The 60948-nt window shown below is 35.9% G+C and overlaps 1 protein-coding gene across 6 annotated transcripts; it reads right to left on the bottom strand.

The window, feature by feature from the left end:
- Positions 1 to 2029: 2029 nt before the first annotated feature.
- On the bottom strand, positions 2030 to 47633 carry ZFYVE16 (zinc finger FYVE-type containing 16). 6 transcript variants are annotated; one of them, XM_035014744.1, is made up of 18 exons: positions 47532 to 47633; positions 36488 to 36596; positions 33580 to 35834; positions 32582 to 32678; positions 29221 to 29382; positions 26745 to 26887; positions 24381 to 24756; positions 23011 to 23133; positions 22160 to 22315; positions 21379 to 21603; positions 17443 to 17525; positions 16575 to 16679; positions 16059 to 16206; positions 14067 to 14147; positions 9558 to 9720; positions 8423 to 8528; positions 6561 to 6728; positions 2030 to 3752 (listed from the first exon to the last, which is right to left on the bottom strand). In XM_035014744.1, exons 2-18 carry the CDS (start codon positions 36555 to 36557, stop codon positions 3591 to 3593), a joined length of 4623 nt encoding a protein of 1540 aa, XP_034870635.1. In that variant the 5' UTR covers positions 36558 to 36596; positions 47532 to 47633; the 3' UTR covers positions 2030 to 3590. The 6 variants fall into 6 exon arrangements, with proteins under 6 accessions (XP_034870635.1, XP_034870634.1, XP_034870636.1 ...); XM_035014743.1 differs by lacking the exon at positions 47532 to 47633 and adding an exon at positions 47244 to 47385; XM_035014745.1 differs by lacking the exon at positions 47532 to 47633 and adding an exon at positions 44277 to 44594.
- Positions 47634 to 60948: the final 13315 nt, after the last annotated feature.

The following is a 60948-nucleotide window of genomic DNA, read 5'->3' as shown; positions in this document are numbered from 1 at the left end:
CCAAGCCAAATCCAAAACAAAGAATATAAAGATTTAAAACTACTAAAAATATGATGTGAAAAAAAAATCTCAGTTAAATGGTAAGAGATAAATTTAGATGGCAAGGCTTAGTGTCTGGTAGGAAAAAAAATAAAGGTTTTAAATATAGCTAAATAAAAAATAAACTTGCAAGTGTTTTAGTAATAAAAAATTTGTTACGAGAAAAATAGTCCTCGTACTGAAACATATGGTCATAATTCTAGTAACATGCTTTTATCAATCAAAAGTGGTCTGAGAAGGCATGAAGCCTTTAAGATTCTAAATATGAACCTCATAACTCAAAGTAATTGAGGAAGTCAATGTGTTCTTCAGTGTAAACACCATCCTACATTTTGTATAAAAAATGAGAAGAGGAAAAAAATACATATATCTATTTGTATTTGCTGCTACTACACCTAAACCATGGGAAGATACATAAGAAACTAATAAAACGATTACTTGAGATTGGAGGGTAGGAAGAACAAGCTAGACACATACAAGGTGGAAAGTAAAACTTATATTGATAAGTTTTTTATATTTTTCTGATAATCACAAAGAAAAAAATTAAAACCTAAGATGGGTTTATAGGTTTCTGGTTTATTTCAGGATATTTTCTATTAAAATGTGTGTCAAGTTATCAAAGTTATGGTTGTGACTAAAAAAAGAAAAGTCTGTTCTTTATTTATAAAACAGTATCTGAATCTAGGCTGTTATAAAATTAGGCAGTTGAGACACCATAGTCAAGCTACTGCTTTTATGATTAAATCATAGGGTAAGATATTCATACAACACAGTAGACTCTTTAAGGGAAAGTTCAGTCTTTTTACAGATTACCTACTTTTCAGATTTTTATCTCTTACCTAGCCAGGTTTAATGCCCACTATCTAACAAGTTCTTAGCCATCTCCTTATGGGTGTGGCTATCCTTCTGGGTTGTTTTCCTTTTTTTTTTTTTGGTGGGCAGCAAAGTGAAGTTTATTTATTTTTTTATTTTTTTATTTTTTTAAAGATTTTATTTATTTGACAGAGAGACACAGCGAGAGAGGGAACACAAGCAGAGGGAGTGGGAGAGGGAGAAGCAGGCTTCCCGCCGAGCAGGGAGCCTGATGCGGGGCTCGATCCCAGGACCCTGGGATCATGACCTGAGCCGAAGGCAGACGCCCAACGACTGAGCCACCCAGGCGCCCCAAAGTGAAGTTTATTGAGTGATATAGTATAAAGCTCCCAAAGAGGGAGGGGACCTGAGAGGGTTGCCTCCTGGGTTGTTTTCCAACCATGTAGTCAAGATTCATATCTCTATTATAGCAGTTACTTTTACTTTGTTAATTATCTGCTTCATACATTCAGCTCCAATAGGGACAAATATTTATTCATCTTTCAACCAGTGAAGCCTAACAAAATGCTCTGCACATAGCAAGTATATAGACACACAAAGTTTGTTGGGTGGCTACACAGAACAAGTGGGCTAGATTTACTTCATATTTCAGAATTCAGAGAAGGAGACTGTATAAAAAGGCCAAGACCAAAAACAGATCATTGTAGACTGAATACAAAGAACCATTCTATTTCTTCACCTTTAAAAAAATTAAAATTTCAAAATAAATACCAATGTGAAGAACATGACCAAATAAGTAACAACTGCATTCAGAAACCTACATCTACAAAGAATACTTTAAAATGTACCTCCAAAGGCACATTATTCCATTATCATTAAATGTAAAGGCTTTATGAAAACAAATCTAAAGCTATCCTATCATGGGAAGAGCTCTCCACCATTTGGTTATTTTAAAGTAATTTCAGGGGCACCTGGCTGGCTCAGTCAGAAGAGCACGTGACTCTTGATCTCGGGGTCATGAGTTTGAGCCCCATGTTGGGTGCAGAGATTACTAAAAAAAATTAAAAATAAATAAATAATTTCATTATTCATAGACTGTGCAACTAACTTAAACTGCAAAATAAACACACTATATAAAGAAACATAAACTGATAAAAATAATCTTACACCATTTCAATAAATTTCACAGGTTACTTTGTGTTGCCATTTTATTTAACAGCTGCAACATTTTACATTGCTTATGAAGTAGCTACTTCCAGAAGACTGATAATCTCCTTCACAGGGTATCTTTGACTCATACTACAGTTGTGATTCAGTATGACCCATGTGACCAGTGGAGTAAAATTCTCAGTCTCTCCTAGCCTGAGACCTCAGATCCTGAGTTATAACCCTGACTTGGTCTTCAAGTTGAGATGCTTCATAAGTATTTTTCTTACATCAGGGTTATTTAGTGTAGTTTCTTTTTCTTGAAATATACAATGAGTGTTTTTGATACAAAAACATATACCATATAAGAATAAAAAAAGCATCAAAATAATGATTGTATTTTATATAATGTAAATGAAGGACTAACTAAAATATCCCTGTTACTTTTTTTTAACACAACATACTTCTTAAAATTTTGCTGTTTGAAGAGCAAAGTTCTGTTAACAGTTTCAAATACATAGACTTTAACTTATGTTAATATCCTGTTATAAAAAATAACTACCATATAAAGAATTTAAAATATGCAGAAGTAATTAGTTCATTAAAATGTATATTTAATACATTGGTGTCAATGAAAATATGCAGACTTGCCAAGAAAGTTCTAAGGTTTAAAGGAAAAGTTAAAAAAACCTGTTTCAGGCTTCATTTATTGCTACATAATGACTACTTCAGGGGTCATATGGCCTGTTGTCAATCACTCTTAGAAGTGGTAAATAAAGGGTATATTTTGAAGGAAGGAGGAAAAATAATGCACTGCAATATAAAAATATTACCTATTTATAAATTATTAGACTTATAAAACACATACTGAATCACATGTTCTTGCTATAAAAACGATGTACTTAAATATAGAAGCACAAAATTCTGAAGCACCCACAATTATTTTAAGAATACCCATTTAATCAAGAAAAAAGCCATATATATATATATATATATATAATAATTTGAGAAGAAAAAAGGCAAAATTCTGATTTTAATCCAAATAACCAGTTTATCTAATCATGGAGGTAGGTCTCCACTCCAATTATACAAATAAGTTATCTGCCTTACTCAAAGAATTATCAAATAAGACTAAGATCTGAAAACTGTCTATGTCACTGAAATTCATTTTTAACAGACTTTAGAAACCAGCAATGTAACTGGCTAATGTAACAGCCATTTCCCTCATAAGGTTACACCTGAAAAGAGCCTTCATTAAAATCATTCTTGGCATAACGAGGTATACATAAGTGCAGATACTTTGGCTTTGCATTTAAATAACACAGTAAATGCTACAAATTTATTAAAGACAGAAGAAATCCTTTTCTTTTTAGTACTTGTATTACGTCAAAGCTTCAAAAACTGTGGGTCTCTTAAATTTTTAGAGATTTAAATATTGTGCTAATGATTTAAAAAGATCATTTCCTGCCTAAAAAGCAAAACTTACGTGTTTCAAACAGCAAACATTTACTTTTAGTGTTTGTGGCATTTCAGCTTTAGTGAATTTAGTTTTAACAAATTAGTTTGCAATATATAATATGACTTATCTTTCACTAAAAAAGATTTTCTATAATGAAAAATACTAATTCTATTTCTAATGGTAAACTAGTAGAGTTGGAGGTCCCACCATGGATCACAGGGATTAGAGCACTATCAAGATCATTTAAATAATGCTGAGGAAGAAGCTGGCCTTCAGATCCTGCCTGAAATTCAACCTGGGGGGGAAAAAAAAAATCTTGATAAGTCAACCTTAGAAAGTAAGCAATCTTGTTTAGCTTAGCAGATGAATATGAACTATTTTAAAATATCATTCATTTTAAGCATGTTAAGAAAATACTTGATATTTTACTCATAAAATGTTTCACATTCTCCTATATTTCTTTTATCTTCTACATAAATTATTGTCTCTCCCACAGATATCATAAAAATTGTTTAAATGCCACTATTTCATACTTTAGGTTTCTTCTCAATGCACACAAAAACACACGAGAGAACCAAGGTTTTAAATAATTACCAACATGACTTAAATAAAAACCTATAGTATTAAAAAATCGACTTAAAAATATTTTGAATTTGTTGTTACAAAAGTATTTAATATTTGAATTTAATGTCGCTGGTGAAAATTACACTTTAATATATTTGACTAAAAAAATTAACAGGGCTGCTGAAATAACAAATTATTACTTTCTTGAAAAAGGAACCTTTAACAGTGAGATCAAAATATAAGTTCTTCCTTCCAAAAGAACTAGGAGTTTAACACATCCTGACTGAAGAAAAGCAAACCCTCAATATATGATCTCATTCATGTTTAGATTAACCATTCTAATGAAAAACTTGCTTTGAAATTGATTATACTGGATGTTGGAAACAGAAATGCACATTAAAATAATACTAGAATACCATTTTTCACCTATAAAATTCATAAAGTTCAAAAGTTTGATTACATATTGCTTTGATAAAGATGCAGGGAAAAGAACTTTCTCATACAAATTGTGGTAGAAACCTCTATTTGAGACAATATGGTAATAATATCTATTGAGTATATACTTAGACCTGGCAATTCTACTTCTTAGAATGTTTGTTATACTCACACTTATGCCGAAGCAAAATATTGTGGATAACCTAAATGTCAATCAGTGCATACTAAATTTACATAAAAACTAGTTAAATAAATTATGGTACATTTATATAATCAACAGGTAGTAATATGAAATATCTCTAAAATACAAGATCTTAAAGAAGCAAAGTCAAAAAAAGTAAGAGTAAAGGGGGAAATGAAAAGGACTTATATACTTATTCGGTTGTACATGTCAAAAATCACAGAGACTACAAGAAATGGGTAACATTTGATTGCCTGACCAGGAAGGGAGGATGAGGAGGAGTATGGAGATAGAGTACAGGGTTGGGAGTCAAGAGTGGAAAGGAGATCTTTCCAGGGCTATTACCTTATACAACTCTACTGGGAACCATTTACATTGTAGCCTGGAGTTAATACCTCTAGGGGCTACCCATTATATAGATGACAACATGAATGTTGCTCTCTGGAAATGTTGGATAAGATGGTCCTATTATACACACACTTGTGAGATAACAGAAAATATATATTGTTCTCTACCTCTGGTTCCTCATACACAGCTCCTGAAACCCTTGTAATTTCTTAAGTTATAAGAACACTCTAAATATCTCTTGTTCTAATATTTGTATTTCACACCATCCATGACACAGGGCTCCTAAAACCCTTGTACATTCCTAAGTGATAAGAACACTAGGAATATCTTTTGTTTTAATGAGGTGACTCTGGGTGGGCTCCTGGATGGGGACTGGTCACCAGAAAGACCAAACCATAATTAGAAGCTTTAGATTTTTCAGCCCTACCCCTCATCTTCCAAAGAGGGGAGAGGGGTTACAAAATGGAGTTAAATCATGCCTACATGAGGAAGTCTCCATAAAATCCCTATAGAGGAAGATTTGGAGAGCTTCAGGCCAGCTAATACATCCATACCAGGAGGGTGACACATTCCAACTCCACTGGAACAGAAGTACCTATGCTTAAGAACCTCCCAAACCTCACCCTATGTATATGTCTTCATCTGTATAACCTTTAATAAACTGGTTAACATGTTTCCCTGAGTTCTGTGAGATGCTCTAGCAAATTAATTAAACCCAAGGAGGGGGTTATTAGAACTTCTGATCTATAGCTGGTTGGTCAGAAGCACAGCCAATAACCTGGGCTTATGATCAGCATCTGAAAGCATGTAGGGGCACAGTCTTATAGGACTGAACCCTTATCCTGTGGGATCTGGTGATATCTGGGTAGATGGTGTCAAAATCGAGTTGAATTCCTGGATATCCTGCTGGTGCCCAAGAACTGCTTGTTGGAAGGAGGAAACCCTCTACATATTTGGTGACCAGGAATGTCAGAAATGAAGTATTTTGTGTGAGTAGTAAAGGAGACTCACAGGAAGGAAAGAAACAGTAGGGAAGAACTGGTTTTTCCTTACATGGGAAGGAAAAGACTAAGTTTTCCTTTTTTTAATACTTTTGGACTTTTGTAATTTTAAATCATGTGAATATAAAATAAAGTCAGAATGAAAAAATTAAAAACCAACTTATCAAGCCAGACTGCTGTAGTGCAGAGATCAGCAAACTATGGCCTGTTGGCCAATCTGGCCCACCAACTATTTTTGTAAACAAAGTTTCATTGGAACATAGTGAGCTCATTAGTTTACATACTGTCTGTGGCCACTTGTGCACTATAATGGCAGGACTGAATAGTTGTAAAAGACATCATACAGCCCACAGTGCCTAAAATATTTACTGCCTAGCCTTTTACAAAAAAGTTTGCTGACCCCTGTTGTGGAGAGTAAAGGTAATAATATAGAGGAAGTATGCAGCACACACTGATGTTCAACGAATTTTAGTTCTCTTCATTCATCCCAAATAAAAGGTTAAAGAAGAAACTTTTGATTATTTTAATATATGAAACATTCATTTCAAAAACACATCACAAAAACATGTCTCACCATATCAGTGTCAATGGAAACTCTGAGGCCAATTTTATTCATCCCATTACTCTTTAGAGTTTTCAGGTGAGGGCACAGCGCAGCACTACAAGCCATGGCTATTTCTTTTGCAAACTGATAACGAGTTGCTGAAACAGATAAATCCTGGTCCTTTAGAAAGTAGAACACCTGAAATGTATTTAATTAGGAAACAAGTCATGATTAAGATTAAAAGCAGCTTTAAAAAGACAATTGCTACCTTCAATTCAACTTTATTAATAACATCCAATGTTAATGCCATGAAATTCATTAGTTGAAAAGCATTGTGTGTGGGACACCCAGGTGGCTCAGTCAGTTAAGTGTCTGCCTTCGGCTGGGGTCATGATCCTAGGGTCTTGGGATCAAGCCCCATGTCGGGAATCCCTGCTCAGCAGGGGGCCTACTTCTCCCTCTGCCTCCCCCCTACTGATGTTCACTCTCCCTCTCTCTCAAATAAATAAAATCTTTAAAATAAAAAACATTTTGTGTGTAAATATACATATCTTGATCTGTAAGTAGTAAAAGCCTAAAACCAAAGATTATGGACTATGGCATGACTTAGCTATTTTTACCTAATATTAACCTGTAGCAACAAAAGCCCTATTAATTCAGTTTGGAAAAGTGTACTAATGAGTCCACCCTATAACATCACCTTCCTGTAAGGACATCTTAATGAAGTTAAGATCAAACAAAGAAATAATGTTCTATAATTTTTTGTTGTTGTTGTTAAAGATTTTATTTATTTATTTATTTGACAGAGAGAGAGAGCACAAACGGGGAGCAGCAGACAGGGGGAGAGGGAGAAGCAGGCTCCCCTCTGAGCAGGGAGCCCGATGTGCGGGCTCGACCCAGGGCCCCAGGATCATGACCTGAGCCAAGGCAGACACTCAGCCAACTGAGCCACCCAGGCGCCCTGATGTTCCATAATTTCTTTTTTCTTTTTTTTTTCATTTGAGAGAGAGAGAATGAGAGACAGAGAGCATGAGAGGGAGGAGGGTCAGAGGGAGAAGCAGACTCCCTGCCAAGCAGGGAGCCCGATGCGGGACTCAATCCCGGGACTCCAGGATCATGACCTGAGCCGAAGGCGGTCGCTCAACCAACTGAGCCACCCAGGCGCCCCATAATTTCTATATCCTGTATAGTTTCTATCTATCTTGTACATGTATAACATCACAGAGAATAGAGAAGAAATTAGTAACAGATTGCCTGACCCAGGAGGCAGAGTGAAAAAGAGTATGGAAGTAGACTAAGGGGTTGGGAGTCTATAATTTCATATCCTCTTAGTTTAAAAAAAGTTGGAACACGCAAAAATAATTTTCATATGTCAATGCTGATTATAAACTGGTATCTATAACATATTTTATTGTGGGGGGTTCCTGGGTGGCTCAGTCAGCTAAGCATCTGATTCTTAATCTCAGCTCAGGTTTTGATCTTGGGGTTGTGAGTTCAAGCTCTGCATTAAGTAGGCCCAGCATGGAGCCTACTTAAAATAAATAAATACATACATACATAAGTTAGTTTTAATTTACATATATATATTTTTTTAAATAAGAGAAAAATGAAAAAATAATATGCTCAAATAACATATACTGTACAAAGATGGCAATGCTGCCAAAACTTAACTGAGTTGGCAGGGAGTAACACCATACAATAGCCTGAAATAGTCTTATGGAAATCCAAATCTGGTATAAAAAAGGCAGTCTGGGGTGACAATAAATGTGTGTTTCAAGATGTAATGTAAAAAGTATTAGTAAGCTGCAATGAGAAATCTCCCAAGTTCAAAAAAAATAAAAGCCATATCCAAACACAACATGTAAAGGGAAGGAATCTTCTTTCTCAGTTACCTCAGTACACTTTACAGTCTTCTCATCGGTTTCAAAATCTGCTTCCAGTTTTATTTTTTCACTTGGAAATCCTTGTAATGATATTCCATCCACTGAACTAATAACACTATAGAATAAAACATAACACAGTATTATTATTAGTACCAAAATGCTTTCTATGAAATGAGTTATTAGATTTGAACAAATAAGGAGAAAATATATGAAAACTATTTATAGCACTAAGATAACTCATTTACATACAAAATAATTAAAACTACAGTCCATTCATTTACCAAGATTTTTTTTTTTTTTAAAGATTTTATTTATTTATTTGACAGAGAGAGCGAGAGAGGGAACACAAGCAGGGGGAGTGGGAGAGGGAGAAGCAGGCTTCCCGCGGAGCAGGGAGCCCGATGCGGGGCTCGATCCCAGGACCCCGGGACCACGACCTGAGCCGAAGGCAAACGCCCAACGACTGAGCCACCCAGGCGCCCCCATTTACCAAGATTTCTTGATTGTGTAGCAAAACATATCTACTCTTTCATATGCCCAACTTAGACCTGAAGTTTAAAATGCCTTAGTTTCCTAACAGAAAAGCTGTCTCATGAATTTTAAAAACTTATCTTGGAATCCCTCAGCATTAGCCCTCTTTTTCCTTCTTTACTTTAGACCCTTTAACCAATCTCCAAAAAAAGAAAGAAAATAGTAACTGAAAAGGAGTGGCAGTAATATTCTATAAGGCCTCTAATGTATATATTATTAAATTCAGTTGTATTTACGGTGAATCAATAAAATACAAACTAAACATCCAAAGGGTATCCTTTACTTACTTCACAAAAATAGGTACAAAACAACAGAAAAAGTATACTGCCTTTCACAACCTTGGCATCAAGGTCACACTGCTACACAATGCACATTTTATCACTGTCCCCTCCCAAACTGACCATCCTTTAATAGCTTATAGCATACTGGCCAAGAAAATACACATGAGGCAGGTTAGCTACACGTTTGAAAAAACAGACTACATTCATTAGTGTATAAGCATTTAAATTAATGGTATAATCTATATTTATTCATAAAATGTTTAATTTGTTAGGATTTTTTATCCTTCCCCCTCCATCAAATCAATTATATTTTAGTAACAAAAATTTCTTACCCTTGGTTTCCTTTTTCTTCAGAATCTACCCAGCAGATATCCACATATTCTCTTAGGTCTACAGCATCAACTTTCCCACATGTAATTTTAAAGTCTTTTTGTTCTCGTAGAGCAAGCCGCAAGCCATCCATAGTCTCTGGCGTTATTTGTACCATTAAGCCATCTAATAATGAGGTATGTTTCACATTCCTTTTATTAAATATCAATTAATGTCTAATCCATAAAATTTGCTTAGGTTCTGCATAAGATATGTTTTACATCATCTGTTATATAATCTTAATGATTGTTTTCTACTAGGAAATATGAAAAATATTTCAAAGTTAAGGATTCTCTTTCTTTAAAAAAACAGTTAAACAAATAATGGCGAAATTTTTCATTACCAACTGTAATGAAATTAGTGATGCCAAACTGCCCTTTTATAACAGCCAGCCGTAAAACTAGACAAAATGTATGAGGCAGTTGTTTTCAGGTACTGAACAAGAGGAAGTGCAATACTGTGATTTCTAAGGAAAACTCAACAGGTAAGCCTACAACTGCCCAGGCTCTTTGCTTGGAGACAATTTCTTCATGGTGACCCATTAAATCTACAATGGCCACAATGGGCTGAGAAATTAGAGATAAGTTTGGGGACGCCTGGAATCTGGGGTCAAGACACTGAAGAGGAAGGCACCAGAAGACTGAGTCCTTGGACTAGAAATGGAGACACGTTAATAGAGTGAGACTAGATGAGGCCTAACAGAGAACAGCTATTAGGGTTGGGAACAGAACAGAGATACTAGCAATCAAGCAATGCTGGGGGATATTGACAGTCTGGACCAACCACAGTAAAGAGATCTTATGAGCACCTCACTAACTTACACTGTGGCAAAACAAAACAAAGCCCTTACAAAATCTGTAGGCAAAATGGATTTAGAGAATGAGTCCTGCCAGATTGTAAACACTTTAGGAGTTCCACAGATCCATCTGTTAACAGAGTGAAAAATACAGACTACACAAGCTCAACATGATATGCCATGAAAATGCCTGCTTAAACATAAATAAGCCTTCTTCAGAAAAAGCTAAGAGAATCTAAAGTCTCTAAAACATATTAACAGTGACAAGTACATAATCAAAAATTATCAGCGAGAACTACAAGAAAATGTGAGCCTCTATACAACTGAAACCAACCATGAGACAGATAGCCAAGACAGTGGATTAAATATATACGTACTTTAAAACACCTATTCTAAAATATATTCAAAGACCTAAAGCAAAACATTCAAAAAATGAAAAGCAAATATGGGCTAAATGAAAGAGAAACAGAAACTGAAAAAACCCAAAGGGAAATTCTAGAACTGAAAAGTATAACCCGAAATTGAAACCTCAATGGATAGGCTTTATAGTAGACTGAAGACGGCAAGAAAAAGACTCAGAGAAAATGAACAAAGGTCAATAAACATTTTTCAATCAAAGAACTTAGAGAGGGACACCTGGGGGTGGCTCAGTCAATTAAGCATCTGCCTTCAGCTCAGGTCATGATCCCAGGGTCCTGGGATCAAGTCCTGCATTGGGCTCCTTGCTCAGCGGGGAGCCTGCTTCTCCCTCTCCCTCTGCCTGCCCCTCCACCCCCTGCTTATGCTCTCTCTCTAACAAATAAATAAATAAAATCTTTAAAAAATAAAGGAATAAAGAAGCTAGAGAAAAATGATTAAAGAAAAATAAACAGATCATCAAGGACCCAAGGAATGGTATAAAACAGATATATCTATAAATATAAATATAGATATATATATGCATATATACATATATAAATATATAGGTATCTCCCAGGAGAAAAAGACTGGGATATAAAAAAATTAATAATGGTAAGAAATTCCCCAAATTTGATGAAAAATATTGACACACATATCCAAAAAGCTCCATAAATACCAAGCAGGAGAAATACAAAGAAAACCATATTAAGGCATATCACAGTAAAACTGGTGAAAACCAAAGATAAAGAGGGTATCTTGAAAACAGACTGGAGAAAAGGGCACATTAAATACAGGGAAAGAAATGTAAAAAATTATATTGACTTCATTAGAAACAATGGAGGCCAAAAGACGAGATGACATCTTTAAGGAAAATAAAAACTTTCAAAGAATTTTATAGCTAGCAAAATATCCTTCAAAACTAAGAATGAAATAAGGACAGCTTCAGAAAAATGAAAGCCAGCCAGCTTATATTACAAAAAATGCTACTGACTTCTCGTGTCTGCTCCATCCTCACAACAAGACAAATGCCGAACAAACTGAAAATGAACAACTCTTATATCAGAGAATTGAGGTCACAGGGCAAACTCTCCCTCTCTCCCAAATAATAAAAGCTTTTAAAAAATCAACAAAAATATGTCAACACAATGACATATTTATAAAAAAAGATTTTATTTATTTATTTGAGTGAGTGAGAGAGAGAGAGAGAGAGCAAGCCCATGAACAAGGGAGAGGGGTCGAATGAGACAGAGGGAGAAGCAGACTCCCTGCTGACTGGAGAGCCTGATACAGGGCTAGATTCCAGGACCCTGAAATCATGACCTGAGCTGAATGTAGACGCTTAACCGACTGAGCCACCCAGGCGCCCCAGCAAATTATTTTAAATCAGAGTTCAGGAGTGTAGCTGGTTATAAAATAAAAATACATAGAAATCAATGAATTTCTATACATCAAAATAGATAAAAATTTTAATTTAAAAAGATACATTTACATCAGCAATAAAATCTACATTACAGAAATAAATCAAAAGATATGTGGGGCACATGGGTGGCTCAGTTGGGTAAGCGACCCGACTCTTGATTTCGGCTCAGGTCATGATCTCAGCGTTGTGGATCAAACCCGGAGTCAGGCTCCATGCTTGGCTGTGAGTGTGCTTAGGATTTCTCTCTCTCTCTCTCTCTATTCTCCCTTTGCCCCCCCCCCCCAGCTCTCTCTCAAATAAATAAATAAATCTTTAAAAGATATGTAAGGCCTATACAAAAACTATAAAATTTTATTTATTTATTTTAAAGATTTTATTTATTTATTAGAGAGTGAGCAAGAGAAAAACAGCATGAGAAGGGAGAGGGTCAGAGGGAGAAGCAGGCTCCCCGCCGAGCCGGGAGCCCGATGTGGGACTCGATCCCAGGACTCCGGGATCATGACCTGAGCTGATGGCAGTCGCTTAACCAACTGAGCCACCCAGGCGCCCAAAATTTTATTTTTTTGAAGAGTTTATTTTTAAGTAATCTCTGCATCCAGCATGGGGCTCGAACCCACAACCCTAAGATCAAGAGTCATATGCTCTACTGACTGTCAGCCAGGCACCCCTATAAAATGTTACTGAAATAAACTGAACATTTTCTAAACTGAGGATAGCCTATTTTTATGGATAGGAACACTGAGAATGGAAAATATGCCAGTTTTTCTCAAAATTAAACTACTGATTTAATTCAATTCCAAAAAAAATTCCAGTGGACCATTTAGAACCTGTCAAGTTGATCCTAACATTAATATGGAAAATCAAAAGGCTTAGAGTGGCCAAGGCACTACTGAAAAAGGAATAAAGTATGTGTGGCATCAGAGATGGGAGGACTTCCTAAAAAGCTATGTTTGAAATAGTACGGAGGACGACATTAGTGAAAAAGCAGACTTAATAAGAATCTCCAAAAAAAACTCCTCCAAAAGAACAACGAAACTAATAAAAAGTCAAAAGAAACCTTTTCAGAACTCTGGAAATTAATCAAAGGCTTGCAGCAATCTGGGAAGTATTTATTTAAGAAAAATGGTTGGATCTTCGTAAGAGCAAGCTTTGTTCTTTGTGTCATTTTAACTCTTCTATTCCAATCCCCTCCTCTCTAGCTCAGTGGAAGCCTTAAAAACCAATGGCCTGGAATCATGGTGAAAACCAACAGCCTGGTAGCCAATGGAAAGGGCAAAAGAAGGTTGGAGCTCCTTCAAAGCCTCATTATCAGAGAATTATTATTTTTTGAATGTTGAGTATTTTGCCCAGTGCAGAAAGTTTTTTCTCAGGGAGCATCTGTGAAAAACAATTAGAAGCCAATGATTAACATCTCAGCTGTCTGTGGCAGCTGATAATAGCAGAGGCAAACAATAGGCCAACCAAACACTTAAAAGGAAAAGCTGGGGAATGAGATGTCCGTAAGGGCTTTGAAAAGCTGTAACATATTTCTGGGAATTTAGAATGCCACACACATGTACAATACTGTATGCATACTCAGGGTGTATGCATGCTAAAGAAATGCCCTAAGCTCTTACCTCAGACTGACTTTTAGGCTCTTGTACAGGCAGCAAGTGCAGGTTATGGCAGAGTTGTTATACTTAACGTAAACCCAAATATTGACCATGTTCTACTTCTTGAGCTGGGTAATGATTTCATGTAAGTTTGTGGTACTGTGCTTTGTAACTGACATATGTTCTTTTATAAGTATCAAATACATTTTAAAAGGAAATGGAAAACATCTTTACATTAAAACAATCCTAAAGATGAAACTCATACCTTCAACTATGCTGGACTTAGCAAGAAATCCTGAAGATGTTTTTAGAGCTCCATTGAATACCACAAAACTTGCACCTGTCACTGATAAGAAAAATACATTTATGTTTTAACTTGCCTTTTTTTAATGCTATATGATGTTTGTTAAATGTACAATGTGGAGCATGGCACATTTAAGTACCTGATAAATGCCATGCCCATACCACTTATATTAGAAAGGTAATAAAAAAACAAACTAAACCAAATTAAGATAAAATATTGCATAAGGGTTATGTAATGTTTGTATATAATAACTGATAGCTATTGTACTACTTAAAATGTTTGTGTCTGTGTCAATGGGAGTATGGGAAATCGAATATCCACCACTGGTAAGAGCATAAATCAGAGCAATCTCTATGGAAGACAACTTAATAATTACCTATTAAAATTATAAATACATATATCCTTTGACACACCAATTCCACAACCAGGAATTGCACATATACAAGGTTATTCACAGTACATTTTTATAAATAACCAAGAACTGGTAACAACTATATCCATTAATGAGACAATTAAATGATGTACACATATAAAGTGAAAAGTTATGGAGAATGCAAAAGTTCTTTTTATACTAACAGAATCATCTCTAAGGTGTGTTAAAAGAAAAAGCAATGTGCAGAATGGAACACGTTATGACTTGTTTAAAAAAGTGGAAGAAATTTGCTACAAATTAAAAAAATTCAAATGCAGGGCGCCTGGGTGGCTCAGTCGTTAAGCGTCTGCCTTCGGCTCAGGTCATGATCCCAGGGTCCTGGGATCGAGTCCCGCATCGGGCTCCCTGCTCCGCGGGAAGCCTGCTTCTCCCTCTCCCACTCCCCCTGCTTGTGTTCCTGCTCTCGCTATCAATCTCTCTGTCAAATAAATAAATAAAATCTTTAAAAAAAAAAAATGCAAATGCAAATTAAAAAGCGGAAGAAAGGTGTGTGTGTTTGCTTAAATATATATGTAAGCAAAAATGTTTCTGAAAGGATATACAAGAAACTGGTAACATTGGTTTGGTTGCCTGTGGGGAAGAGAAGAGGGTAGCCTTGGGGTCAAGGGAGGAAAGGAAATTTCTCACTGTAGATACCTATACCTTTCAAATTTTATAACACATATACCTATTCAACAAACAAATATTAAATAGTTGTTACATTTTAATAACAAAAGTATTAATGACATATTAAGTAAAAAAATACAAAAGTGTAAATATCCAATATAAAACCATCTATTTAATAGATATATATTAATATAAGAAGGAAATATATTAAAATGTTCACAATGGCCATATCTTGGCACTTTATTTTCTTTTACTACTTTTTAAAACATATTTTCTAAACTTAACAAATAAGTATATACTACCTTTATAATCAGAGGCTAATTTTATTAGCAACCAGCATGTCAAACTATTTTAAATGTTATTTTAAAATGTATTAATTTTATGATATACTCACTTCCACTTAACTTTCAATTTGTTAGGCCCTCTACTGCAAGGATCTGGCAATCACAGCAGTCACTAAGGCCATTCAGCCAGAACTGAGAGTAATGTCACTCACATAGGCTACTCCACCATCTTTACCATTTCTATATCCCCAGCCACTTACAGTTTTATAAATCATTCTTCATCCTTATCTAGACTGTATTCCCCTAAGAGGAGTTGGAGCAGAGAGCAAACAATAGCTGACAAACACCTCCTTCCAGAGAGAAATTACTGAAAATAAGATTCATACTATATGGGATAAATTAAACCTGAAGATATCAAAATAAATAGTGTTCCAAGTCCTTAAACCTAATGTAGCCCCCCCAAAAAACACAAATTAGAAGCAATTTTTAATCTGCGTAGCTAAAATTTTAAATCATAATGTATTATTACCATCAATTCAGCAAATAAGTAAAATATATACATTTCCCCTTTGAAAGGAATTCCATTTATTGAAGTTGTTTTATAGATCAATACTAGGAACCAACACTTACCTTTTCTAGGATGGCCAGTGGCACTGTTGGCCTGTGTTTGATAAATGCCATCGTTCTGTATACAGACTAGGTGAGAATCTGCTTCAGTACTAAAACTAGCTCCAATGCTAATGACATGCTCATTAGAAGAATTTATAACCTTCATTACCTGGAAAAAACAACACTCTTTTAGAAACATTACTAACATGTTATGTCTTTACTAGTTACAGTCATTCAAAGGGCCACAATTCCAACCAGCTTCATAATTATCAAGCTTTGGTCTGGACAACTCCCTGAGAATGTGATGGAATCAAATGTTTTAAGATAAAATCACCTCAATTAATAGATAAAACAGTAAAGAAAAAGTTTTAAAAAACAGGATTAAACAAATCCTTTATTAGAAAACAAATATAAAATCTCAAAAATATTTTTGCCATTATGCATGAGACAGTCCGATTCAAAACAAATTAACTATTTTTAAAGAAATCTAATGTTCAATAATTATCTTCAAAATTTGCATGAAGAAATTAGACTTACATCATTGTATTTTTTCCGAGGTATTTTTATGCAGCTCTTCCCCATTTCCATATGAATCAATAGCTGATCTATATTATGCAAGGTATACTGGTAATTTCGAAGGTCCTACATATAAAATAATGACATTTCCATAAACCTTAAACTATCCATGAGCATTTTACCCATTCATTAAATCCTTTTTTAAGAGTGTCCACCATTTTAAGACCTGTGATACATAACTATCAAAATGCCATCCAGAAAGCAATACCAACTGAAAAACACCAACTAATCCTTCCAACTACTCCACAACAGTAATAAAGAATATCATTCTCAGGAAGAATTCTGTAGTATTTGGGGGTGATCTCCTCTTTCTAATTACAGATCTTCCAAAATAGGTCTTCAAAGTAAACATGTATAAATAAAAGTAAGTCCACTGAAATACTTTTCTATGGTTACAGATAAAACAATTACAGAAAAAAAGAGGTGGAAGGGAACCTGAGATTATCTAATCCAATTCTTCCTATTACAAATGAGGAAACCTGGGCCACAATTTGCTCAAAATCACCAAACTGATGGACTTAGGATACTAACACTTTTGCTAACCCTTCAACAACTGTGTAGATCTCACATTACCTACATGTGAAAGCACTGCAGCAGAACAAATCAAAAGACAATTACAACCAGGTACACATATATTAGGAGATGTGTTCTAAAAACCAATTCATTAAAAACAGGGCCCATTTATGCTAAATAAATTAAGATATATAATAAATGAACTTTCATTATACCAAATATGCCAAATTGAAATAGGAAAATATAAATATGTAAAATATGCTAAATAAAATTTTAAAATAACAATGTAAAAACACTTAATAGTTTGATTACTCACAACAAGTAAGTTCATAATAGTGTGTCCTATTTCTCCAAAAAGAGGTTTTCGGCCTCTAATACTCGTTAGAGGAGCGGGATATGCTATACATAAGAAAGGAAAACTGGTTACTTTCAATAAAAACCCAAAAAAGTCTTGAATTTATTACTTTTTTCTTTTTAAGATTTTATTTATTTGACAGAGAGACAGAGAGAGAGGGAACACAAGCAGGGGGAGTGGTAGAGGGAGAAGCAGGCTTCTCGCTGAGCAGGGAGCCTGATGCGGGGCTCCATCCCAGGACCCTGGGATCATGACCTGAGCTGAAGGCAGACGCTTAATGACTGAGCCACCCAGGCACCCCATTGAATTTATTACTTTTAATTCTCATTTCTCAAACATCATGGATAAATACCACCCAATCAGTTCTTTGGGGAAAGTGAGAGAAACATTAACCCATAGTGTGTATCTACTGGATGCTACACTGAACTGGGAACTTTATATACACTATATCTTATTTAAGCCCTAAAACAACCCAGTGAGGCAAATATGTCTACTCCTACTTTACTAATGGGAAAGGAGAGACATGGAAATTAACAAACTTGCTTATGGTAACTAAGTTAATAACCAGTGAGACAGATTTGAAATTTAGGCTTGCTTGATTCCAGAGCATTTCGTATTTTCATTATACACGTTTCCACATAAGGATAATGACAGGAAAATTATAGTAACTGGATAGAACCCTATAAAGTTCTGATAATTTAAGACTTTTTAAAGAGAAATATGAAGAACTCAAGATTTTTAAGGCATGTATAATTAATGTTCTATTGTGAGAATTTATAGACTGTAGTAAACTTTTACAGTTCTTGGGTCAGCCTAATAAAAGGGCCACACAGAGTCAGAGAAGTCAGTGCAGAGAAATAGAAGGAACATGGAGTCTATCACCTAACTACTTTTCTCTTTCTTTAGGGCACAATAAATATTATTCAAAAAGGAAAAGGTATTTGGTTGGCAATGCAGCAGGGCTTCTGGAAGAAAAGGAAGGTGAAAAAAGGAAGGTAAGACATTTCTATAATGATAAAAAGCAGAGAACTTTTTAACCTTCAGTTCTCAGCCTAGGTCATTAAGCAAACAAACCTCTCTCATACCTTTATACCAATATATGTCCTTAAAATTCTAAGAAAACACATTACCTGACATCTATTTTTAAATTTAAGTCAGAGTAACTCACAACTTTGTTATTACCAACATATTTTTTAGTGTTTTGTTTTTTAAAGATTATTTATTTATTTGAGAGAGAGAGCACGAGCAGCGGGGAGGAGCAGAGGGAGAGGCAGACTCCCCGCTGAGCAAGGAGCCTGACATGGGGCTTGATTCCAGGACCCCGAGATCACAACCAGAGCCGAAGTCAGATGCTTAACAGACTGAGCCACCCAGGCGCCCCTATTTTTTAGTTTTTAAAAGGAAAACCATGTTATTTAGAGGACAGAGGGTGCAGACTGGAAAAAAAACATAGGACATTAGTGGTAAAAGACATTAAAATGATATGATTAAGATAAATGATGCCTTTTTACTCTATCTGTTATGAATGAGGGAACATCCTTTACAACTTGATTGAGGTAATTTTATTTGAAACAGTACTTTCAAAAAGTTATGACTTAGAAAGACATTCTGTCAGAGTTATAAAGGACCTCCTAAGTCCTCTAAGCCAACAGTGAGTAGTATTCCAAATAGTCTCAATGTAAGTGTAGATAATCCCCCATTTGAAAGTTACTAATTTCAGATCATTATTTTCAGTCTTTAATCTTGGGACTCTAACTTTTGCCATTAAATCTTCCATACATCCATTATCTCTAACAAACACATACACACACACACACATCACATTTCCAAGTTCATATCCAGAGGCATGGGCACCAATAACATCAAAATGTCTGTATATCTAAAATCTAGCAGTATACAATGAACTCAAAAAATAGCTAAGACTAATTAATTTCTATGTACAGGTTTCCTCCCATCCAAAAGTTTGCTTTACACCACTTTGCTTTTACAAAAACCTATGTTAGTACCTGTTTTAACTGACTGAAAGGAATATGAAACAGATTTTTGTGTTTATGAAATGGTACTTGTTGGGGCGCCTGGGTGGTGCAGTCAGCTGAGCATTCAGCTCTTGGTTTTGGCTCAGGTCATGATCCCATGGGTCATGAGATGGAGTCCCACATCTGACTCCACGCTCAGTGCTAGTCTGCTTGTGTTCTTCTCTCCCTCTGCCCCTTGCCTCCTCAAATAAATAAATAAATCTTTACAACAACAAAAAAGAAATGGTAATGGTTTCTTTGCTTTATGCCATTTTGGCTTACAAAAGGTTTCATAGGAATGTTCTACTTTCAGATAGTGGGAAAAACCTGTATAACTGGTGATTTTTATCTTCATCATTACTAAACACCTATCATAACTTCGCAGCTCCAACCCCTGTGATCTTTTAAGAAGTCCCACAAGTAGCTCCATGATTTTCCTTCTTTGTGTGTGAGAAAAACAGATTTAGTGACTAGAAGTGATACTGACCAAATACTGGCCAAACGTATAAACTGTATGTTCCATAATGACTTAAGATTACATACTGACCTAACTTTCCATAAAACAGCATTCAAATATTTATAGCAGAGACAAAATATCAGGCTGAATGGATGAAACACTTGATGCAAAATAAACTTTCATAAGCTCTGTAGTTTACACAGTAAAAAACCTGAGATGAAATTTAAATTTTGATACTTTTTACACAACAGCATCAGAGTTGAGCTGTGATGGTGTTGCGTAATGGTGGGCTGCGTGGGTGGCTCCGCTGGTTAAGGTCCGACTCTTGGTTTCAGCTCAGATCATGATCTCAGGGCTGTGAAATCAAGCCCCACCCTGGGTTCCACACTTAGCAAGGAGTCTGCTTAAGAAATTCTCTCTCTCCCTCTGCCCCTCCCCTAGCTCCCATACGCTCCTGCCTCCTCTCTCTCTCTCTCTAAAATAAACAAATCTTAAAAAAAAAAATTGTTAATGGTAAAGACCTCCCCCACAAAATCAAAGAGCTTAATAAATTTGCCAAAGAGAGAGATTTATATCTCTTTCACTGAATTTGTCCATTTTGAAATATTTTTTAAGTTTTATAAATCCCCTCCTTTTAATTTTCCTCCAAGAAAATACCTATTTAATTATATTAGAATCAAATGCCTGAAACTTCATTAGATATACTTTACATGGTATAAATAAATAATTTCTTGAAAAAAGTCAAGGATAAAGGGTGGGAATTTAAAAATTTTAACACTAAAAATGATTTCAACTTAGAAATAACCATATACATAAACTGGGGCCATTATTTCACAATCCTTCATGTTTGGCTTTGTGATATACACAAATTCAGAGGGGAAATCATTTACCTTCTTAAAATACAGGAAACATAACAAAATGAACTCCCTACAGTACATGCTTTTAAGAAAACTTTTCAATGTTTTATATATTTCGTTCTGAGATTTAAAAAAAATTTTTTATAAGGTAAGTTAGTATAATTATGAACATCTAGAAACTTCATGACATACCAAGGTTGTCTAGACAACTCATTTAGTAGTAGAGGAGGGCTGTCTTGGAATTTTAAAAGTATATCAAAACATGGGGCACCTGGGTGGCTCAGTTGGTTAAGCGACTGCCTTCGGCTCAGGTCATGATCCTGGAGTCCCGGGATCGAGTCCCACATTGGGCTCCCTGCTCAGCGGGGAGTCTGCTTCTCCCTCTGACCCTCCTCCCTCTCATGCTCTCTGTCTCTCATTCTCTCTCTCACAAATAAATAAAGTTAAAAAAAAAAAAGTATATCAAAAGTAGTCCCCTTAAATCCCTTAAAAAATTGATTTTAATGATATCCCTGAAATTATTTTACATTTGAACCTATGTGATTTAACTTCTTATTCTAAAACTTACCTTTATATTCTGCACCCAATCTCAACATTAAGCGCATAGGAAAAACCTTTGCCCAGGGAATCTCTAGCTTCTGAATAAGAATTCCACAAAGAAAAGGATTACTTGGTAATAGGAGATCATCAAGTTTCTGTAAAGTAGGTGTAATAAACAGAAATCCTCCATGATCCTTACTACTGAGAAAACTCTCAGTAAAAGTAATATTGTCCAAGTTTTCTATGTATTTTCCTGGAAATAAAATCATTAATAAAAAGACTTTAAGTTGTTTTAAAAGGCATTCTGAGTTTGAATGTTGCAGTATAAACTTTCTTAAATAACAGCAATGTGGATTTTTTTTCTTATTTCCACACCTGAAGAAGCATCTATTGAATATTTTGTGTGCACAAAGCTCAGTTAATCCTGGAAGTTGGGAATTGTGAACAAAAATCTGAAAATGTTTCTAACCATAGGTGGTTTTAAATTTTTCTCTTTACTGCATGACCATGTGAAAATTCATCATGTCTCCCCCAATCTTACACAGATAAGTATATAGACACGTGTAAAAAAAAAATCAAGAAGGCAAATATATTTCCATTTTTAAAATTAAAAAAAAAAAACTGTGTAAAGACACTAATCACATAAAATGCTAGATTTAAGGAGACTGAAAATGATGACTAAGATCTTTTAAGAAATCATCAATCTCTTCATAAATCTTTAGTACAGTTAGCATAGCCAAAAGCATAAATGCCTTTAGTTAATTTATCCATTCCCTCCAGTCTGAACAATTCAAAATAAAATGCTATACCTTTTAAAGCATCCTTATAGATGGTGATAAATAGTTTGAAGATGTCCTTTGGAATAGTATTTTCATTTGGCAAACATAATAACAGAATAATAATTTCTGCCTGTCCCAAGCCATGAAGTCCATTGGTTGAGAAGTACCAATATTTGTCTGAGGAATCTTAAGTGATAAAAGCATACAACTATAAATGTCAACTTCTGTTAACCAAAGAAACTAATATAGTCATCCTTAGTATGAAGCATAACTTTTCAAATTCCTTGTTTCCCCAAAGTTCTCCTCACAAAAAAACTTTAAATTGAATTGTATAAGATTAATGTAAAAAAGAGAAAGGATGAAAGACTATCTTATGGAGTCAATTAATAAATAACTAAAAATAAAATAAATAAAAATAAAAGATGCACTATTATGCTGAAATGTAGTAAGAATCAAGTTTGTGTCAGAGAATGAAAGCTGAGAGAGTCAATGATGAGTACTGAGGATTATTTACTTCCTTACTTTTAATTAGGTCACATGTCACTTACTTTAAAACTGTCTTTATTGCTACTAAATCAAGAATCTTGCTCAATTAACAAGTTTCAATTTATCTAAAAGCTCTATGAAATACAGTCAATTGTATTATGAGCATCAGGTACAGCTAGGAGCCCATATCCTTAACCTAGGACTGAATGCAGGACACTAGTAAAAATCTTTAAGGTTTCAAGTCCCACTCAATATAAGTTTGCAAAATCTATATTTATATGTGGCTGACAAATCAATACCAATGCTGCTCACTTTTCATGACTGCCAGTCAAAATTTAATTAATTTCAGAAATCCTACACACCAATTAGGCAAAGAAAGATCAATCATTACTTACAAAATACTAACTTGACATTCACCAGTAGATTAGCATTTAGGACAAATGTAACAGGACGAAAACTTTTGCCTTCAAGAAGCAAAATGATCTGCTCATGAGATGGGTGTTCCTCTACTACAGGCACTAAATCATGAAAGTAACATATTAGTTAGAATATGACTTCCTGTTAAATATGCTTGCAATAAAAAAAACCAGATTTATAAATCCACCAACGGCTTTATCAAATTTAGTAACAAAAGCAAATCTATTTCATAAAAATCAGTTAATACCCTAGACAACGATTATATACTAATTTTTACTTTTCTACTTAAAGATATTAACACTGTAATACATATAAATCCTGATATATTAAATTATATATATAGTATATATACAAATACGTTGATTAAATACCATATTTATACAATTTTAGCCCCTGTACAATTTTAAAACAAACATTTTTGTAGAGTGGATTCCAGACTGCCAGCCACTCCAATTATAAATTCTGAAATTTACAACTCTTAAAGTAATCTAGACTCAGGTTGTATATACTGCTTGCTGCCATATGCCCTATGTCACCAACCAAGTGTAAAAAAGGATCTTGACAATCAACAGGAAAATATGTATGTCATGCGAAGTATAGGGCTTAAGGTATTTCTGCCACTATAGCTAGGTTCATGAAATAGCTCCCAGTGACAGAACAGAGATCCAAAACTTCATTCCCCTATATTATCATGCACAGAACACAATCATTTCAGGTTGCAGGATGCAGCATAATGCCTGGGGTGACAAGGATGTATCCCTAGGGAACTACTCTGAGGTGAGAGCTAGCCACAGAATCTCCAGCTTGGAAAGGACCTTAGAGATCAAATAGGTTCTCATCTTTTACATAGGAAACTGAAGCCCAAAGAAATTAAATAACATGCTTCAAGTCATAGGTGTATCAAGTAGCAGATGAGAAACTAAAATTCCTAGGTTTGCTGTCCAATCCAATACTCTCTTCTTTAGGCACTTTGCACCTTTAAAATGGTATGGAGGGGGGAGGCTGAGAAAAAAATGATAGAGTTAAAACTCTAACACAATGGAAGTATTTTCAGGATTAAAAGTGTATGAGTTTTCCTGTCAAACTAAACGTTTTCCTCATTCTAAATTAGGGACTCAAGATGAGATAAATGAGTCATATTTATTCAACTCAAAAGTTCAGATCTTTTTAGAATTTGGTTTCACATAACAAGACTTTTTGTAAACTAAAGATACCAAGCTATAGTACATATTTCAACCAAATTGTCTCAGCTTAAAAAAAATGCATTTCATACATCACAAAATTCACCAGTACATTTTTTCAAAAAACAAAGAAAACCTTTTTAAAATTTAAATAACTATTATCCTACCTGATCCCTTTTCTCCAGATGCAACCAGAAGAGGGGGCAAACTGTCCTCATCATTAGGTAGAAGACTAATCTTATTGCAAACATTCTTGTCAATACCACACAGTAACCTATAATCTGAAGTACTAGCAACAGGTAAATTGCTGTGAACTAAGACATCAGTAGGACTAGATGGTCCCTCAACTTCTGCAAAAACATCATCATTTAGGGTAAAAGAACAAGAAGTAGGTAACCCCTCAGTTCCTGTGTTTATAGGTAGTTTTTCCACAGATGGAACCTGAGAAATAGGACTCCGAATTATCTCATTTCTTGTAATATCTCCTATCTCACTGTTTGCTTTTTCCACTGTAGAATGGGCATGATCCACTGTGTTTACTGTCTGTAAAATATGGAATTAAAAAAAAAAAACAAAACCATCAGTTCATATTCTCTATTCAGCTGTGAAATGTTGATCTCTATAGCCAAAGATACCTTTTTAATAAGAATAAATAAAACCAAAATGGGCTCAGAAACTCTTCAAAAGCCAAATATGCCAAGAAACAGTACCATTTTACTCCTTTAAATTCAGAAGAGTAAGGTTTAGCTTTACCATATAATATACTTGGGTAGGTATTAATGACTTTAATTTTATAGACTAGAAAAAGGAGGCAAAGAGAACTTCAGCATCCTGTACCATATCACACGGTAAGCAAACTTAGTTTAACCAAACTCTCCTTCTGACAACAGCCCAAAAGCCTTGAGTGGGGAAAGGTAGGAAGGGACAGATCAGGGGGAAGGCAGGAAGGAGAATGGTTAGGAAGCAGAGTGGTAGGTGTATTCCTCAATAGTAACCACTAATAAACACTTCAAGGCAGCTTCAATAAAGCCCCTTTCTTTTTAAACTGGCCAAACCTGAGTTAGTATTAAATGAGAAGCATTTATGAACTCAAGTAAAACTTACTAGGCTGTTTAGAACTTTCATTTTGTTAAAATATCAATTGAGGGTAGGTGCTTGTGGTAATAAGGGCTATTTGTAAATTCTAGCTCATGAACCCTGACAAACAGCATACATTTATATGGTATGTGAAACAGAGCAGGATACATACTGATCTTGTCTAATATATACACACAGGACAAACCAGGTAGCTGGCAGAGTAGATGTTCAATAAATATCTGTTTACTAAATAAAAGCATTCCTACTGCATGTATGAATACTCACTTCTATGAATATTTTGCTACTTTACAGTGAAAGTTCTTAGTTGGCTGGAATTCTGTATTACGTATCTTTTATTTAACACCTAGCACATTTGTGTAAATGCAAACATAAATAACATTGTCCGATACTTTGCTGGATGTTTGAAAATCATTAAACAAATATTAGTCTAAATTAAATTACTAAATCTCAGTTCTATTTCCCTATACCAGGGGTTCTTAAAATGTGGGTCAGGGTTCTCTGAGGTTCCCAAGACTCTTTCAGGGAGTCAGTGAGGTCCTAGGATATTCTTCATATAATTTAACCAAAAACAACATATCACAACAGACTGCGTATAGAAGCAGATGTGAGAATTTGTCTTTTATTAAGCCAGACATCAAAGAATTTTGCAAAAATGTAAAACAGTGTTATTCCTCTCACTAAACTTTGTTTTAAAATATGTCTCATAAAGATATTATTTCTATTACTACAGCAAATTAATTTTTAAATTAATTTTAAATTTTTTCCACAATTTTAATTAAATAAATTTACTTATTTTATTTTTTTTAAGATTTTATTTATTTATTTCTCAAATTGAGAGATAGAGAGAGAACACATGAGCAGGGAGAGTAGCAGGCAGGGGGAGAAGCTGGCTCCCTGCTGAGCAAGAAACCCGATGCAGGACTTGATCCCAGGACCCTGGGATCATGACCCGAGCTGAAGGCAGACTCTTAACCAACTGAGCCACCCAGGCATCCCAAATTTATTTATTTATTTTTAAAGTAGGTTCATGCCCAGCATGGAGCCCAATGTGGGGCTTGAACTCACAACCCTGAGATCAAGATCTGAGCTGAGATCAAGACTTGGACACTCAACCGACTAAGCCACCTAGGTGCCCCACACAATTTTAATTTTAATACAGTAATTATCACTAGGTATAACCCACATAATCTATAATTCTTTGAAGTTCTCAGTAACTTCTAAGAGCATAAAGGGGTCCTGAGACCAGTAAGTTTGAGAATCATTACCTTAAACTGACATTAAAAAAGATAAAATCTAAAATATATTCACTACATCATGTTTGTCATTTTAGGAAGCTCACAGCATTAAAAAAAAAGTACTCTAATAATCACACTATGAAATATATTTAAAATAAAATGTTATTAAATTAACAAGTCATTCTTTAGATTCCTTACCAAGGGCATATCAGGTAAGAGAGGACTCATGTCTTCAGAACATCTTTTACTTCCAGATGATAATTTTGTTGTATCTGCAACTTCACCATTGGGCAGTATACCATCTGCGAACCATACTCTCTTCTGTTCTTTGGAGCATAATCCTAGAATCAGTTTAAAAAGTAAAGCACTTGAATTTGGTATATTGCAATGATTTAATACTAAATCAAGTGGGAAATATTTTTGTTTGTTTGTTTGTTTTTTAAGATTTTATTTATTTATTTGAGACAGAGAGAATGAGAGACAGAGAGCATGAGAGGGAGGAGGGTCAGAGGGAGAAGCAGACTCCCTGCCGAGCAGGGAGCCCGATGCGGGACTCGATGCGGGACTCGATCCAGGGACTCCAGGATCATGACCTGAGCCGAAGGCAGTCGCTCAACCAACTGAGCCACCCAGGTGCCCCTCAAGTGGGAAATGTTTTTAAAACCTTTCTGCTATCCATTGGCAAGACCTGCCTTCTCAGTGCTGCAAAGGCCTAAAGAAGTGGCCTTTTGTGATTCATCTAGTTGGAATGGAAGTCTTTTCCTAATTTATACAAAGGCAGGAGTAACCCTAGGAATCATATACTCAGAAAAAGAGTGGGCAGGAGAGGTTTTATCTTTAAGACAGTGGAGGCAAATTTAAAGCCTGTATTACTAAGTAGTGAGTGAAGAATGAATACAATTTAAAGACTAAGGCACAAGGTGGAAAAATGTAGACCGGAGCATGACAGATAAGCAAAGAAAAACATGGGAAGAACAGAAAGAAGTATAAAAAGTCTAAAAAAGGAAACAGGATCACTTGTGCATCAGAGGTCATTTTCTTAAAATTCTTTATTTAAAATAGGTCATTTCTTATTTTTAATGTACTTAATAAGAGAAGCATAATATTTTTGTTCTTATAATGTGGATATTGACCTTTATTAATATTTTCCTCCCAATTTGGAGGAAATAACTAGATATCAGCATAAATATGTATTTTCTTTTGTTACAAAGCATCCACAGAGGAAGGTTATGAAAATAGCTGCCAGACGGCTTTATGACAATATAAAAATCAAAGGATCAACATCTACCTTCCAGAACATAATATAAAATTGGAATTACATACAATTTTTGCAGTATGGATAGACATACTAAATAAGGTATCCTTCATGTATTTGCAACACTTTTATAATTTAGTAATTTAGGATGTCAATATAAGAGAACATATAAATATTTTTAAAGCATATTTATTCATTTTAGAGCTGTAACATACAACCATATATGCTGATCTCCTTATCTAAGTTATAATGACAAATAGAAAATAGCTACATTAAGAAATAAACTGAAATTCAAAGTAATTATCAGAAGTATGTGAATTTGTTTTTAGCTGACATTTACAGTGATTTTCTAGCAAGTTAGAGACTAATAGTTTGTATTTAAAAATGTACACAGGCTTGGGGCACCTGGGTGGCTCAGTCACTTAAGCAGCCAACTCTTGGTTTTGGCTTAGGTCATAATCTCGGGGTCCTGAGATTGAGCCCACTTTGGGCTCCTCACTCAGCAGGGCATCTGCTTCAGGATTCTCTCTCTCCCTCTGCCGACCCCCTGCTTGTTCACTCTCTCACTCTCTAAAATAAATAAATCTTAAAAAAAAAAATGTACACAGGCTTTACTCAAGGTCCTAAACTACAAGAGATTATAAAAAAGAATGGAGAATCCAAAAAATTTTAAATAGATTTTAAAAAACATATTTATTGTGGTAAAATATACATTTAAAAACAGATTTTTAAAGAAAGGGAGATATGCCAGTTATCTACCTATTGTCTCTCAAACCCAAACCCACCCTTCCATAAGGTGCTCTTTGATGGCAGGCTGAAGTCTGGGAAGTGCAACTCCCAGACCCCCTTGCTGGTTGGCTCTGGTCACGTTCTGCCAATAGCATTGGTGGGATACTGGAAGGTGGGAAGAGAAAGAATTCTGTTTCTAGTTCCTGCCAGGATCTTTGCATCAGCAGTACCACCGGATATAGGTGCATGCTCTGTGATTTGCAGTACTCCGACCATCAAGCCTGGAATACTCCTTCATTCACTGAACACGAATCCTGTGAAGCCCCCTGATGGTTCCAGCATTTGCTATATGGTGTTCTCCCAGAAATCACAACACCAGTCACACCCTGAATCCCAGGTCTGAGAACTAAACACTTCTCAGTACTCCTGAACTGAGTTCTAGAATATTGCCTTTCACATTTCATTATCCCAACCCTAGGAATAGTGGTTGCTTCCTGTAGTTAGTAATCTCTGAGTCACTTGAGTATGCCCCTTTTGCTCTTCCAACCTTCTAACACACATATACCAGTTCCCTGTACCAAATTCCTCTGATACCTAGTCTGTCTCTCTGTCCTCACTAAACCTTATCAAACTAGAAATTCCATTAAAAAATTATCTTTAGTCTAAGACACAGCATTTTTTTCTAGTTACCTTCAACATTTGGTTGTTTAAGTGCTGAGATCGGTAAAGTTGTAGGTGAAGGTATACCGGATGTTTGAGTCTCCTGAAGAGGCTGGATTGTGGCACTTTCATCAGAATGATTAGATTTAAGATTAGAACCAGTTGGACTCATCATCCTTTCAAACGCCTGAGCTAGAAAGGGGAACAAATATTAAAATATTAAAATACTTTTGAACTTCAAAGTAAATTATTATAAATTATCTATTTTTCAAGTTGTGAGGAGAAAGAAATCAGTGGGTAAGCAAGAAAAAGAAGTGGCACTTGGCAAAGATAATGTCCTTACTCCAGTTGGCAGCACTCTACTTCAATATAAGCTACCAATTAGTTATTTCAGTATTATATTTGGCATATGTTTATCTACTAAAGAAAATATGACTTTATTTAATATGACTGTCTCTGTTTTTATCCTTGTACCCCTATAGTATATTTTCAACACAGTTCAGAGTGATTCCTTTAAGACATAAATCCTATCACATCATTCCTGTTTAAAATCTTTTAATGGCTTCCCAAGTAGAGTGAAGATTTCAGTTTTTACAGTGGTTCACAAATCCCTACAAATCTTACTACCTCCTCTGCCTTCCTACTTAGCTCTCTCTCTGACCTCATCTCTCACTACTATCCCACTTGTTCATTATGATCCAGCCATCCAGGCTTCCTGGTTCTTCAACAAGTCAAGCAAGCACTCTCCTAGTGTAGTCTTTGCTCTTACTGTTCTCTCTGCTTGGACTGTTCTTCCTATAAATACTCACATAGCTTTATTCTCTCACTTCAAGTCTCTGCCCACATGTCAGATTATCATAAAGCCTAACTCTGCCTATCATTAAAAAATACTACCTCTTGGGGCACCTGGGTGGCTCAGTCGGTTAAGCGTCTGCCTTCAGCTCAGGTCATGATCCCAGGGTCCTGAGATAGAGCCTCACATCAGGCCCCCTGCTCAGCGGGAGGCCTACTCCTCCCTCTCCCACTCCCCCTGCTTGTGTTCCTGCTCTCACTCTCTCTCTGTCAAATAAATAAATAAAATCTTTAAAAAAAAAATACTACCTCTTGCCACCAATCTGTTACTATCTATCCCTCTTACACTCTCTTACTTTAATTTAGGATATTATCACCATCTGATATTCTCTTCGCTTACTGTACACCTCTCCCCACATTCCTAAGCTCCATGAAATAATAAACTTCATGAGAACAGGAGTATATTCTGTTCACAACTGGAGCTCCAAAATGCAAAAGACTGCTTGAATATTGCTGAATGATTTTTCATCCAAGTGACATGGAACAGCACTGGTAGCTCTCCCCTCATCATTTCTCCAAACCAATCTACCATAAATGTCACCACTGCTAAAGTAATCCTCCTCAAGTGCCACTGAATGATAGTACTCTCATGAAATGGCTTCAACTCACCAAATAAAATCCATACATCTTACTCCGGGTTTTGAGTAATGTCCAACTTGCCCCAAATCTACCTAATGGCACTCACATGCAGGCTTCCCTGAAACTTATACAGTCTCAGCACAACTTCCTCATTATCTATAATCTCTAATTAAACTATCTTTTCTTTTAATCCCTCATGGAATTTGTCTTACAACCCTGTGCCATCTTTCTCATCTTATTTAATAACATTATTTTATTTTATTTTTTTAAGATTTTATTTATTTATTTGACAGAGAGAGAGACAGCGAGAGAGGGAACACAAGCAGGGGGAGTGGGAGAGGGAGAAGCAGGCTTCCTGCTGAGCAGGGAGCCCGATGCGGGGCTCAATCCCAGGACTCTGGGATCATGATCCGAGCTGAAGGCAGACACTTAACGACTGAGTCACCCAGGCGCCCCTAATAACATTATTTTAAATGATCACTTCTACCATCTTCAACCCTAAGGTTGATATTAAAATAACTTGTATGTTTTTTTGTGGTATATAAATTAGTGTTACACAGAACCATAAGTGCAAATACATGCTATATCATAACACTATAAATAAAACAGATAACTAGATAACCATATTCATTTCAAGGTATTTTCTTTGATAAACCAAAGCATGATCTCAACATCCTATTGAATCTCTTTAATGACTATCTTCTCCTCTCCTGGAAACTTACAGTCAAAATGTTTTAATGTTCACCCAAAAATCTGACCTGTCAACTCAAATAATGTTTCAGATCTTCATGGCTATTTATTTTTCAAGTGGGGAGAGAGAATTATTATGGGAACTTGCTCTCATATTTCTGAATTCCAGCAGGTTGTCTGGCTAACAGCTCCAGCAGGCTTCTAGGCTACTGAAATAGCACAGGAAAAAACAAAACAACTATAGAGTCTTAAACTAACCTCTTCATAAACAATGTTGGTAAGATGGAAATATAAAAAGTTTACACTCTATTATCTTCCAGAGCAGAGGTCAACAGCAGGGAGAAAAGCAGCTTACCTCAGGCTAATAGACTCATATCAGAGCTTTTTGGAGAATTGCTGAAAAAAGTTATCTTTATTCAAAAGAGAAAAACAAATTATTATCAGGTATTTATTCTCCTGGCTAACAGGAAGCAATACCTGAGCTAATATACAGGTCAAGTACTGAAAAGTCCCAAGTACTATTTGCTGGGAATTAAACTGTCAACAAATCTTTGGGAAAATGCCAAGAAGAGTAAATGTGTATTTGAGGGGGAAAAAAAAAACCACACACAATACAATGCACATACACACACACACACACTCTGTGAGAACACAAATAAGACCACCAAGATAATTGCTGATAACGGTAGTAGCTAAGCTAGGGAGCCAGAAACAATGGGAAATACATACAAACAAAATTCTAAAATTGAGAAGGGAAAAAAATGTATGAGACAAAAATGTGCCAATACTGTGACAGATATGAACTTATCTATAAAATCATAAATATTATTACCTTATTTTGTATTCCCATCTTAGGGTGTAATTTCCAAAAAGGTGGGAACTATTATCTTGCATTATGCTATTAATTTATAACACTGAATTCTACTTATTGTTAAGTATTCTATAAATGTTTAGATTAGGATGAAAGATGACAATGATGATGACAAAACAAATAGGCAGATGAAATGCAGCATTTAGGGACTTGGTACCTGTTAAAAGTTAATGAACTGCCACTCCAGAAATTGAATGCTTCCTTTCCAGATTGGTAGTATTAATTGTGAGAGTAGAACAAAAAGAAGAGAAACCAAGCCGTGGGATGTCCCACCTAAGCCAGATAAATCAACACTAGGTCCTCGCCTTAAGAAAATAAAGAAGTTTATCTTTGTCACAATCCAGTTGTTTTTAAGATATATTCAATTACTGGAAGAAAATATGTCAGGTTAATACTCACCTTTACTAATAGTCTCAAAGCAGACTACACATACTCTTGCTTCCTTTTCTAGATATTGTAGTTTACACTTCCTATTACAACAGACACCACAAAATACCTATAAAGAATAAAATATCAAATTTGGTTTTGTGTCAAGCACGTTTATACCTATGGAAGGCAGGGGGAGAGGAGCCAAAAATCTAATTAACCAAACACCATTTTTCTGATTATATAATTTTTCTGATCACTATAATCACAGGCAGTTATTAAAATGATTCTATTTGTTTTACTTCAATGAGGTTTCTGCAATTTAAAATCGTGTCTCTGACAAGGAGAATTCCTTTAAATCAATTCTGCTAATTGGAAAAGAACAAAAATTTTCTTTAATGAATAGGCTTATAATTTAAAAAGTTTTCTGTGGTCCTTTACTTAAAACTTTTAAAAGTAGAATGTTATTATTTTTCTAAAAGAGAGGAGGGTTGATCTGAGACCAACATAATACTAAAAAATGCTGAATAAAAAATGCAATGTTATTTCTATAGGCATCCCTTAAGAGTTTATAGACAAGGCAGTCAGAATGCAAACAAGGTCAGCTTCAGCATTCTGAACCTGTGGCAGCCAATTTGCTTCCCACCCCCCAACGTTTCCCTAGATATAGACTATAACACTAACTGCAGAGTGGTCTTGAAATTAATTCAATGATACAGGGGTATATTACTGAATTTGGGACATCTCATGTGTTAATGTTAGAGAGATAAAGACATATTCTTAGATTTCACAAAAACTAGTATTTAGCATTCCTCATTTCCCAGTACATCATACTCATGACAAGGTGACATTTAGTCACCCTCAAGCAATCTATAAAATGACAGTGCTTTATATATTTCCATGTAAGTGAAAAATGATTTTAAACTATCCAAAACTTTTAATTATCTATTAATCAGCTTTTTTGTCACATTAAATTTCACTTTCACTTAAAATGTCTCAAAAGAATAAAAGACAAAGATTTTTAAACTTACTTTCCCACATGCTCGGCAGTGGTGTCGCCGTTTCGTAAAAGTAAATTTGACTTGGCAGTTCATACAGTTTGGAGCTTCTGAATCAGGAACCCAAGTAGGTTGTTTCTGGCCCAAAACCAGGCCTTCTTTGCAAGTGTTTACAGGTACAGATTCTTCATTCACAGTTACAAAAGTGGATCCACCTTCAAAATTACTTTCTATATCAATGTAATTAGAGTTGAAGCTAACCTGAGGATCAATTGTAGAATCGGTAGTACAAGTGGTTGGAACAATCGTATTTGCTATGCTGGGCTCACTTTCAGGCATATTTGGAACATCTGGCTTATTTGGTTCCTTTGAACCCCTTGGTCTTGATGGAATGCTAAACAATTGCTTTGGTCTGGCCCCTCCAACATGAACAGATTGACTGTTAATATCAGAGACTGAAAATTCATTCGTAATCTCAGATTTACTGTTAGATAACCCTTGTTCAACTGGAATTGTACTTTTTTCCCCTAAAGAAAGGCCACCATTTTCTGTTGTATTCTGTTTATCAACTGTTTCACAAATCATATTAATGCTAGGACTTTCTCCAGTAGCGCCTGTTTCAGCGTTGAAATACATATTATTGATGCTCCCATCATCTAGGCCTCTCGTGTCTATCTGATTCATTTGAGATTTTGAGTCATTTACACTTTCTTCAAACGATTTTATGTTACTAGTCTGAAGATACTGTTCAGTCAGAAAGGCATCAAGTTCAGCATCACTAATTAGTGCACCACTTTTCATGCCCTCATCAATATTAAAGTAATCTAAGTCTTGCCCATCAATATCATTGCTTGAAAAAGAGAGACCTTCACAATGATCAGGAAACACTGGGGCATTAGCACCAGAAAGCTCCATCTGAGATTCTGTAGCTATAGAAGAGTTTGTGTTACCAGGGTGATCCAAAGACTCAACTCTGATTACCATTTGGTTGGACTCTACCTTTCCATTTCCCACCTGTTCAATTATGTTTTTACATTTTTCTTGTTTCAAAAGATCAGTCTCCTCCAATGGTTCCCCACCCAGAATAACACTCTTCTGTATTTCTTCATGCACTGGCACTGCATCTTGTATGTTATCTTTACGTTCATTCTGTGGTAAACAATCACCATGTGCTTTACTTTCAATTAATGATCCACACAAAGACCCAGGTACTGGAAGACAGGGCAGTGAGGAGTACATCTCTTCACCTGAAACATGTGGAGTTGGAGAGGAATCTTGAATTACATCTTGATTATCTTTAAGATCTACATCTCTTGAGCCTTCTTTTGCAGACTGTTTAATAACTATAGCAGTCCTATCTTCCTGAAAGGAAAAGTCAGGTAATTTGAAATTTTCATCTTTTGCATTTGAATTATTTAAGTATAAATCTTCATTTTTTGGAAAATTGCAAGGCAAAGCACTTGTGTGGTCTCCTTCTTCTAAACATTCTGTGGCAGCTATGACTGCCACATCTACTTCCTCTTTTACCAAACATTTATCGGCTTTCAGTAACTCACATGGCTGGTCCTTGTGTTGTAGGCTGTCTTTGGCATCAAACATTTCGGAACTTTGTTGAGTCAAAACAGATGGCATGTTAAAATCAACAACTGGTTCTAACTGATTAGAGATCTTTTTATCCTTTAAATTCTCTTTTACACTGTAATTACATGAATCTGAAGGTGTTGTATCTACTTTTATACCCAATTCTTCAGCTCCACTAATTTCTCTGTTTTGTAATTCAGAGTTGACATCATTCTGTTCCTCTCTGACAGTATTATTACCACGGTCTGTTGAGGAAGCACAAAGAGTTTCTGACACTGAAGATAAATCCAATCCAATCAAAGAATCTGCACTAGACCTAAAATCATCTGGCAATAACTGTTTAATATCTTCTTCACTATTAGTTACATGAACTAAGTTACCCATGTCGCTTATCAGATCACAGACAGGTTTACTACATCGTCCCATATAGAGAGGCTGGATTTCATCTGAAGTGCCACCATCCACAGAAGAAAGGAGATCAAGTCCTGTTACATTTTTTTCATTTTGTATGGAAGTTAGTCCCTCAAGCGTTTTGTTCAGGGAAATCTGATTTGTTTCACAGCATGTTTCTGATGAGGCACAACAATTAATGTATTGTTGATCCTTTGGTAGCAGTGAAGTCAGTTGTGAGGAAGCCAACTCTGAAGAAACTGAACAGTGGTTAGAATCAAATGTGTTTTGCTCATCCTGGAGATAATCCTGTTCATCTAATTAAAATAGAGATACAATGTTATTCAGGAAAGCCAAAGCAAAATTATCACAAATATGTTTTTTAAGACTCCTAAACTAACTAAACTTTTGTTTAGATCAGAAATAGGCTACTCTCTTACAAAATGATAACCTCCAAAAGTATTTTTATTTAGATTTAAACTACTTAGGGTTTTTACTTTTCAGTGTAGATGTCACAATGTGATAAAAATTCCACCTAAAATAACTCAGTTGCATTATAAAAACCAGACTGAGGAAGAGCTGAAAAACAATCTAACTTCTTGGTTCTCTCTCTCTAGTTTCCTAGTCTTCATTATCAGCTGAGTAAAACATCTCTCATATTAATGAAATACCAATTTATGTAAAGTTTTCAAGTTGCTTTTAGCTGGCTCATGTTGATTTTAAAGGTCTTTCTTTTAGTTAAATTTGTATCTGTAGAGAAAACTTCTAGTTTCCTTACTTCTATTTCTGGCTATTGGTTCTATTCAGTATAAGAATAGGCTAGTATACTATAATGAAATGTGAACTTACACAATATAACCATGTGACCAAAACTGAAACCAAATTTTGCTAAGAGTACTCTATATCTGGGATAACTGAATCACAGACACTTAAAAATTCCATTAGCAGCAAAAATTAAAAACCAACAAACCTGGATTCTGTTCAAAATCATCAAGGAGTTTGTCCAAGTCACTGACTGCTGCTTTAAAATAACTGTCCATCCTACTTGTAGACTTATTCAGAGTTTAATCCTTATATGCCTAGAAAATAAAAAGTTATGATAGTTCATTTAATTCTCTAACATATAAATATTACACCATCTACTGAATACCAAGAAACATAGTCAGGAAAAAGACATAAATATATTGCTTTGAGGAATCTACAATTTAATTAGGAAAATTGCCTCCTTATATACAAAATGACATGAAAACCAACTCTAACAACATTACATACATACATACACTACTGTAAATTTTAAAAGACTTACCTAAGTAACTCATGTTACTTAAGTTACATAAGTCAAAGAAGAATTCACAATTGAAAGCTAAAAATAGTTATAAGTACCATATACCAAATATAAATATATAATACAGTAATATAAAATATACTACATACAAGTAAAAATACTTCATACAAACACTTGTGGGATTCAGCAGAAGTGGTACTTCAAATGCTTAGAGCTTTAGATGCTTATATTCAGAACAGAAGATTAAAGACTAATAAACTAAGAGCAGGAGTTAAAGAAATAGAAAATGAACATACAAGAGAGGTACAAAAAAGTTAGTTTTATGAATAAAGTAGATAAACCTCTGATCTGTCTCAAGAACTCCACAAATGAGCCTGAGACTCCTTAAAGGAATCTATCAGTAACTAAAGGGATAAAATTAAAAGGACAGAGGAGCCTAGTTGAAGGGGGGCTCCTACTGTCTTAAATGGGACAACCAAACATCAAATGAATGAAGGCTGCAAAGGACTGAACACAAATCAAATAGATAAAAAACCAAGAGATCATAATGATACTAAAAACAAAAACAAATAACACCACTCATTAGAGGGTTGCCAGGGCACAAACTCATTACTCTGAAAGTTGATACACTGAGGGAAAAGAGCCAATAATTTATCCTCCCCTTTATTTACAAAATGTACTTTAGAATAATAAAGTAGCTGCTGAGGGAAAGTTTTTTAGATAAGAATTCCAATTAATAAACACAGATGGATTAAAATTTTATTTTTTATTATTAAAATTTTAATAATTATCTCTTGGAAATCCTTAATGCAATTAACAGACTAGGCAATGATTATCAATATATTCTAAAAGTGTTAGATGAAAGGTTGGAGCGTAACTTTATAATGGTGGGAACAGGCAAGCACATCTGACTTCTACTGATCAATTTCACCATCAATAAATGTGGAAGAACCAAACATTATGTGCCTGGTGTAGAAGATACAACATCACATATAATGTATTCCTGCCCCGAAAAACTGAACCTGAATCTAATCAAGCTTTTAGAACTGTGTATTTACAGGAAATTCAGGCATAAAGGGACAAGTTAGGTGACATCAAAACAAAGCAACTAGCTAAACCCAGAAAGTGGAACACTCTACAGCAATGTTCCTCACACTGTCTTTAGTGAAAGATCTTTAAAAAAAAAAAAAAATTTCCAACCTGTTCCATACTGTTACTTTTGTAAAACACAATAAAACAATACAAATTTTGCAATATATACACACAAACAAAAAGATATACATTACAAAGCACATCTGAACAGTTGCCTGGGGTGAAGAATAGAGTAAGAAGTGAGGAATAAAAGACAATGAACAAATGAGAGGGTTTTACAAGATAGCTGCCATGAACTGAAAACACTTGAGGTCCAGAAAAAAAAATAAGGATACTTTAAAGATGAGTTAAACAGATTAGACACAGCTAAGAAAGAACTGAATGAACTGGAAAACCTAACTGAAGAAATAACCTAAAATGCAGCCCAGAGAGACAAGAAAGGGGAAAATATAACAGGTTAAGAGACATGGATGGCAGAAATCATCCATCATGAGAATGGAGTCCCATACAGAAGATAGAGAGCATGAAACAAGTATGCTTGAAAAGATAATGCTAGGAATTTTTCTATAATTGATGAAAAACACAACTCAACAAATACAGGTAATTCATTATACCAAGCAACTTAAATAAGGAGAAATTCACAAGTGACCACTCTATAGTGAAACTTTTGTACTTCAAAGGTTGAGCACCCTTAGGAAAAGGTCATCTTAAAAGGAACAGTAATTATGCTGGCAACAGGTAAACTTCAGAACAATTTTCAGTAACAGTGGTATGTCATCCTAATTTAACAAAGCACATTACTTCTTTTACTTCCATCTTTAAATTGTGGTTATACCATACATATACAATAGTACACAAAAACATAGACATCAAAACAAACAGAAGGAACTTGGGAGAAAGAGACAATGCAGGAAACAGAAGAAAACTTCAAAGAAACTAATTAATATTCTCAGAAAAGTAACAGTGCAACTATGACACAGGAATGGGAAGCCATAAATAAAGAACATATGGAGGGGGGAAAAGTCATCATGGAAAGTGATAGCAAAAATCTCAAATTCAAGTGAAGCTTGTTGGATGCAGTGAAAGCAGTGCTTAGAGGGGCATTTATAACTTAAGTGCATAGGTTAAAAAAAAAAAGATCTAAAAGTCAATCATCTAAGTTTCCCTCTTGGGAAACTAGAAAAAGGAGAGCAAGAAGAGCAAAACAAGCAGAAGCAAAGATGACAAAGAATTGAACAGAAACAAATGAGATTAAAAACAGGAAAACAATAGACCAACAGAAAAAAACAAACAAACATTTAAGCCAAAAACTCTTTTCTTTGAAAAAAAATCAATAAAATTAATAAACTAGGCTAATTAAGAAAAGAGAGAAACACAAATTACCAATAAACAACCTTACTGAAAGGGGTGGAGAAATACAGTGCTACCTTTGGAAATGAGTGAATCTGTAAGGCTGAAGGCAAAAGGAGCACAAGCATTGTGCTCTAGTTGATAAATCTGTTTCCCATGGGGGTATGGGTTAACAATTTTGGAACCATTATACATGTATACTGGATTGAACTAGAATTAAAAAGTAAATGGATGGCTAATGATGGGAGCCAGGTTTCTCGCTGTTGGAAGGGAAGGTTAGATAAGCAAAAGGGAAGGAAGCTAAAATGATCCATATGGTAATGGATTTGAATTGGAGACATCGGTATAAACTCATGGGTAGCTTAATACAGACAGAGATGGTTACACATCTGTGCTAATTTTTTATGTGAAATATTTATAGGTATTAGTATAAACACGTATATATCTTGCTCTGTTAGCTGAGAGGGCCTAGAAGCAAGACATCCCAGGGACAACAATCATACTTAGCACCCAGAGCATGGTTTCTCCAACAAAAGGAACCAAGGCTCCATTTTGGGGCAGAAAATATACAAGATGAGCATGGAGCATCGTGTAATCCCAGAAATAAAGTGCATGTACACATGCACGCATGGATGTATACACACATACAATGAAGGAGGTATGTTAAAAGGATACAGAAGTCAACTGAAAGAGCTCCCAAAGGCCAAAGCTGGAACAATCTGAACAATAAAATATATAAACCAGTACTGGCTTATTACCCAAAGCATTTAAAAAAATGAGTTCATATTGAGATAAATAAATAGGGAACAAGACAAATCTCCCACACAGAAAAATTCTGAATAATTTCCATAGATACTTTGCTCTCAGGGAAATGGAACATAACTCCCTGTTCCTTAAGTGTGCTGTACATACTTTCTTCTTAAGAGTACAGTATAGAGGGGCGCCTGGGTGGCTCAGTTGGTTAAGCAACTGCCTTCGGCTCAGGTCATGATCCTGGAGTCCCGGGATCGAGTCCCACGTCGGGCTCCCTGCTCAGCAGGGAGTCTGCCTCTCTCTCTGACCCTCCCCCCTCTCATGCTCTCTATCTCATTCTCTCTTTCAAATAAATAAATAAAATCTTTAAAAAAAAAAAGTACAGTATAGAAAGGGAGAAAAAATAACTTCACAGTGGAGAAACCTGACAAACTCTACCTCAAGCCAGTGGATAAAAGAAAACAACAGTGGTAAGTCATGTTGATAGTATGTACCCTTGATATGATGTGATGACAATGGCACTTTATCTCTGTTGTCTTCTTCCTAAAACACATTAGCCCAATCTAATTATGAGAAAAATATGAGAAAAACCACAACTGACATTCTGCTAAATAATGTACTAGTAATTCTCAAAACTCTCAAGAAGATCAAAAACAGAACATCTGAGAAACTGTCACAACCAAGGGGAACCAAAGGAGACAAGACTAATACTAATCAGGGTAGGGTGCCTGGTGGCTCAGTCGGTTGAGCGTCTGCCTTTCGGCTCAGGTCATGATCCTGGGGTCCTGGGATCCAGTCCTGCATTGGACTCCCTGCTCCGCGGGGAGTCTGCTTCTCCCTTGGACCCTCCTCTCCCTGCTCGTTCTCTCTCTCTCTCTCTCTAAATAAAATCTTAAAAAAAAAAAAAAGACTAATCAGGGTAATGTGGTATCCTGGATGGACTCCGAGATCAGAACATATTAGGGAAAAATTGAAGAAATGTGAATAAAGTATGGACTTTGGTTAATACTAATATATCAATACTGGTTCATTAATCATGATAAGTGTACCATATTAATGTAAGATGTAATAATAGGGAAATTGGGTATGGGGTTAATGGGAACTCTCTGGACTATCTTCCCAATAATCCTATAAATCTAAAACCGCTCTAAAATAAAAAGATTTTTTTTAATGAAGTGAAGGCATTGGAAAATAAACTTGAGAAAATATCCTAGAAAGTAAAACAAAAAGGGAAAGAAAGGAAAGATTAGAAATTTAATCTGAAGAGGTCTAATATTCAAATGATAAGTCCAGAAAAAAACTGTAGGAAGACAAAAAGGAAGAAACTGTCAAATAAAATACCTCAGAACTGAAGGATATGATCTCCAGGTGGAAAGGGCCCAGTTAGGGCCCAACAAAATGAATGAAAAATCCTTATCAAGCCACATCATTGTGAAATTTCAGAATACCAGAGTGGTTTACAGAAAGATCAACCCATTTCAGGCTGTAACTGCAGCCCCCACCTTTCCCCTACACTCCTGGCCTCCCCATCCCATCCTGCTCTCCTTTTTCTCTATTCTAAGGCATTTGTTTACTTTACAACCTTCTAACTTTTCATATAATGTATTTATTATATTGTTTACCATCTGGAACAACTCCTCCCTCCAAGAAATTACGCTTCATGAGGGTACATGTCTTGTATTTTTGTTCACCAATATATTCAAAGTATCTTGAGCAATGCCTGCCACAAAAAATAAGCTTATTACAGACTTAGTGAATAAATACAAAAGCTTCCAGAGAGCAATAGCAGGTCACATACAAAGGACTGGTTATCATATCTGTCATTGGACTTCTCAGTAGCAACACTAGAAGGTGGAAAACAATGGAATGCCTCCAAAATTCTAAAAGTAAATTATTTACAACCCAGAATTCTATATTTAGCTAAGCTATCAATCACGTTTGAGGGAAGAATTTTAAAAAACATGTTTAGACAGGCAAGAATCCAGAAATGTTCCCTCCCCTTTAGTCTTTTTCAGGGGCCCACTAGAATATGTACTCTATCAATATGAGGGAGACAACAAGAAAGAGGAAGGGCTGAAGTCAGAAACAGGCTATTCAACACAGGGAGAGACAAATGCAATGCACAGATGATCATACAAGGACACACCTCAAAGAAAGCTGTGCAACAACAGGCCTAGAGAGCAATGAATGAAGATGGATGCAGGGTGACAAGCAATTACAGGAAAGATGTTGCAAAACAAACAACAGACATTTTAAATCTACCAAAAGGGGATTTACATATCTTGTCTGAAGGGTTGTTAATAAATTAAAGATATAAAGGACAGGGCGCCTGGCTGGCTCATTAAGTGGAGGGTACAGCTAGCTCTTGATCTCCGGGTTGTAGGTTTGAGCCTCATGTTGGGGATAGAGATTACTTAAATAAAATCTTAAAATATATACATTTTAAAAGATACATCAAAAAGATATAAAACATACATTCATAAAGATACATAAAAGGTAGATATATAGAAGAACTAAGGTAGGGGCGCCTGGGTGGCTCAGTCGGTTAAGCGTCTGCCTTTGGCTCAGGTCATGATCCCAGGGATCTGGGATCGAGTCCAACATCAGACTCCTTGCTCAGCAGGGAGCCTGCTTCTCCCCCTGCCTGCTGCTCCCCCTGCTTGTGTGCTCTCTCAATCTGACAAATAAATAAATAAAATCTTTAAAAAAATAAATAAATAAGGTAATTATAAACTCTAGGAAAAAAACAAAAAATTATATAACAAAGAAATAGCACAATATACCTGGTCACCTGTACATATTATGCACATACTTAAATGATGTAAACACTAAATAATGATTTAACTAAAAATTAACATAGAACTAATCTGCAGATAAGAGGTGAGGAAAGTGCAGTGTTTAAAGGTGGAGGCTTGTGTAACAAACCTAAACTCTCATCTTCTATAATAGGAAATTGGTAAATAGTATCTAAAACTGTGGTAGGATGGGGAGATAGCTGTATAAGTAAGCAGGTTATTTAAAAACCTAGAGGTGAAAAAGAGTTGAACAAAAAAATAAATAAAGAGCTGAAGAGTCTAGTCACTCTATAAGAGTGTTTCTCAGCAAGGTTCTGTAAGAGAATGAAGCCTTAATGCCCTAAGGCATCCACTTTATGTAATGAATTACCTTCTTTCCTATGCTTTTTAAGTATTACTAGTTTTAAACCATCCAGGAGGTAATTAAGGAAATAGTAACGCAATTTACGTTCTGGATGAGGAACACTGATTGAAAAAGGCTGCTTTTGCAGAGTGGGGTTCAGGAGAGAGGATTGGGGCAAAAGATTATTGCTTTTCATTTTAAGTCTTGTAGTCTTATTTTACTCTTTAAATTATGTACAAGTATCCCTTTGATAAACATTAACATTACATTAAAAAATATAATAGCAAAAAGTAGTAAAGGAACTCTGAATATAGAACATATTAAATACATAAAGCACAGGAATTAGAAAATCTAGAAATAGTCTCTCACCAGAAAAAAATAATTTTTCTAAAAAGTATGGAATTCATGAAATATCTATTTATAGAGTTATCTCTATATAGCACACTGTACTAAGCATTATGTCATTTGAGGTGCCTAAAAATGTATAGAAAAGATAAATAAGAATCCAACAATTTATATAAGATATAATACAAATACTGTACATGAAACCTTTTAACATGAAATTTGAAGCTGCACATACTTTCCATTTCATTCAACTAAGATGTACTTACTGTGCCAATAATCTAGCACATAAAGAAGACACAAAAGGAATATAAGATATACTCCCTATTCTGAAGAAGTTTATGTGTACGTATGATAACCTATTTTATTTAGGTAATATTTTTACTTACCTGACCATTTATGTACTCTCAGATTTACAATCAAAGATTTACAATATTTACAAAAAATGGTTTTAAAAAATGTCTTCATGATTTAAAAAAAAGTGGCAGCAACATAGAAGATTAACCAGAAAACCAACAAAACCAATAGTAAGGAGACTCCTAAAATGGTTCAGATGAGAGATGATGAGGGCCTGAACTGACACAGGACAGAGCAGATGGAAAGGAGATTAACAGAAAAGTGGCTAAAGAATGGGAAATTCTGGAGAGTGAAAGCAAGGGAGAAAAAGCTAGGATTACTGCCAGGTTTCCATCATGGGTAACTGGGTAGACAGTGGTACCACTGACCATGACAGGCGATACAGAGAAGAGCAGGACTGAGGGAAAACATGAGTTCACATTTGGACTGTTGTTTGCAGTACCTTGAGAACATCCTGGGGGAGATGTCCAATAGGCAGTTGAATATAAGGATCTGGAATGCAGGAGAGAAGTCTGAGATAGATAAAAGATTTGGGAATTGGCAGCACATACCTGCTAATGGTTGAGATCACCTAGGAAGAGAATACAGAAGAGGACAGGAGCCTGACATCAGATAACTAAAGATCACAATTAATGTTCCTAAAGCCCCTCTGGATAAAACTTTGCCCAGAGTTATATGTACTTCTATAGGAAAATAGCCAATATGTAATGTTAAATGACAAAAAATCAAACTGCAAAACATTATGCACAGTACAAACCTATTTTTACAAATAAGTTGTTTAAAAAAAAAAAAGTATTAGCAAAGGCACAGAAGAAAAATATGGAGGGCCAACACCAAACTGTTAATAATGGTATCTGTGATTATGCATGTCTTTCACATCCACATTATGTATCTCTATAGTATTTTAGTTTCTTTCTGTTTTTTTTTTTTTTTTTTACAAAAATGCACTACTTTTGTAAACAGGGGAAAAGATAATTTTGTTCCTTTCCTAAAAAAAATTATAGTGCATATTCTTACAATATAAAAAAAGATAATAAAAATCTGTTAGAAAAATACATTGACACTGGACTATAAATTGGCAACTAATACAAACAACTAATAAAATTATGAAAAAATACAGCACCATCTGTACTATCAACGTAATACGAAGTAGAACACTTACCATTTGTTGCCTACTGAATCAGAACACAATTTTTCTTTTTAGCAATCTCTACACCCAACATGAGGCTCACACTCACGATCAAAAGTCGCATGATCTACCAACTGAGCCAATCAGCCACCCCCACAATTTTTTTAAATAAAAGTGGTCAATGTTTGTAAGGGTATGACAAAAAGAGCATCTCAGATACTGTTGGTAGGAAGTACACTGGTATACTCTCTCAGAAAAACAATGTGACAACATGTATCAACAGTCCCAAAGAGAATCCATTTGATATAACAATTCTCCTTTTTAAAAATTTAAGAAAATCCAAAGCAACTGAAAACATGCAAAGATATTTCACTAAATCATTCATTGAAACCATCTAAACACCAACATTATGACACAAAAGAAAATTACCCAGGCATCCAAAGTAATTCTACTTCTAGAGAAACATTAGCACGGGGGGGGGGGGGGGGGGGGGACGACACACATTATCAAGAGCTTTCAACTTGCAATGTTTGTAATAGTGCAAAATTTCAAAGAACCTAACAGTGCATCAATACAAGAATAGTTAAATCATCTTTCTTAAACTGGTCGGAAAACCCCTGGAAGACCCAAGAACTTTTTAGGAGGTCAGTGGGGTCCTTCCTTTTCCAAACACCTATCTATACAAGGCTGGATTTTCTTAATGTGCTTTAGTGTACAATATAGCACACCAGATTGAAGGGAGAAGCAAATATGAGAATCCAGCTGCCTTCTATAAAGCCAGACATTAGTGATCTGCAAAAATAAAAAACAATGCTACCCTTCTCACTAAATTTTTTAAAGAAAAAATATTTTTCAAGAATATTATTTAATTCAACATGTGAAGGGTTTTTAATGTATAATTTTTAGAAATTTTCTGAGTTTTAATTTCTAAAATACTAAATATATTGCATTAGAGAAAAACTCTTTTAGTCCTCAATAATTTTTAAGTTTGTAAAGGGATCCTGAGACCCCACTGGGTTCAAAAACTGTGATACCATCATATTATATAACATTGGGATTATAATTAAACGGGAACGGAGCTTTATCTGTCATGTAACTGTTTCAAAAGATTTTGCTCATGCGTTACTTGTATATTCAAACAAAGTTATACTTATGAAGCTTGTTTTAAAATATGAGGAAACACTTAAATTTAAGCAAGAAAAGCAGGCAATCCAACTCTATATAATATCTCATCATCATAATTAAGAAAATGCCACGAGAAAAAAGACTGGAAGAAGGTAAAAGTCAAAATATTAACTGCGGTTGATTATCTTTAAATGGTGGAATTATGGCTTATTATATTTTCTTAATCTTTATTATATTTAAGATCTTCTTTCTGACACTAAGCATGCAGTTTAATATCCACGGGAGAAAAAAAAAGGCAGAAATTGGGTGAAAAATTATATATAGTTTCCCTGGATCAAACCATGACACTTCTGCCAATTCAGAAGACAACAAGCTCAAAATAATAATTTAAGGAACCTAAATCGACCAACCAATTTCCTATTTTGTTAAATGAAAAAGATGAACTTATCAAATGTATGGACTGATTTCCATACCAAACTAACAAGAACACTCAGTCTGGAATAATTTGCAATCACTGTAGTACACGTAAGTTAATAGTTTAAAAGTTAGGTCATCTTTTAGAATTTTTCAGAGGTACCAGAGAAAAGGTAGAGAAAAGGAACACCACCGCATCCTTCTGTCCAAAATGATGAGAAAATGCATCAGTGCCAGAATGGGGTTTACGAAAGAGCAAGGGCGGTGATGACAGATTCTGCTGGAGCCAAGTCCTCCCAGCGCAGAGACGATCTCCCCGCGGGAACTACAGTCCCCTCAGGCAGGCACAGCCCCTCCCCTGGCGGGACAGGCAGCCCTGGGGGCGCTTCTCCCTGCGCCCGCCGCGGCCCCCGGGGCGCTCCCCGGCAGCCCCGAGCACTCGGGGCGACTCGAGGCGGCCCGGGTGGGTGGGACCCGGCAAAAAGCCGCCGAGATTGCTCTCCCTGCCGGTTGCGGCCCTCCAAGCTCTACCGAGGGGACTCGAGGTTTGAGGATCGTGATTCCCTGTTCAACTCTAGGGGCTCGGAAAGAGAACAAGTCGGGGGCCCAGGCTCGGCCCCTGGAAGAAAAGGAGGGCCAGACCCTGCGCCCAGGTCGGCGGGTCCAGCGGCCACCCCGCCCCCTCCGAGAGTGCAGCAGGGGTGAGGAGAGGCCAAGTTGCCTGTTAATGGGGGCTCTTACCTCCCCACACCCCTGAGGAGCTCTCTGGGGACTCGATGCGACGTCAAGCAGAGGAACGAAGAGCGACCCCGGCCGGGAGCCCCGGGGGTGCGCTACGTCAGCTCAGGGTTTGTTTTCCCCCCCCGACCTGTTGGGGGGGGGGGGGGAGAAGAGCAGAGAGCGCAGGCGCAGAAGAGGCTTTCCTACGGCTCACACACCCCCTCCCTCCGCGTCCACGGCCTCCGCCGAGTCCCGAGGCGCCTGCGCGCTGCTCTGCGGGGTCTGGGCTGTGGGTGCCGGGCTTCTTACCGGAAGTGGCTGGGAGGGTGGTGGGGTAATGAGGCAGCTTGAAGACCGGCTTCAGATGGGGACTCGGTTTCCCACTAGACGCCTGAAAGCCGGAATCGGGAGGCGAACTGCGTCAGTGTCCGGCTTCCTTTGCCCTTCGTTGACCTAGCCTCAGCTTCCCCCGCCCCCAGCCTGCAGCCTCCGCAGCCGGAGCGGCGCAGCGGCCTGTACTGGACACGCCCGCCGCCGGGCAGCTAACCAAGCCTGCTCTCCGCGCTGCTGTCCTCCCAGAAAGCCTTTTTACCTCATGCTGGTGTTACCACCCCCGTTTTTCTCCCGGCAGCAACAAAAATGCTCCCACCCATCCCCTAGTTTAAGCCCTCCAGCTCACTGCCTGTTCCCAACGCTGCTGCCCTTCCCTCTCGTTGTTTTAGTTCTGCTTTTCTAACAGTGACCACAAGAACAGCTGCCTCCCCGCGTCTAAGAACAAAAGCTAACCAACTGGAGAAATAAATGCTACTCATGTGATATATATTTTGTGCTTGTTGAGCTTTACTATTTTTACCACAAGTTTCCTATGAATTTAAATGAGGGGAGAAGAGATAATCTGTATGGGGTGAAGAATCCATCTGTTTCCAGAAAGTTTTGCCAGCTCATAATTCATACCAGTCTTAAAATTTCAAGAGTTAGGGGCACCTGGGTGGCCCAGCGCGTTAATTCAGGGTAGGTCGTGATTTCAGGGACTTGATCCCCAGGGTGCTGAGATGGAGCCCGGAGCGGGGCTCCTACCTCAGTGCAGAGTCAGCTTGAGATTCTCTCTCCCTCTCCCTCTGCTCCTGCTTGTGCTCGCGCGGGTGCCCTCTCTCAAATAAATCTTTAAAAAATTTTCAGTTATAATTTATCAGGAGCATTTCAATCAGATGTGATTTATGGTGAAAGATTTGAGAATTGGTTCAAATTCTAAATCTGCAATTTGCAACTACAGTTTGTGATCTTTCAAAAACATAGAATCTATATTTTTTTTTCTCTAGCCTTGATTTTACTAAACTCCGAAATGAAATTGTGTGGTTTTAGTGCAACAGTAAAACTTTTATTGATAGCTTAATTTATTGAACATCTACTCTATGACAGTCACTGCATTAGATGCTTTGCTTACATTATCTCATTCAATCCTAAGCAACTCTACAAGGTACAGTATGCATTTTCTCTATGTGTTAGGGGTTATTTACAGATAAATAAAATGGGGTCACTGACCTTATGGAACCACCATCTAATAGCAGAGACTCGCATATACAAAGGTATATTTGGGATAGAAGTATTTATATAGAACTATTCATATAGTATATACATATTTATATATATAGTGTGAGGACAAAGAATAGAAATAGAAAACACTGAGACCTTAGAGGTAAATAGGAAAAGTATACACATGAATGGTCAATTCACAAAATAGGAAATTTCAGTGCCTACTGCATGTTTTACTAATGTTCAAACTCATTAATAATGAAATGAAGACAAAAGAGATATTATTTCCAGTGGATCTAATTAGCCAGTTTGTTTAAAATGTGAATAAACTCCATTGGTGAGGGTAGAGTGAAATGAGCACTCATCCTGTTGGGGATATAAATTAGGACAAAGATTTTGGAAAGTTATTTGTCAAATCAGATCAAGAAATGTTCACATGACCTAAATTAATAATTTCCCTTCTAGAAATTATAAGGACATATTCCAGAATACAAAGATTTATATGAAATAACATAAACAAACCCCCCCAAACTGGAATGTCTTTCACATACAAATGCAATTGTACTTTTTATCACATTTATTTGTTTATGGATGTTTCCTCTGTGCAGTGCATTATGCTAGGAGTTGTAAGGATTACAAAAACGGATAATTCATGAAATTTGCCCTAAGAAGTTCACAATTCACTGTGTCATTCTCTTATTTACTAACACAAATAATTGAGAGGTTGCTGCAATATAATAAAATTACAAGCTGTTTTTGGAGTTGTCGATTAAATTTCCTATGATTTCCTTTGCTGATTGAAATGAAGAAATCTGCACATGAAATGCAATGTCAGATAAAAATATTAATGGAAAAGAGTCATTGCAAAGTTTGAGTAATAATTATTGAAAAACTCCATGTATCATACTTGACCTCTAAAGATCCCAATTTATAACTAAATGGTTTTGATTTCAGGAAAGCATCCCAATTGTAACATATTCGGCCAATTTATTCCTTAGACTTTAATCATTGCTTGGACCATAAGCATTTTTTTTATTATTTTGAAAGGTAACCAGAATCTTGATTATTTTAAGAGGCTTAAATTCCACAGTAATATGAACTTACAAAGCTGTTCCCTTTTCATTAGTAATCTGGATGGAGAAAATATCAGAAGCAAATGAAAATAACAATTACAATTATTCATTTGTTTGATGGCTGGTCTTACACTAACAAGCAATTTTAGAACTAGGGGTTCATTGCTCCCAAATACAGAAAGTGACATAGAACTGTTAACCATTAGTATTTAATGCTACCTAACCATGTTAGAATACCCAGGTTACAAGGAAAAGAGCTAATTTTTTTTTAATTATCTGCTTAGGGCCACTTAGATCAGCTATTTGGAGCAATGTCATTAATTAAGAAATGGTTATAGTTTTCGTGACTATGAGAACTAATTTTTTTAAATGCATAGAAAAAGTTTGGAAGGAAATCCACTAAAATACAAGCTGATTATCTTTAGAAGGTGAAATTATCGCGATTTCTCCTTTTTCTTTCTGGTTTTTTATATTTTCCAAGTGTTTTACAATGAGAACATATTACTTTAATAATCCCAGGGGAAAATAGAACACTTTAAAAAAGTATTTCTAAATTTATAATTGAGTCAACCAATTACTTTACATTCCTTATGCAATCAATACATTGCATACTGCATACAGTCTACAGCATGACTGTGGGTCATTAAGAGTGAAATAACCCAAAAGGATATATAAGCACTTGTGTCTAGATATTGTCTTAGGGGTGGCAACAAGGTACAGTTATCCCCGGGGCTCATATATGATAGAGCTTCAACATAATGACACAGGTTCTCTTAGCGAGGAAGTCAGAATTCTTTGCCAAGTATTTCTAGTTCTCTCTTCTGGGCATATGATGGCAATGTATTTCTGGGCCCCTTGTGGTTGAATAGGGCCATGTGACTGATTCAGGCAAGTTAACTGTGAAAAGTGAGTGACATGTGTTTTTCTATACTGGATTCTTTTTTTTTTTTTTTTAAGATTTATTTATTTATTTGAGAGAGCGAGAATGAGAGAGAGAGAGTACATGAGAGGGGTTAGGGTCAGAGGGAGAAGCAGACTCCCTGCCGAGCAGGGAGCCCGATGCAGGACTCGATCCAGGGACTCCAGGATCATGACCTGAGCCGAAGGCAATCGCTTAACCAACTGAGCCACCCAGGCGCCCCTATACTGGATTCTTTTTACCCACCAATGTAAGATATTCTAGAGCCCACCTCCCATCTGGCACAGCAACAGACAAGACTTGATACTGTGGCTTCTCCATCCGTGTGAGTGCTTGAGAGAGTCCAATGAACAGATCACTTCTAGGATAAGAAATAAACTTTGTCGTTATATGCCGCTGAGATTCTGGGGGTGATTTTTTACTGCAGCATAGCTTAGCCTGTCATGGCATATAAACTTTGTTTAATGCCTCAGAGATTTGGAGGTGGCTATTCTGAATGACACACTGGGTGCCTCAATGAGATGCTCTGTGGCGGTGATGTTTGCTAAAGTTTTTCCTTCACAGATGAATTACTACTCATAATTATTATGATATGCCAGCTAAATACATTTTGTTGTAAATGAATACTTACCTCTACTACTACTCAGAGTGACAGTACATTTTTTTTGCTTTTAATTTTTTTGTTATGGAAAATGTCAGTCATATGTAAAAGTAGAGAGAATAGTGCAATAAACATCGCAGCTTTAGTATCAACAACTCATGGTCACATCTTATTTCATCTATAAATTCACCCACTCTAGCCCTTCCCCCTCAGCTGGATTATTTTGAGGCAAATCTCATTTATCATGTCTTTTCACCTCTAAATATTTCTACATGTATATTTAAAAGATAAGTATTTTACAAAGTAGAAATAATAATGCAATGAACTCTCTCATATCCAACACTGCCATCTAATTCCAATATGGACAAACTTGTTTCATGTATACCCTTACCCACTTATATTATTTTGAAGCAAATACCATATGTCATATCATTTCATCCATAAATATTTCATTATGTACTTCTAAAATAAAATTGCTCTTTACAAAAGCATAATAATACTATTCACATCTAAAGATTTAACAATAATTCTTCTATAATGCCAGATATTTAGGTACTGGTGTTAATATTTCTAATTATTTCATAGATGTCATAATTTTTAAATAGTTCGTGTGAATCAAAATCTGAATAGTGTCAACATTTTGAGATTGATTGATGTCTAATAATGTTCTCTCTTTTTTGTCCTTGCACTTTATTTTTTTGAAAAAGCCATGTCTTTTGGCCTATAGAATTATCAGGATTTGAATTTTTCAGCATCTCTTTCCCCACAGTATTTTTAACATGTTCCTTTTGCCCCTATGTTTCCTGTAAGCTTGTAGCTAGATCTGGAGGTTGGGTTTGATATGGGTTTAGTTTTTTGGCAAGGCTGCTCCATAAGAGGTGTTATGTACTTTCATCAGGAGACATAATATCTTGTTGGCTCTCTTTTGTTGATGTTAGCAGCCATTAATAATCACTGCTTGGATCCATCTTTCATTTGGGTTTACAAAATGGTGACATTCTATTATTTCTTTTTTTAAATTAACATACAATGTATCATTTATTTCAGGGGTACAGGTCTGTGATTCATCAGTCTTATATAATACACAGCACTCATTACAACACATACCCTCCCCAATGTCCATCACCCAGCTACCCCATTCCCCACCACCCTCCCCTCAAGCAACCGTCAGTTTGTTTCCTAAGATTAAGAGTCTCTTATGGTTTGTCTCCCTTATTATTTCTTTTTTATTCATTGATTGGAATTCTTCTAGGGATAAAAATTCCCTCAACAACTATTTAGTTTTCCTGGACTATAATTCATATAGGAAAGGGAAATTAAATATTTGACCTTTTACTTTACTGACGGTTTCCAGAAAAATGAGTTGCTTCCCTTGTATCTTCTAAAGGAGACCAGTGGTAGTGGGGGAGAGGGTGTTAATATAGGGAAGTTAAATATATGTACATATATGTATATATGTATGTATGATACTAAACCAGTTCTCTAGATTTCCGTTGTTCATCCCAATGTATGACACTATAATGAACACGTCATATTCATTGCCTTAATCATAGCACAAAATATATTATTAAAATGGTCAAAGGAATCATAATTAAACTTGAATTGGATTAGGATTTACTTTTTTTTTTTTAAAGATTTTTTATTTATTTATTTGATAGAGAGAGAGACAGCGAGAGAGGGAACACAAGCAGGGGGAGTGGGAGAGGGAGAAGCAGGCCTCCCGCTGAGCAGGGAGCCCGATGTAGGGCTTGATCCCAGGACTCCGGGATCACGACCCGAGCCGAAGGCAGACGCTTAACGACTGAGCCACCCAGGCGCCCCTACTTTTTATTCTAATGTTAGATTTCTACTTTTTTCTATCAAGTTATAAAACAAGTCAATAAGAAAAGGTTTTCTATTAGTTGCTTTTATGTATTTGAGGATAGTCACATCTGAATTCATCTGCAAAAATTTCAAACATATAGGTATATCATATTAGTACACAGTTAGACTAATTTTATATTTTGAAGCTGGCATAAGGAAATTCACCAGAATTCAAATGTGTTCAGATAGAATTAACAATTTCAGGCAATCTAAAGAGAGAAGAAACAACTGTTGATGATCCAAATCCACGGCCAGTTAGCATGGAAACTGGAGGCAGAAAGAGAACTGAAATTCAAATCAGAGAAGTGAAATTAATTATTCTCCTTGTCAGTTGCTTGAATAATATTTTTTGAGAATAAGCTCAAAACAAATGTTAATGTGCTTTCTGAGTTACATAAGTTTAACACTGCCATAATTAGGAGAAAAAATGACTGTGGTTATCATCTTCTCTCCTTATGAATATTTGAGAAAAGAGATCACATTTCCAAGCATTGGAAGAATTTTAGCTTTCTTTGGCTGGAGAGAAGACAAGGAACCCACTAGTGGGTGGCAGAGACCAAGCCCTGCAGGCATGTAGTGACCTTCTCAGGAACTTGGCAATGAGAAGCAGGATCTGAAGTCCATGAGAAATCCTCTATGAGATGCATCTCTGAGCCAAGAGGCAGGCTCCAGGGTCTACAGCAGCATCTTGCAGGCAACAGAGCAACGGCAAAGATGGCTAAACTATGAAGAAAAAGGATAGCACAACCTCCTAATTTTGATGATATGGAAGTCCAGGATTGTTGCAGGACCTTCCTAAGACCTCAGAACAGATTTAGGAAATAAGGGAATCTTTTTTCCTGGCATTGTGGAATAAAATTCATGCCCATTGTATGTAATTTTATAATAGTGATCTCTCTCTCTCTCTCTCTCTCTCTGTCCTTTTTTTTTTTTTTTAGTGAGCTCTACACCCATTGTGGGGCTCAAACTCACACCCTGAGATCAAGAATCACATGCTGTACTGACTGACCCAGCCAGATGCCCCTCTAATAGTGATCTCTTGATTAAAAAAAAAGTGTATAAATAGAATGGGAATCCTGTCCTTTATTATGAGAGATAATAATGTTTTCTTCAGGCTTTTCCCCCCTTTTTTGGTAACAGATTGTGTAGTCAGTTCAAAGTGAATTTTTTATATTCACTTTCTTTGACTTCTTCAAATCAAGAAAGAGAAATAGTGATAACCAAAGAATCTTTTCTGCACACTTTGCAATGTGCCTTACTATTTTAAAAAAAATTGAATTATGGGGTGCCTGTGTGGCTCGGTCAGTTAAGCATCCAACTCTTGATTTCAGCTCAAGTCATGATCTCAGGGTTGTGAGATCGAGCCCCACGTCAGGCTCTACAGTGGGCATGGAGCCTGTTTAAGATTCTATTCCTCTCCTTTTGCCCCCACCTCTCTCCCTCCCAAAATAAAATAAAATAAAATAAAATTATGGATGCAGACTTTTACAACACAAATTAAACTCTGCGTGCATATATATATATACATATCATGTGTGTTTATACATAGCAGGTTATATATGTACAGTTAAACAGGTTAAAATATATACACACAGTTAAATAGCTTAAAACAAAGTTTGAAAGTATGCATTAAATATGAAAAGGGAATCATCATGTGCCTCATTTTCCCTCTTAAAGTAAAGTTTTGCAAGATTGTCTGCTATGATTGACCAGTGATACACAAGGAGACTGGATAATATAGGACCACATTTCCTCATGTGGCATTTCCTCCCAATTATGGTCATTTCCATGTCCATTTCCTTCTTAATATCAAGGACTCCTGGACAGGATACCTGGTCTTAAATTAACCCTATTATTTTTTCTTCAATGACTTCTAATCTATTTTCATCTCAATGATGGTTTGTCATTTCTATTACAGTCTGGGCTTATCTTGCTGTCCTTCTATATATAGTTAGATTTAGATTTGGCTAAGGATATTAGTAGTCTTCAACATATGAGCGGCTTAAACTAGATGTTTATTTTTCTTTTGCATTAACATCCAGATACAAGTGGTCTAGAACTGCCATGGAATTCTATGAAGTCAATACAGATTTTGGATTCTTCTAGTTTTTTACTCTATCATCTGTGGCCTCTATTCTCAAGGTCACCTCATGATTCAAGATGGATCTTCAGCTCCAGCAAGAAGGAGGAAAAAGACATGGTGGGTCAAAGGCTTCAAGTAAGCTGTTTTTTAAGGAAGGGTCTCTGAAGCTGCTACAAGATACTCTTACTTATATCTATTGATTAGAACTTTATTTCTTGGCCATATACAATTGCAAGGGAAGAATGGGGAATTATCTTCATTTTGGGAACCCCTGTGCCCAGCTGGAAATCTAATGGAAGAATGGCTATTGGAAGGAATTAGCAGTTTCTGCCACCCTCTATTTGAACCGTGGTGCCATTGAGAGCTCCCTTGTTGTGAGAACACAGTAATATTTTATCAAACAGCATGGATCCGAGCAGGCTCAGAATGATTATTGTAACTCCAGAATAAAGGCTGACTTTTAAATGGAGCACACTATTAATGATTACATTGTCAGTGTTTAATCTTTACCTGCAAAGTCAAATACAAAAACCTTTCCTCCCCCTTCTCTTTCTTCCCCTCATCATATTTTTAGGAGTATCTGCTCTTGCTGACTCACTTCCTCACCTCCTTTATTTATCTTCAACCGTATTCAGAATGGATCTCCCTAATTACTCCACTATTCTTGATAAGGCCAACAGTTAACCCATAAAACAAAATTAATCAGGTGTTTTTCTGTCATCTTCCTTGGCATCAGGTAATGCTAGCACTTCTCTCTTCCTTGAAATCCTCTCTTCCATTGGATTCCATGACACAAAACTCTTCCAGAGGCTCCTTGTAAATACCCTTTGTGAAGTTTTCCTTGATCAGAACACAAAATGATGCATCTCCAAAGTCCAGTTCTAAGTTCTTCTCTTCTCGGCCATTACACATAGATGAATTTATCTACTGCCGGCTTCAATTATCACTGTGTGTTGAGGATTCCCAAAACTATGTTTATAATTTGATCTTTATTCTGATTTGCAATATCTTTTTTTTCTTTCAATGAGCAAGTGACTAATTTGTCTTTGGTTAGCCAAAGCTGCTTCTTTATTATCCATATGAATGCACAGTAATTTTTTAAAATGTATGAGCTTGGGGCGCCTGGGTGGCTCAGTCCTTAAGCGTCTGCCTTCAGCTCAGGTCATGATCCCAGGGTTCTGGGATCGAGCCCTGCGTCGGGCTCCCTGTTCGGCGGGAAACCTGCTTCTCCCTCTCCCTCTGCTGCCCCCCCTACTTGTGCTCGCTCTCTCTCTGTCAAATAAATTGTAAAAATCTTTTAAAATTAATTAATTAATTAATTAAATGTATGAGCTTGTTAGTAAACCATAAACTCTATGGCCATGTAAAATATTTTAGCTAGCTTATCATCATAATGTTTAGTCTTCCATTTGTTAAACTGTCAATCAGTATAAATAATTAGGTATCTGCTATTTCTCAGACACATTCTCTATATAACATTAGGAGTTAAGAACAGAAACTAAAGACAATGTCTCTTTTATTGGGAATTTTAAAATATAATTGAGAATGAATATATGCATTAAATGTACAAATATACACAGGTATTTGCAACATATACATAATTATACATACACAAAAAGCAATGTTAAGCCCTTCTAGGGATAAGTACAAATTCATACAATGAGTCTGTGCCTTAGTTTAGTCACTTGTAAAATAAAGATAACAATGCATACCCCACAAGATTGCTGTAAAGATTAAATGACCAGTGTACCTGGGAGTGTCTCAAAAGCTTTAAGAAGAATTCAACATGCCATAGATATCTTAATAAAACTGAGATATTTTTGAGCTATGCCTCTCAGAGTTTTATTCTCCATGAGACATTATTAAAGCTTGTTTACACTTGTTCTGAAATTCTTTTTTAGACCAAAATGATTGCTGTGGGTGTTCTGCTGTGGAATACTAAGCATAGCAAGTGAGTAGCTATTCACGTGTTAGAGGAAATCCAAATCTACTTCTTAAGGAAAAGAGTATCATTGGTTTTGTCTGTTGATACCTAGTCATATGACCTACTTACATGCAGATTTGATGATCTTCTATTCTACCATGCCCACTCCCAATCAGAACCCATCAGCTACAGAATACCTGCATTCCTAGGTCTTCCTCAGATTTTATATTTGAATTTTCTGCTGGTAAACTCATCATATCTTAAGTTTAGTTGAGAGAAGTAGTTCTTGAGAAATCATCTATGGTAATGTTTTTTTCCTTGGATTAAATTACATTCTAAGAAGGCACGCTTTGAACTAAATTACTTAGCCCCTTGCAAAATCACCAATACGACACTGAGTTTTAATTTTATAGTCCCAGTTTTTATCTAAGTTATTATAATAAATAGTCATACAAAATTTGGTTTTGTTTTTGTTATTAAGCAAAACTAGGTCATTTCATTGCTCAGTGAGGTCATTTTATTGCTCTTTATGTCTCTTGCCAGAAATTGCTATTAAAATTTAAAACCTGAGTGATGTATGTATTAAGGAATAGGTATGCTTCTTCTTATCTAAAAGTTATGAAATCTGACTTATTTTGGTCCTGTTTTGGCTTGGAACTGGCTGCCAGGAAGTTAAAAGGCAAATCAAAGGATCAATCACAAAGTCCATCACCATTATGATCACTTTTTACCTTCTTTCATGATGATTCTCTATTTCTATTTTATTGTATATAAACAGATAGATGATAGGTAGATAGATAGATTAATAGAAAACAGATCTCCCACATAAAAAATCTGTTAAGGAAAGATTTTCTTTTTTTCTACTGTGTTATATATGTATTTTTTTTTAAAGATTTTATTTATTTGACAGAGAAAGACACAGCGAAAGAGGGAACACAAACGGGGAGTGGGAGAGGGAGAAGCAGACTCCCTGCCAAGCAGGGAGCCCAATGCGGGACTCGATCCAGGGACTCCAGGATCATGACCTGAGCTGAAGGCAGTCACTTAACCGACTGAGCCACCCAGGCGCCCTATATATGTATTATTTTAATGTTAATGGAAATTTCTCATTTCAGAGAGTCATTGTAAATACATAAGAAATATTGGAATGAGGATTCAAGGTTTAAGAAATTAAATAAGATACTTAAAATTATCGTCTCAGAATTTGAATACTGCAATAACAAATATTTAAATGTATTCTAAATTTCAATTTAATCTTTTTTGAAAATGATCAACAAATAGATTTAAATTGTGATTTGATTTGCATTACTAATTTACACATCATGAATTCTATTGAATAGGGTAAATTAGAATGGTTTTGTATATTGAAGACTTAGCAAAAACACAATCTCTAAAGAATATGAACTGTTTTGTTTAAATCACAAGATCTCTCCAACTATAATTTTCTTCTCCCATGCTGTTTTATATTTTTCTTAGGAAATGCAAAAAAGCTCAAATTCCCATAAAATTTTCATGGACTTATAAAGCCTTATAAAGCTAAAAGTATTTTTTAAAGGGTTATTTCATTAAAAATTTCTTAAATTAATTACTTTATATTTTAAAGCAGTTTTTAGATTTACAGAAAAATTGAGCAGAAAGTACAGAGTTCCTATATATATTCCTCTATACTCCCTCCTCTCTCACCCACAACAATATTTCGTTTTTAGTAAGAAGAGTTAAAAAAAATTTAAGCCAAGATTACTTTATCTCACCCTTAAATGTTCCCTCTAGAATCATGTACGTTCAGTATTGGCTAAATAAATTAGATAGATAAATTCAGCTATGTGTTTCTTCAACATTATCAATATTATTTCCTTCTGGAGAGTTCTCTCTCTTTTTTTTTTAAGATTTTATTTTAAAGTAATCTTTACATGCTGGAACTCACAACCCCGAGATCAAGAGTCTCATGATCTACTAACTGAGCCATTCGGGTGTACCCCTCGTTCTTTTTCTTGATGAATTGTTGTCAAAGGCAATTTGGAGAATATCTGCCATTATATTAACTCCTCTTTATTCTTCTTCAGGGTATTTTATTTTTCCCAACTGCTTTTTCTACCATCATAACCATGTCTAAGGGTACAATTCAGTGGTCCTAAGTACATTCACATTGTTGTGCCACCATCCTCAGTATCCATCACCAGAACTCTTTTCATCTTGTAAAACTGAAACTCTATATCCGCTAAACCCTAACTCCCCATTCTCCCCTCTCCCAGTTCCTGGCAACCACCATTATACTTTCTGTCTTTACAAGTTTAACTATTCTGAGCCCTTCATTTAAATAAGAATCATACAGTATTTGTTTTCTTTTTTTAGTTTTTTAAAAAGATTTTATTTATTTATTAGAGAGAGTGAGTCACAGCACGAGTGGAGTGAGGGGCAGAGGGAGAAGCAGACTTCCCACTGAGCAGGGAGCACAGGGAGCCTGATGCAGGGCTGGATCCCAGGACCCTGGGATCATGACCTGAGCAGAAGGCAGACACTTAACCGACTGAGCCACTCAGGCACCCCAAGTATTTGTTTTCTTATGACTAGCTTGTTTTACTTAGCATGATGTCCTCAAGGTTAATCTATATTGTAGTATATGTCAGCATTTCCTTCCTTTTTAAGGTTGAATATATTCCATTGTATGTATGTACCACATTTTGCTTATCCATTCATCCATTGATGGACACGGTATTGCTTCCATGTTTTAGCTATTGTGAATAATGCTGCTATGAACATGTGTGTACTCCAAGTATTTTTGAAAGAATGCTTATCAGGTGTCAGGGACAAACCCAGAATAATTCTTGCCTAAATTCTGAGACTGATGAGCGGATATGGTCTCCTTGCATCCATTCTAAGGGCCTCACATTGTGCTTAGGGAAGTCTGTGATCTTTGTCCATTTGTATATAATGTGTGAAATTAACAATATGATGGACATCAGAGTTTGGGATTTATGAGGAATTACTTTGGAGTGATTGTGGACTCAAAAACTCCTGTGGGAGATCTCTAATTATTGGTATCTGCAAGGATTTTCTTTTGAGCTAGTCATTTATCCAAAGAGTGATACACTAATTTCTTGGGGATGGGGGAAAGATTGAGGGACAGGGAGTGGGTAAATCTTTGCTGCCAGCTTTCTCAGAATCAAAGGAGGGAAGAAAGATGGGGTTTCACTATCAGATGTATAGACTTTCACTTAATAATTTTCTTAGTTTCAGTCCTGAACCTCCTGCATTATGTAAAAAATAACAAAAAGGACATTTTGAAAACAAAAAGTTGGGGTGCCTGGGTGGCTTAGTCGGGTAAGTGTCTGTCTTTGGCTCAGGTCACGATCCCAGGGTCCTGGGATGGAGCCCCACATCGGGCTCCCTGCTCAGAAGGGAGAGAGTCTGCTTTTCTCTCTCCCTCTCCCCCTCCCCCATCTCCTCTCTGTTTCTACTCTCTATCAAATAAATAAAATCTTTAGAAAAAAAAGAAAACAAAACAAAAATTCTGAAATTCAGCATATTAAAAACTAAATTCTGAAAATAAAAAAATTTTAAAAATTAAAAATAAATTTAAAAATAATAAAAACCAAATTCTGAGGGGCACCTGGGTGGCTCAGTCGGTTAAGCAACATACTCTTGATTTGGGCTCAGGTCATGATCTCAGGGTCATAGGATCAGTCTCTGTGTTCAGCGGGGAGTCTCTCTCTCCCTTTCCCTCTGCCCC

This window comes from Mirounga leonina, unplaced genomic scaffold (assembly GCF_011800145.1).
Source record: "Mirounga leonina isolate KUSES-001 unplaced genomic scaffold, KU_Mleo_1.0 Mir_168, whole genome shotgun sequence".
Taxonomy (NCBI): Eukaryota; Metazoa; Chordata; class Mammalia; order Carnivora; family Phocidae; genus Mirounga; species Mirounga leonina.
Note: the sequence above shows the minus strand (reverse complement) of the source record. Positions and strands in the feature narration are given on the sequence as shown.

Coding starts and splice junctions, on each gene's coding strand:
- ZFYVE16 (XM_035014744.1), bottom strand. CDS start 36,557: ATGGACAGTTATTTTAAAGCAGCAGTCAGTGACTTGGACAAACTCCTT. Junction 29,383..32,581: donor CTTTGAGACTATTAGTAAAG/GTGAGTATTAAC, acceptor TCCCCTTTCTAG/CTCAGGCGTTTGAAAGGATG. Junction 16,207..16,574: donor CTCGGAAAAAATACAATGAT/GTAAGTCTAATT, acceptor TGTTTTTTCCAG/GTAATGAAGGTTATAAATTC.